Source organism: Suncus etruscus, chromosome 13 (genome assembly GCF_024139225.1).
Source record: "Suncus etruscus isolate mSunEtr1 chromosome 13, mSunEtr1.pri.cur, whole genome shotgun sequence".
In the NCBI taxonomy this organism is placed as follows: domain Eukaryota; kingdom Metazoa; phylum Chordata; class Mammalia; order Eulipotyphla; family Soricidae; genus Suncus; species Suncus etruscus.
The window spans coordinates 97,651,056-97,721,633 of NC_064860.1; the positions used below are offsets into that span (position 1 = coordinate 97,651,056).

Here is a 70,578-nt window from a genome sequence, read left to right on the forward strand (position 1 = left end):
AACCCCTGAGCGCTGCTGGGTGTGACCCAAAAACAAAAACAAAAACAAACAAAGCTCCTGAGTACTCCCTGGGCCTGCTCAATGCCCTCTGTCCCTTTCTACCTTCCAAATAAACCTCCTGAGAGCAACACAGACGCACACAGCAGGCCCCACCTGGGCTACTCCCAGTGAGTCTGTCCATGGGTTCCACTCACTCTGTCACCCCCAGCCCCTGTCCTGCTCCCCTTTGGGGCCACACTGGCCGTTTCCAGGCTGAGTCGCGTACCAAGGGAGGAATCCCCGAGTGTGGGCCATCTGCCCAGTCGGGGGAGGACACGGGAGCCAGCTGTGTCAGGTAGAGAGACCTGTGTCACCTGTGTCACCGAAGTGTTTGTTCCCTACCAAGTTTGCTCAGCTGCTGTGGATGCTCCGAGTGTGTCAGAGAAGGGTTTGGGGGAGGAACCCCCACTTAGGTCTCTTGCCTCCTTCTGGAAGCATCGGGGGCCCGGGGACCCCTCCTGGGTGCTGTCCCGCCAGAGAGTGCACCCTCTGCCCTTTGCCCAGGCGCTCTTCTGCACAGTCCAGGAGGCTGGGGAAGGGGGTGGTGGTTGTCACTGGGGGGCGATTTCCACCCGTCTTCTTCAGCCACAGACTGGGTCTACTCTGCTCTTGGATCCACTTCCCAGAGGTGTGACTTGGGGTGCTGTTTGTGTATGAACCTCACTCATTGCTCCATTGTCTGAAGGACAAATGGGCCCTTGGCCTGGCCAGCGAGGGTCTCCATGTGTCTCTCACAGTATCGCGAGGTCACTGGCGTCGTTTTCACCTCACTGTGGCCCCACAGTTTCATTGTGGACACTTTCTTAGAGACTACCCCCGTGTCCCAGCGTCCACACCCCACAGGAAGTCCAGGGATTTGGAGGGTTTGGAGGGATTGGAGGCAGAGGTCTCCCACTGGGAGAGTTGGGTGCTGGGCACCCCACCTTGGGCTTGGCCGTGTCTGAGTCTGAGCTGGGAGGATGGGGTAGTTCAGGCATCAGGCACCCCGCCTGGACAGTAGGAGCTGATCCTGACCTTGGTGGGGTGCAAGGCCCTGTGTGTCCCCTGAACTTTTGGGGCACAGAGATTCCATCAGCTCTGGGTGCTGCTGAGGCTTTGAGGGTGCAGATCCACTCCAGATCCACGCCTGATCCCTGACCAGATCCACGCCATTTTGGGGGGTCACCCACAGAGTCTGGGCAGCAAAGAGTGAATAAGTTTGGGGCCTGAGCCAGAGGACACCATGTAAGACATGTGACTTGCACAAGGCCCACCTGGGTTCAATCCCCAGCATCTCATTGGATCCCAGAGCTCTGTCAGTAGGGATTCCTGAGACTATTAGTGGGCAGGAGTAAGCCCTGAGAACTGCCAGGTGTGACCCCAAATCAATAAACAAAGTGGAGCAATAGAGAAACAGGATGTGGAGCAATAGAAGAAAAAAAGAAAAGAAAGGAAGGAAGGAAGGAAGGAAGGGAGGGAGGGAGAGAGGGAAGGAGGGAGGAAGGAAGGGAGGGAAGGAGAGAGAGGGGGGGAGGGAGGGAGGGAGGAAGGAAGGAAGGAAGGAAGGAAGGAAAGAAGGAAAGAAGGAAAGAAGGAAAGAAGGAAAGAAAGAAAAGAAAGAAAGAAAGAAAGAAAGAAGGAAGGAAAGAAAGAAGGAAAGAAAGAAAGAAAGAAAGAAGGAAAGAAAGAAAGAAGGAAAGGAAATAGAAGGAAAGAAGCAGGAGGCCAGAGCAATAGAACAGTGGGGAGGGTGTTTGCCTTGCACACTGTCAACCCAGGTTCAATCCCTGCCATCCCATAGGGTCCCCTGAGCACAGCCAGGAGTGATCCCTGAGTTCAGGGCCAGGAATATGCCCCAAGCATTGCTGGGGGTGTGACCCAAAAACCAAAACACAAATAAACAAACAAATGGAAAGAAACAAGCAGGCCAGCCACTAAGCTAGGAAGTGCCTCCTGCAGAAAGTTCTCCAGGCTTGCCTGGCCCAAGTATCAGCAGAAATGTTTGCCTGTCGTGCTGGGGGCTGGCCTGGACCATCCTGGGAGTTGGTCAGAGCAGCCCAGAATGACCCGTATTACCCTCTTCAGCCCTGCCCCACCAAGACCCGGTGACTCGGGCCAGGCCAGCTGGTGCTGTGGCCAGCGGCCATCTGTGGGCACACAGCCTAGATCCACCTTGTGGCTGTGGACATCCAACCTGGCCAGGGGTGAAGGTGAAGGTGGCCAAGGGAAGAAGGCAGAGCACTGACTGGAAGAAGCTAGAGTGCCGAGGGCAGCGTAGTTCGGGCCCTTCTCGCTCCCTGGCTTAGTTCGGCACACTTACTCTAGCCCAGGTGAGTCTCTTTAAAGCAGGGTCCGAGCAGATAAGTCAGCACCTAAGCTCCTCTCTGCCCACCCACAATGACGTGCTTCACACTCTGCCTCCCTGGGCCGGTCCTCAGCCCCATGCACTGACCGGGGTCACTTGTCATAGCGCAGGCAGCTCCCTGGTAGGAGCACTTGGCGGAGAGCTGAAGGTAGGGCCAGATTTGGGGGGCTGCAGAGAAATCCAGGATCATTTCTAGAGGTCCAAGAGTCAGAGTGTCGCCTGGGGTGGGGTCCTGACCAAATCACAGGGCAAGGCACAGTAGACTCAGGGTGCTCTGTGTTCTCCCAGAGTCTGGCTGTAGGCAAGGAGGCCCTTCTGTCTGTCTATCTGTCTGTTGGCCTCAACTCTCCCTGGGTTGTTTGTGCACTGGAATCCTCTTTCTGGAACCTTCTGAGTTGGTCTGTCTCTCTTTAGGGGATACCCCCAAGTCTCCTGAGCCCCTAGCACAGAACCCAGCTTCTGGAAAGGCACCGGATGTGGGAAAGGCTCCTGCTCACTCCCCAAAGAGGTGAATGTGTGGGTTCGAGGGAGAGGGCTGCCTCCCTGACCCCATACAGCCTTGCTCCTCCCTCAATTTTGGGGGGTACTTTGGCTGTCATCTGAAGTTTTGTGGGTTTAATTACCTGCTGGCAGGGGAAAGGGGCCTCCTTGCCAGGCGAGGAGAAAGGCAGAGGCTTGGCTTACCCCGAAGGGTCCTGCAGAGGGGACTCAAGTGTGCTCGGGGTGAGAAGAAACACATTCCAAGATGTGGCCCCAACATGCAAAGCACAGAACACGAGCAATGGCCTCAGAGGATGGGGGGCGGGTGGGGTGAAGAATGCCTGTCGTCATGGTGACCAGGAAATGGCCCCACTTCTATATAATATATAATAAGGGTTTGTGGCAGATGCCCGGCCACCTGATATTCCAACTGGGGCCTCCACAGTTGTTCCAGCAGCTCCAGGCAAGAACCGAGACGCCCCTTGCTTGGCAAGCCCAGTCTCCTCCTTCCTCTGTTGGGGCGCAGCAGGGGTGCACAAAGGCATGGGGGGGGGGGTCCCTTAGCACTTAGCTCTGATTCACACAGAGATGTCTACATGCTTATATAGTGCTCCCACTGCTTGCTCACCCCGCTGAGACTGGGGTGCTGGAGTGGAGCCCCTTTTCCCCTGCAGAGAGAGGTGCCTGAGAACTGAACAGGGAGGAGGCATCCATCACTGTCTCTCCACAGACTTAGGCCAGGAGATTTCTCCTTTCTGTGAGTGAGGTGCTCCCACGGATCCCACAGGGTCCGGAGTGGGTCCAGCTCAGGAGAGTTCTAGAACCTTGGGGCAACAGGCTAGGCCCCTCACTTTTTTTTTTTTTTTTTTTTGGATCACACCCCGCAGTGCTCAGGGGTTCCTTCTGGCTCTCTGCTCAGAAATCGCTCCTGGCAGGTTCTAGGGGTGGGGGGAAACCATATGGGATGCCGGGATTCGAACCCCCGTCCTTCTGCATGCGAGGCAAACGCCCTATCTCCTTGGTAGGGCCTCCTTGCAAGCTCAGCACAGCAACAACAGTGCACCTGTAGCCCCGCCCCGTTTGAGCGCCGACCAATGGCAGGGCGTGAGCGGGGCCTGGCTGGTGAAACTGACTGAGGGGAAGCGGGCCGGGCGCCCGCTGGAGGGATGAGCTTCGGGAAGTGGGCGGGGCCAGGCAGTCTGAGCTGGAAGGCGATTGGGCGCGGCCCGATTGACTGAGCCGCGGATTGGCCAAAGCCGGGTAAAGGAAGCGGGGAGCAGTGAGCGACTGAGGCGGGGAAATGGGCGTGTCCTGCCCTTCTGTGGGCGGGGCCTGCCCGCCTCTGGGCGGAGTCTGCGCTCGACTGGGCCCACTTGGCTGTCAGCCCAGCAGCGAGCCCGGAGCGAGCGCAGGCGGGCAGCAGGCAGCAGGCAGCAGGCAGCCTGGTCCCCGCGTCCGTCTCGACCCGACCCGACCCGACCCGACCCACAGCCGCCCGCAAGCCTCGTCCGCGGGGCATGGCCTGTCTGATGGCCGCTTTCTCGGTCGGCACCGCCACGGTGAGTGATGAGCCCCGCGATGGCATCCCTCCTTCAGCCCTCCCGGAGAGCCAGATCCGCCCTGGCACAAAGACCCGCCCGGGGGCCCGGGGAGAAGGGAGGCGCCCCCTCCTCCACGCCGAGCGCCGGGCCCGGTAGGGTGAGCTGGGGAACAAAAAAGGAGACGGTGCCCGAGGGCCGGAGCGGGTGCAGCCCTTTGGCACCGAGTGGCCGACACCAGGTCCTGCTCCTGGGAGTCTCTTGAGGAGTGGGTGGGGGTGAATGGGGGTCCTGGCTGCTGGCCACATGGACAGGCCCGGCTCTGGTGGGGGTTCACTGGGACAGTGGGGTCATTCCTGAGCCCCAGTATACAGCCAGTGAGTGCCTGCCACCATTACCACCCCCCCAAGTCTGGCCTCCCTGCTTGCTTGATAAGAACCTCAGTCCAGCAACAACAACAACAACAACAACAACAACAAAACTCATCTCCACTCACCCACCCACTCGCAGAGGGGTTGTGTGTTTTATTTCTGGGTTCTGGGCAGACTTAGATGCAGGAGGACCCGTTTTTAGGGGTCCCCCCTCCAAGAAAGTCTCCCAAAAGGAGCCCCACACCCCACCACCATCACCCCCTTCTGAGCCAGCATCACCTGTCTATGTGTTTACTAGCCTGGTCCCCCCCTTGCCTCCTTCCCACGGGCAGGCACCCCCTCATCCCAGATCTCATTTTTAGCATCCTGTTTTGGGAGTCAGCAGTGCAGCAGCGTTTGACCGACAGTTACCTCTGAGAGAGGAAAAAAAAAAGAGAAAAGGGCCGGGCCTGTGCGCATGCTCGGCTCTGACAGCTGCAGCCCGAGGTTCCAAACAGGTTACTGTAGGGCCTTATGTAAGGGGTTCAGGGGGGACCCAGAGGATGGAGAGAGCACGCAGGAGGCCGGTTACGGGGCACTGGGTGACAGCTGGGCACCCAACCTGAGCAAGGACATCGGTTGGGACCCCTCCCAGGGACCCCGGCTTTCCTCCCTCAGTCCCCATGAGTGTCGGGGCTTCTTAACCCCCTTTTGTCACTGCTCAGGCTTCGGGGTTCCTTCCCCTTTGGCTGATCTGGGGAACCGCGGGTGAGACCCACACAGCCCAGTCAGGTTGAGAAACTTTCGGACCTTATCTAGCCCGGATCCTTCTGCTTGGTGTCCCGTTGCACAGGCGGGAAAAGTGGGGTTTCGGATGCTGTTTTGCCTCTTGCTCTCCAGATTTTGGTGATCCAGTCCCAAAACTCAGGTGGATAAAGAAATAACTGGTGGTGGTGGGAAACCATGGTTTTGTTTGAGAATCTTTTTATTTTTTTCTCCCTTGAAAACTATCCCATCTTTTCTTTTGTTTCCCTCCGTTTCAGAGAGATACTTAAGTCCTTAACAAAGAATGAGAGAGACAGACAGGCACAGACAGACAGATGGGGTAGGGGGAGAAAGCCTCCCAGTTCTGCCTCTCTGGGGTTTTGGCAGTGCAGAGGGTGGGGCCACTCAGAAGGAAGAACTTGAGGGGGGCACAGCACTGGGGATCACTGATCTGGGGGAGGGGGAGGATTATTTGAGAATCTTAGAAGATCCTCCCCTGCCCTACGTTCACTCTTTCCCTAAGTGGATTCCTAGACCCAGAACATGCTCCAGGAAACAAGGGGTGAGTGGATCTGCCCTTAGCCATGGGGTGCAGGGTTGGGGCTCAGACTGTCCCCCTTCTTCTGGCCTCCAGCCACTTCCCCTTGGGAGGCAGGACCACATACAAAATGTGCCTAGAAGTAGGTGCTCTTCTGGGCAAACTTCAGTCCGGGTTCCCTCAGCTGGACATTAGGAGCGGCCCAAAGATGGGGGTGCAGGTGTTTGCACCCCTGAGCACCCTTCTTTTATTGATTGACTGGGTGGGGGCGAAGGCCGGTGCTCCAGGGAGAGACAGAGAGACAGAGAGATGGACGGTGAAAGCGGAGAGATGGGACGGGAGAGATGGTCTTATTTCATTTTTAATGAGTTCAGGAGGCTCAGGGCCAGGCGGATGGCTGTAACCTACATTGCTGGCAGCTCTCTGGGGGGAGTTCCGGAGAGCTGGTCTGTTTCCCAGGGACCCCGCAGCACTGCGCAAAGCTCACCCCAGCTTCTAGATTCATGTACTGGGGTGAGGCCCCAGTGCCCCATTTGCAGGAAGCTGGGAGAAGGCAGTGGCTGTCTTAGTCTGTTTGGGAGTGGGTGTCTCTGTGCCTCCCTGCCTCCACCCCCTCCCCTCAGATTTCCTGGCCAGCTTTAGAGCTGGGAGCGCCTGGGGTCACTTCCTCCTTGCCTGCAGAAAGCCAGGAACCTTCAAGTGTGTGCGGGAATCCGATAGCCCGGACCCCGTCACTACTCCTGGGCTGACCTTGGATGGGCATGGTAGACTCTCTGGACTTGGAGAAGTTTGGGGTGATCGTGAAGTGGCTGCCCCCCACCCCCACCCCCAGAGCAGCAGAGGCAGAAGGAGGCCTTGTACCTGCAGTTTGGGCTTCCAGGGTGTCTGTCCAGTTATCTTGGGGACATAGCCATCCAGGTCTGCCCTGTGGCCTAATCCTGTCCCCCCCCCTCACCCAAGTCTGTCCCCCTTACTTCCTGGCTGAGTGTCCTCAGTGGCTCCAAAGGTCTCTTGATGCTGGAGCCAGAACAATGGTGCAGCAGAAGGGCCTTGTATGAAGCCAACCCAGGACAGATCTGGGTTTAATCCCTGGTATCCCATATGGTCACCCTAGCTCGGAGCAATTTCTAGCACAGAGCCAGGAGTAACCCCTGAGCATCACCGGATGTGGCCCCAAAACCAAAAGAAAACCAAAAGAAAAAGGTCTCCTGATGCTGGGTGAGCCCCTGACCAGGGGATCAATCCTGAAACACATATGTGCACTCTTGGTCTCTCTAGCCCCACTGTAACCCTCATCCCCTGCACCCCAGGTTGGAGCCCCTGTGTGTGAGAATGCCAGGTGTTCCCTGAGCTGGCAGAGACCCGAACCTCCTCCCGTCCCACCCCCGGCTCACCTTGCTAATCTCCTATTGGGTTTCACCTGCCCAGGAAGCCCCGGGCCCAGGCATCTGACACGAAGCTCGCAGGGGACACAGGTCACTCTGGGGGGGTGTGTGAGGAGAAGACCTCTGAGCCACTGGGTCCGGTCAGTGCCCCATTTGCTGGTGCCTAAGGGAGGAAGACCGAACTCAGGAGGCACAGACAATCCGTGCCTCCTTTTGACCCGTTATGGTGCCTGAAGGGGCTAGTCACATGCATCCAGGTGTGTCCTTGTCTTCTTAGGAGTGACTGGAATACAACATAAGTTTTGTTTTACTTTTTGTGGGGGTCACACCTGGCTCTGCGCTCAGAAATCACTCCTGACGGGCTCAGGGACCCTATGGGTGCCGGGGATCGAACCCGGGTCGGCCAGGTGCAAGGCAAATGCCCTCCCCGCTGTGTTATTGCTCCGGCCCTGTCTGGGTGCATTTCATACAAACTGGTCAATTCCCCAGAGTGGGGCCATGTGGAGGTGTCAGGGAGGGAAAGGGCAGCTGTGGCAGCTGGCACTGGGGCTGGAAGTGTCCCCAGGTAGTACAGCCGTTGGCGGATCCCCAGCTTGGAGCCAAGTCTGCCCACTGGACAAGGATTGGGGATCCAGGCCTCAGCTCTCAGGCCCAGTGGACAGGCTGGTGATTATTTCGGGACTCTGAGCGCCAGTCTGAGTGTTGGTCCTGCCTGCCGTGCTTTGCACTGGCCCATCTCCCGAAGTGGGCACGTGTGGGTAAAGGGCCAGGGTGCCGAGGGATGTGCCAGGGCCTGCTTGGATTGTGGGGCTGGAAACTGGGCCTGGCCCTGGCCCAGGACTTTCAGGGGAGGGCCTGGACCCCATTGTTCCAGGGAGTGGAGCAGCCGGACACTGGCCAGACATAGGCGCATCCTGTAGCAGTTTCCTTCCGCCCTGGAGATAAGAGCTTCTGAGTGGGGGGTCCGACCAGTGTGTGAGTGACCCACCCTCCACCCTCTTTGGGAATGTGAACCCCAACTCCTGCAGCAAAGCTAGCTTTCTGGGGTCACTCCTGACAGTGCTCAAGAACCCTGTAGTGGGGGCTGGAGATGGAACCCAGGTCAGTCATGTGTGTGCTAGGCAAGAGCCCTACCCACTGTACTATCTCTCCGGCTCCCAGTTTTTTTGTGTGTTTGTGGTTTTTGGGTCACACCCGGCAGTGCTCAGGGGTTACTCCTGGCTTCATGCTCAGAAATTGCTCCTGGCAGGCACGGGGAACCATATGGGACGCCGGGATTCGAACCGATGACCTTCTGCATGAAAGGCAAATGCCTTACCTCCTTGCTATCTCTCTGGCCCCGGCTTCCAGTTTCTTTATTTTAATTTACTTAATTTTAATTTACTTAATATAATTCTAATCCTGGATTACCTCCCGTTTCTGTCCTTGATTTGGGTGTCCCGGAGCAGTCCCTTAAGGTGCTCCTTTCCTCATATACAGTAGGGAGAGTGATTGAGGACCATGATAAAGATTGGGGAGTCAAGGTGTACTCGGTTTGCAAAACTTAAGAGATCAGGACAGGGGCCAGAGAGAGAGCACAGTGGTAGGGTATTTGCTTTTGCACGCTGCTGACCCAGGACAGACTTGAGCTTGATTCCCAGCATCCCATATGGCCCCCTGAGCCTGCCAGGAACGATTTCTGAGTGCTGAGCCAGGGGTAACTCCTGAAAGCCGTCAGGTGTGGCCCCAAAACAAAAATAAAAACAAAAAACAGAGATCAGGACAGGGATGGATTGATAGCACAGTGGGAAGGACGTTTGTCTCATACACAGTCGACCAGGGATCAATCCCTGGGACCCCATAGGGTCCTCCGAGCTCTGCCAGGAGTGACTCCTGAGCACTTCTAGGTGTGGCTCAAATACCCCAGAATATAAGTGAGAAATAACATCTTGCCCATATCCCTTCCTGAGGAGCCCTGGGCATCTCTCTGGGTGCTGTCCACCCATGGGCAGTGGACTGATGGTCGTCTGTGGCCAGCGTTTCATTCCTCAGGTTTCTCCATTTCTCGATGGTTCTGTAACAGGCTGTCCAGAGGCCCAGGTCAGCCTGTCTGATCGATGGTTTCATATCCGAGCGACTTCGTGTGTGAGTTTAGGAGCCGGTGCTGATTCTTGGGGTTGCACCTGCCTCACTGTGTGGACCCCCCACTTAGTGAGTGACCCCACACCCCCATACCCTGTGCCTAACCCTGCCCCTAACCTCTGCCCTCTGTGATTTCCAGAATGCCAGCAGCTACTCCGCAGAGATGACGGAGCCCAAGTCGGTGTGCGTGTCGGTGGATGAGGTGGTGTCCGGCAACCTGGAACCCGGTGAGACGGACCTGCTCAACGGGCACCTGAAGAAGGTGGAGAATGCGCCCCCCGAGGCCCAGCGTTTCTCTTCGCTGCCCCGGCGAGCGGCCGTCAACATCGAGTTCAAGGATCTCTCCTACTCAGTTCCCGAGGGGCCCTGGTGGAGGAAGAAAGGTAGGACGGGCGTGAGAATCCCACGAGCACCCAGATCTCATGCCCAGGTGTCTTCCCTCCCCTCTGCCCAGGTGGCTGTTGAGGGGTCTGGGGACATTTCAGAACAGCTGGTCAGGGTGCAGGGCCAAGTGGACTAGGGTGCTTTATGTTTTTTTTTTTTTTTTTTGCTTTCTTTTATTATATTTTCTTTTATTTATTTATTTTGATTTTTGGGTCACACCCAGCATCGCTCAGGGGTTACTCCTGGCTCTATGCTCAGAAGTTGCCCCTGGCAGGCTCGGGGGACCATATGGGATGTCAGGATTCGAACCACGGTCCTTCTGCATGAAAGGCAAATGCCTTATCTCCATGCTATCTCTCCGGCCCCAATATTTTAAACATTTATTTCTTTATTTATTTATTTATTTTGGTTATTGGGCCACAACTGGCGGTGCTCAGGGGTTACTCCTGCTCTGCACTTAGAAATCGCTCCTGGCAGGCTCGGTTGACCCTATGGAATACCAGAGATCGAACCTGGGTCGGTCACATGCAAGGCAAATGCCCTTCCGCTGTGCTGTCTCTCCGACCCCTGGTTCTGGTTTCTCAACTGTCCAGTTCAGCCTCGGTCCAGTTCTTCTTTCCTTCGAGTCTTTCATTTTCTCTCCTCCTACCGCCTAGTTCCCTTTATTCTCTCTTCTGAGACTGGCTGTGGCCATCATCCGGGCACATGCAGGACCTTGGAATCACGAGTTAGAAGCTTTCAGATGGGTCTCCAGCTGCTGGTGGCCATCACTGTCCCCTGGGCTGCCGTTGTCCCCTGGTGGCCGTTACTGTTTCTCCTTCAGGGCCCGCCTCAGTCCTTCAGGAAAGGAAGCAAGGCCCGTTTGCTGGAGCCTTTTATTTTGGCATAAGCGAAGGCCTCTTGTTCTGGTCAGGGAGGTTCTTGTGGGGTTTGGGGCTGGGGTTTGCCCCTGTGATAACTCAGCCCAGGACTACTAGGCTAGATCTGGCTGAGTTGGGGGTCCCTGGGAGTGCCGGGGATGATGGAACATGGGGTCTTGTCTGTTCAAAGCACGTGCTTTACCTTGGGGCCACCTTCCCACTCCCATGTGCAAAGTGATTTTACTGGAAAATTACCTTGAGCAGCCCAAGTTCTGGCTTTGTTTGCCAGATCAGGGCAAGTATGTGAGTCTTCGAAGTGTCACCTCTGATGCTGAGGTTCTGGGGGGGAGCCAGTCCCTGTGGTAAAGGAATCTGGGGCATTCACAGACCCTGCCATTAGCTGCAGTGGCCTAAGGCTGGCTGGGGGGGCCTTACCTGACCTGGAGGAGAAGAACCAAGGGTCTTAGAACCCCTCAGGAAGCCCCCTCTCCTGCTCCCCACAAAGTGGACCCAGCGGGGCCATCCCCAGAGCCCCAGTTACACACTTGCCCTGTAGTAACCCCTGGGTGGAGAGGGGCGGAGGAGGAAGTGGCCCCAGGGAGCTGAGCTGAGTCAGAGAAAGGCTGGGGAGCCTGGAGCCTGGTGTGGGGAGCCCTGCCTGGTTTCCCAATGAAATCACCTCTCCACCCTGCCCTTTGTCCCAGATCTCCCCCCTACACACACACACACACTCACACACACACACACATACACACACACACTCTCTCTCTCTCTCTCTGTCTGCCTTCATCCGGAGCCTGTCTGGGGGACAGGATGGTGGGGTTGAAGGAAGCGTCATACCTGGGGGCCAGCCGAAAGCCCCTCCCCAGAGGACTCTGAAGTCTCCTACTGGTGGATGAGGTCCTGAGGGGGTCCCTTCCTCCCCTCCAGACACTGGAGGAAGGGCCTTGACTTCCCCAAGGAAGGGGACAAAGTGATGAAATGTCCTTCCTCCCTCTGGGAGGCCCCTTCACCTATGGCTTCACTGCTGCTCCTCCACCCTCCTCGGACCCACGCTGGCCTTTTCCACTCGGTTCCTCCCACGCTGTCTGTGGGCCCCCAGCAGTGTGAGGTCAGGAAGGCACTCGGGGCTCCACCATTTCCTTTTCTTGCTAGTGGTTTTTTTTTTGGGGGTGGTGGTGAGGTAAGGTGGGGTGTCCAGACAGTGTTCAGAGAGCATTGGGGACAGTCTCAAAGGCCAGATGATTCCGTGTTCAGGGTTTCGTGCTCAGCACCCACTCGGGGTTGATGGGGTTCTAACCAGGCATGTTCAGAATCGAGCATGTGCACATCGCCTCTGCATACTAGAAGCATGTGCGCCCTGTAGGGCCCTGGGCTGGGTCCAGGCACCATCTGCCCTCCAGAGCAGTGGGTGTGGCTCAGGACAAGGGGGGACAAGATCAGACCTGTGGGACCCTCCCAATGGGCTTGTGGCCCTGCTCTCTGAGGATCTATTTTTTATTTGAAAAAATGTAGTGTTTTTGGGCCATACCCAGCAGTGCTCAGGGGTTCCTCCCGGCTCTGCAGACTCAGGGGACCCTATAGGATGCTGGGGATCGAACCCGGGTTGGTCACATACAAGGCAAAGGCCCTCCTTGCTGTGCTGTTGCTCCAGCCCAAGGAATATATTTTGGTGGTGTTGTTGTTGGTGGTGGTGGTGGTGTTTTGGTCCATATCTGGTGACACTTGGGTTACTCCTGATTCTGTGCTCAAGAATCATTTCTGGCAGGGCTCAAGGAACCACACAGAGTGCTAGGATCAGATCTGGGTCCTTGCCTTATTTCCCATTTTTAATTTTCTCCTTCCCTCCTGTGGTGTGGATATGGTGAATTGGGGGGGAGCTGCACTCTTTCTTGGGGTGCTGGCCCACACCAGCAGTCAATCTGTTGCAATACCAGAAAGTAGCGGTTTCTCCCACTCACAGCCTCCGGGACCTCACTCTATACACGTGGGCGCCACTGGGGGTCCAACTCGAGGCCTCTTGCTTGACACACAGGCAGAATCATCCATAGGCCTGCTTCTAATTTTGAAACATGAAATATTCATATTTATATGAATCCTCCTAAGGCTAGGTGTCGCAGCTAAAGGAACTTTGGGGCCCACAAGAAGGAAACGGAGATAGGGCATCAGAACTGAGGCTGGGTCTAGATTTTCCCCCATCTCAAAGACTCGGGGCCGCCCATGTTTTCCGGGACATCCTCTTTGCCCTTGGGCCCTCGAATGTGGTTCCGTGGCCCCAGCCCAGTGTTAAATATAAGCACGCACGTCCGTGACGTGTGTCTCCAAGAGCGCAGAACCCACATGGAAGTTTTGTGTCGCTGGAAGCCAGAGAAGCCCGGTGTCTGTGTCGCTTCTCCACAGCTGGTCACTCGCCGGGCTCCAAGAGAAGTGCTCGACACACACCGCATATTTTCAATTGTAGTGTCTGTCTCCACGTGTGATTAATGAGACCTTGGAGGAAAAACGCCATCATGTAATAGATTCCTGGTAGACATGAGAACGGCTCTCCGCGGGCCCATCTTGAGCCCCACGGGCCATGGCACCCGCTTTAGATTCAGTAATGACACCCCCGTGGGGCAGCGGTGCGCAGAGCCTGCGTGCGTGGGTCGGTGGTGCCGTCACAGCCTCTGTGGAGTCCGGGGACCTGCTGGAGTCTTCCGCCCTGACACTCACATGGAGTTGTGGCCTTCTGGGGCACTTTTGGTCCCCGGGAGGTGGACTTAACTGGGCAGTGGATTTAGGGGGTTGCTGTCAGACTCGACTCTCCCTGGACCCCTTCCTGCTGCCCCTTGCTCTTTTGGTTTGTTTGTTTTGGGGGGCACACCTAACAGCTCTGTGCTTAGGAATCACTCCTGGTGGGTTGGGGGGGGGGGGCTATGGGATGCTGGGAATTGAACCTGGGTGGGTTGTGTGCAAGGCAAACAGCCTGCCCTCCCCGCTGGGATCAGCCCTCAGTTCCCTCATCTCGGGAACTTCCTAAAGAGTGCCCCTGCTTGGTGTCAGCTGCCCTGGACCCAAACTAAAGGACCCCAACTAAGTTTCTAGACCTCTGAACAGCACTAACCCTCCTGTCCTGCCATCAGGACGGGACAGAAAAGCCAGAAACTGCAGTAAGGAGCCCAGGCTGAAAAGAGACTGTTGGTCCTGGGCTTCTAGAACTTTTTTTGTTTTTGTTTTTGGGCCCTACCCGGCTGCACTCAGGGGTTCCTCCTGGCTCTGTGCTCAGAAATCCTTCCTGGCAGTCTTGGGGGGACCCAATGGGATGCCAGGGATCTAACCCAGGTCAGCCTCGTGCAAGGCAAGTGCCCTACCGCTGTGCTGTCACTCAGGTCCCGCTTCTAGTACTTTCTTTCCATCCTCATTCCACTCTCTGGATCCACCTCTGATATTGGGGGGCCTGGGAAGGGCGGACCCTCAAGATGCGTGTGGATGCGGTGCTGGGCTGCGAGCCTGGTGTGTGCTTCCTCCCCTCTGGATTCTTCTCTGCATCTGTAGTTTTCCCTCCACAAGCCCCAGAGGGAAGAGAACCAGAGGAATGTGCATTTCTCAGGGTCTTCATGCTATGGGCATATCTGCGGGGTGTGGTGACATGATCTCTATGTGTGTCCATGGCTTGTGTCTGCAGTGTATGCTATGGCGTGTGGTGTGTGTATTTGTGGTATCTGTGATGTGTCTGTGTCTGTGGTGTGTGTGTCTGTCTGTGTGTCTGTGCTGTGCCTGTTATGTCTGTCCGTCCTGGATGTGTGTCCTTGTGTTTGAGCTGTGCGCACACGTGTGTGTCTGTGCTGTGAGAGGAACACTTCTTGCTCCTGGACACCTTTGACACACTCACCCCCTGACCGAGTGCTCGAACCCCTCCCACCCGTGCGTCTCTGGACCGGTTCACTGTCCCAGCAGCACGGTGCCTGCATCTCTGTCACCGGGCACCGAGCCCCGGTGACCTTCTGTTGCGGCCGCCCTTGGCTTTTGTTTCCAGCTGGCGGCCAGGCAAGTGGTGCCCGCACCTGCTCCCTTTGCTCGGTCACAGGCAACAGATGATCTTGTTTGGGGGACAAAGGCCCCATGTGGAGTGGGGCGTGGTGTGGTGGGCTGTAGGGGTCTATTTAGGGAGGAGCTTGAGAGAGAGGGCTTAAACTCAGCCAGGCCCCGCTGAGGGGATCCCCCTAACTGACAAGGGTGTTTCTGCTCCGAGACTGGGGGAAATTCGGGTCCAGACTTTGGCTCATCCCATCCCGTTAGCTTCATTTCATGGCTCACGCCTGGTCAATTCACTTCTCCCTCTGCTGCCCCCAGGCTGTGTCCAGCCTGAACCCCATGATCACGTCCAGCTGAGACCTATATTTAAATTCCCCGGATCTTGGCGCCCCGAGGGCCTCCCAGCCAGGCTGCTCGGCCTCCCTGGGCCCGCTCAGCAGTCCTGGCTCCATCACTGAAGGTGGCCTGTGAAGTCCCAGCTGCTGGGGCCTGGCTGGGGGCGGGGGGGGGCGGCCAGCTCCCAGTTTGCACAAGTCTTGGCAAAGGTCTCTGTCTGTGCCACTACTGCATTTGAGCAACCTTTGTTCCTTGCTCATGGAATTAACCGTCTTAAGTTCTGCTTTTTGGGGACTCTGAGACAGGAGAACCTTGCTATTAAAGTAGTCTACTGTGTTTCCTCAATATACTGTATTGTACAAATAAGACTATATTACTTCTTCTTCTTCTTTTTTTTTTTGGTTTTTGGGCCACACCCAGCGGTGCTCAGGGGTTACTCCTGGCTGTCTGCTCAGAAATAGCTCCTGGCAGGCACAGGGGACCATATGGGACACCGGGATTCGAACCAACCACCTTTGGTCCTGGATCGGCTGCTTGCAAGGCAAATGCCGCTGTGCTATCTCTCCGGGCCCTACTTCTTCTTCTTATTTTATTTTTTGGTTGAGAAACGTGGTCTGGTTCTCAGAAGCCCGCCCTGGGTTCTTGCTGTTGATGCTGCTGTGTCGAGTGTGATCTTGGTGCTGAGACGCGTTCCCGGTAGGGAGAGGAAGTCCCCCCATGAGTAAGAACAGAAACTGGGTACCCGGGTCTGAGCTCCTGCTGCATCAGCTGTGTGTCAGGGTGTCTGGTTAGAGACCAGGAGGAGCAGCTGGCTGGGACAAAGCCTGAGCCCCAGGAGCTGCCTTTCTTTCTGGACGTTTTACAATTACTTTCCGTGAAAACGAGTGTGGCCCAGCAAATGCTACTGGCATGAGCCTTTGTACCAAGATGTTGTGTGTGTGTGTGTGTGTGTGTGTGTGTGTGTGTGTGTGTGTGTGTGTGTGTGTGTGTATGTCCATCCTGGACCTGACCACCTGCCTCTCGGAAACCCGCCAGAGCCCTCTTTTCCCTCTGTGACTTCCCAAGGCCCCCCATTAAGTGATCAGTGGGTCTTCTGTGCCTGGGACAGTCAAACGCAGACTGGGGGAGCAGCTGAGATGGCCTCCTAACCAACCCGCTTCATGGGGGATGGAAAAGGGGGTCCTCCATTGGCTTCTGGGGGGCAGAGGCAGGCTTGGTGTATGGGGGGCACTCCTTTCTACCCCAGGGGATCTCAGCTATCCCTTGAGGGTGGACGGAGGGGTTGATTGTGGGGATTCCCCTGCCCACTATGGCCACCCCTAATAATTCTATATTTCTGGAGTTGGGGGGCTGCTGGAGGAGAAGTCCTGGGAATGAAACCATCAACCGAAATAAGTCAACTCCAGGCTTTTGTAGGGTTTCAAGGACAGACTGACAGACAGGTGGAGGGGGCCGGCCCTGACATCCTTGCTGGGTGGTCAAGGGACCCCCCACCCCAACCCTCGGCTCTCGGGGTGTCTGGGTGCTGGGGCGGCCAGCTGCCAGCGCTAGGCCAGACCCAGGCCAGGGGCGCAGGGTGCGGGCGTGGCTTCCTCGTGGGCGTGGCCTCCGCCGGCCCGCCTCTCCCCCGCGCGTGCGCAGAGTGCGCCTGGAGAGCAGCCGGCGCCGCCGCCCGCCCGCCCGCCCGCCGGGGTTACTAGCGGTCAATGCACGCGAGTAACCTCGTGCGGCCGGATTGGCGCTGGGGCCTGCGCTGTTTGTTGCTAAGCCGGAGGCCAGGCCGGGTGCTCGGGTGGGGTGCCGTGGGGGGCGGGCCCTGGGGTTCCCCTCGCCTCTGTGGGGGGGTCCCACCGGCATTGTGCCCCCCATGGGCGAGAGCCTTCCAGCAGCGGCATTTTTAGCTTTTTTGGGGGGAATTTGTTTTAATGTCCCCCAATTATGTTTTTGGGGGTTTATGGACACAGAAGGGGGAGAATGAGGAGCCTGGTCTAGGTGGCACCTGAGTTTGAGGGGGGCTGGCCTTGCTTTAGGGGGGTCAGGCCTTCAAGATCCCCCCTCTCCTCCTCTGCCATCTCTGACAGCACTCAGGCCTGGCTCCTGGCTCCGTGCTCAGGGCTGGTTTGCCAAACCTTCTGGCCAGGTTTCTTGGGGGCCTCCCCGGCCATGCTCTCATGACTGGGTGGGCTCGAACCGGTGGGCCGCATAGCATGCAAGGCCAGCCTCTCCCCCAACCCGGGTCCCGGCCCCCTGCTGCCTTTGCTGCCTTATGGGCGGGAGACAAGAGGTGCCTGGGCCAGGAGTAAACATGGCATCAGCACATCTGTCGCATCGCTTCACGGGGAGGGTGGCTGTGGGAGCCAGGAATTTCCCAGACAGCTCCCAGCCTGTGGTGACACCGCCCTGTCTCTGTCCCTGCCACCTCTCGTCCATCCCACCCACCTGCTTCCTCGGCCCACTTGGTGCTCTGGCCCCCAGTGCCCACCAGACCTCCCTTGGGCCTCCTTTGGGCTGAATTTTGGGTCTCCCACTGCCGAGCACCACGGTTCCTTTCTGTTGGTTTTGTTTTGGCTTTGGGGCCACACCCGGCAGCGCTCAGGGGTTCCTCCTGGCTCTGTGCTCATAAATCACTCCTTGTAGGCTCCGAGGACCCAGTGGGATGCCGGGGATCGAACCTGGGTTGGTTCTGAGCAAGGCACATGCCCTCCCTGCTGTGCCAGCGCTTCAGTCCCCCTGGCATGGTTCTTGTGTGTGTTGAAAATTGTGAAAACTGAAGAGATAGCACAGTGGCGTTTGCCTTGCCTTGCAAGCAGCCGATCCAGGACCAAAGGTGGTTGGTTCGAATCCCGGTGTCCCATAGGGTCCCCCGTGCCTGCCAGGAGCTATTTCTGAGCAGACAGCCAGGAGTAACCCCTGAGCACCGCTGGGTGTGGCCCAAAAACCAAAAAAAAAAAAAAAAAAAAAAAAAAGAAAGAAAGAAACTTGTGAAACTGAATCTGAGTCTTGGCCAGGTTCAGGGCCAGTATGTGGAAAGCTGTGGGGTGCAGGGTGTGAATCCCTGAGGGTATTCTGGAGGGGTGAGAAGGGCAGACCATTTCCCAGAGGAGGGTGGGGAGGAAGGCTGCCTTTTTGTAGCTGAGCTCTGCTTTCAGCCGCAGACCCCACTGTGTACATGTGCAGAATCAGAAGGAGAAGTGGGTGCCTGACACACATTCTCAGTTTCACCCTTGTCCCCAGAAAGATGTGCCGAGGCAGCTCTGGGGTTCCTCTGTTGTGCACGGCGAAGACCCTGTGCCAGTCTGTCTGAGCCTGGTTGGACTATGTTCTATGCTTCTTAGTTTTGGTTTGGTTTTGGGGCCAGACCCAGAGGTGCTCAGGGCTTAGTTCTGCCTCTGCATTCAGGGATCACTCCTGGTGGTGTTCTGGGGACCATATATGAGATTCTGGGACTCAAACCCAGGTCTGCCTCATGGAAGGCAAGCGCCCTCTCTGAAGTGCTATTGCTCCAGGCCTTTGTTCTGTTCTTCCTGTGTGACACACTGCCTTGGGATATGAGTGTCAGCTTCCTGTTTTCCTGTTGTTAACTTTTTGAGGCCCTTTCCCGCCATCCCAGCTTCTTTCCTCTGTGCTACTCAAAGAACTGCTTTTGATTTTTTTTCTTTTGGGGGGGGCGGGGGTTACCCAGTGGCACTCAGAGGTTACTCCTGGCTCCACACTCAGAAATTGCTCCTGGCTGGGGGACCATATGGGATGCTGGGGATTGAACCCAAGTTCGTCCTGGGCCAGCCAAGTGCAAGGCAAACACCCTACCGCTGTGCTACCACTCCAGCCTCTGCCTTTGATTTTCTTTTGTGTTTGATTTGGGGTTGACTCCTGGCTCTGTGCTCAGGAATCTCTCTTGGTTGTGCTCTGGGGATCTTATATAGTGCCAGGGATTGAACCGCTAATCATGAACCATGGTGCATGGTGTGTCCCGTGTCCAGTGTCTGGGGCAAAGTCCAACCTCTGAAGGAGACATTGTGCTCCCTTGAACCGCACACATAGCCCGGGTTGGCCTGGTCCATGCTCCAATCCGTGCTCATGCCTCACGCAAGGGACCATGAAGCCACGGTGACTCCAATTGGTTTAGGACATGATGGCCTGGCCGGGCCGGGAAACCTGTCAGACTGGAAGGTCGTCCTGGGGCACTGGCCTGGCCCCCTACGCCCACTGCTGCCCGTGGGTATGGGACTGCTGTGACAGGTGCAGATGGCACTTCTGGGTGGGTGATGGGGGCGGGCAGGTGGCTGTGTGTCAGCAGGATCAGGGCTCTTCTCCTCTTCATGTTCTTTGGTCTGGTTCTGGTCTGGATCCATCTGGGTTCTTTTTTGGGGGGTGGCCACATCCAGCAGAGCTCAGGGGTTCCTCCTGATTCTGCATTCAGAAGTCACTCCTGGCAGGCTCGGGGGACCATATGGAATGCCAGGAATTGAACTGGGGTTCGTCCTGTGTTGGCCACGTGCAAGACAAATGCTCTACGACTGTGCTATTGCTCAGGCCTCATCTGGGTTCTAGTCTGGTGCTGGTCTGGGGCAAGCAAGGGGTGGGTAAGGGGGTCTCTGCTCTGATAACTGTGAATTCGGCCTTTGTCCTCCGGCCCCCCCAGCTCCTTCCTTCCAGGACCCTGCACACTCCTTGCATCAGAATCTCGGGTGGTGCCCTTGCAGCGGGGCTGCCCCGCCCCCAGTCTGTCCCTCTGAAGGTCCCTCTGAGGCAGGTGTCAGCCCTCCCGAGGCCGCTCACTTCGTAATGAGCCCGATGACAGGGCTGCAAGCTTCCTGCTGTCTCATTAAGCCGGCCCCGGGGACGCCCTGTCCAACTACCTGGCAGCTGGGCCAAGAGGCGTCTCAGGTGTCTGTCCTGGAAAGACGAGGGAATGACGGATGCTGGGTGTACCAGCCTGCAGCTTCTGGAGTCCTGGATGCCCTGATGTGGGCACACGGGGGAGGACACGATGCCTGGGATCCTTGGAGAGGGTCTCAGATGTTTCTGGGAGCCCCAGACCTGCCGCTGGTCGGGCTTCTTCGTGGGACTCCAGTTATTCTGTCCTGGTCAACATCTGACTGTGTGGAGAAATTGGGGGACAGTCCCACCTGGGCCTGGACTAAGTGCTGGGTGGTGAGGTGAGGGCTGGCTGCCATGCAAGCGATGGCCCTTACTTGAGGAGGAGGTAGTGGCTTTTGAATCAACATTCTGGCTTTGATTTAAGTGTCCCAAGGAATCACCAGAGGAGAGCAGGAGGCAGTGAATCAGACACCAACAAGGGCAGGTGCCATGCAGCGTGGCTGTGCCAGGAGGAGCTCTACTACTAGTTTTTATTTATTTATTTTTTTTTTGGTTTTTGGGCCACACCCTGTGACGCTCAGGGGTTACTCCTGGCTATGCGCTCAGAAGTCGCTCCTGGCTTCTTGGGGGACCATATGGGACGCCGGGGGATCGAACCGCGGTCCGTCCTAGGCTAGCGCAGGCAAGGCAGGCACCTTACCTCCAGCGCCACCGCCCGGCCCCTCTACTACTAGTTTTTATTTTATTTTATTTTTTGCTTTTATTTTGTTTGGGCCACATCCGGTGACGCTCAGGGGCCACTCCTCGCTATGTGCTCAGAAATCGCATATGAGATGCTGGGGAATCGAACCTGGTCCACCCTAGGTTAGCACGTGCAAGGCAAACACCCTACTGCATGCGCCACCACTCTGGCCCTTCTACTACTAGTTTTGGGGCCTGCAGAAACTGGTACGTTAGTGGGGTTCTGAGTGTGAATGTGCTTTGGGCATGAGGACCCTCTACAGTGGCACCCCCGGGGTGCTCTGAGGAACACAGATACACTCTTGGGCTCTGTTACTGTGGGCTGGGACCTGCTCTCACCTGGGTGCCCGCTAGGAGCGGTGTCCAATGTGTGCATATGGGGTGGAGGTGCAGAAGCCGTGTCCGAGGCAGTGGCCACATGGATATTCTTCATCCCCGCAGGCTACAAGACGCTTCTGAAGGGCATCTCCGGCAAATTCAACAGTGGGGAGTTGGTGGCTATCATGGGCCCCTCGGGGGCGGGCAAGTCCACGCTCATGAACATTCTGGCTGGATACAGGTGAGCTCATCCTGCCCAGGCCTCTTTCACCAGGCAGAGGTCTGGGTCCCCTTCCCAGCCAGGCGAGGGTTGGGGGTGCTGGAGTTGGGAACTGAAAACTGTGCTCCTCACTCTGCAGGGAGACGGGCATGAAGGGCACCGTGCTCATAAACGGTCAGCCCCGGGACCTGCGCTGCTTCCGGAAGGTGTCCTGCTACATCATGCAGGATGACATGCTGCTGCCGCACCTCACTGTGCAGGAGGCCATGATGGTGAGGCCAGACCCCATTACCCCTCACTGAAGGGAGCCATGGTGAGGTCAGAATCTAGCCCCTCTCACAGTTGGAAGCCGTGATGGTGAGGTCAGAACCAATCTCTTCTTGCAGTTGGAGGCCATGATGGTGAGGTCAGGCCCTCCACCTCCCATGTAGGAGGCCATGATGGTGCGGTCAGAACCAATCCTGTCACTGTAGGAGGCCATGATGGTGATGTAATACCCTCTTTCCCCCCCCCCCCCTCACTGTAGGAGTCCATAATGGTAACCTGATCCTCCTCATCGCAGAAGACCATTATGATAAAGTTAGACCCAGCCCCCCACCCCCAGACACATACCACATACATACTGAAAGTCAGTCCCCATTCCCCCTTACTATAGGAGGCCATGATGATGTCAGATTCCATACCCTCACTGTAGGAGGCCATGGTAGTGAGGTGAAACTTTATATTCTTTTGCTGTAGGAGGCCATCTGATGGTGAGGCCAGATCTCATGCCCCTGATTTCAGACTACCTTCTCCCTCTGCATCCTACTGTATCCCAACAATGGTTGCCCCCTCCTTCAGTGGAAATCTGATCCAGGCAGGCTGTTTAGACAGCTTCACTGGAAGCATCCCTAGCAATTCAGGCCCCTGACTGTCAAAGTCAGAGTCAGGTTATGTCGTGATGGGGTCCTTCCTCACACCACTTGCTCTGTGTCCAGGGGCTGTGCACTAACTGTGGTCTAGCAGGTGATTCGGGCACCCTTGCATAATCTGGTGGTCTCTGGCCCTGGCATTTGGGTCTGCCAACTTCCCCGGTTTCCACAATGTGGGGCCGTCAAGGAGGAACAGACTCTGTGCACTTAGAGGCCATTGTCTTTGTCCCTCCACCCCGTGTCGCTGCTGGGCTCAGGCTCTGGCATGGCTTCTGATGCCAGCAGTCACTGCGTTCTAATGCCACATCCTGTGCCCACAGGTGTCAGCACATCTGAAACTGCAGGAGAAGGACGAAGGCAGGAAGGAGATGGTGAGTATTTGGGAGGGGGTTAGGAGATGCATAGGTATCATAGGGCTAATAGGACATGGTGGACATGGCAGCCATGTGTGTCCAAGCTCAGGCTGACACACACGGCAGGGACACATCTACACACACAAACACATCTACACACACCTTTGTGCCTGAATGCTCAGGGGCCAGACACCACATCGGGGCCTCCAGCCTCTGCCCATCACGTGCCCCAGTTCCACGAGGTGTTTTTATAAACAGTGACGATGGTTCGTCACACATTTAAAAATAACCGGCCCCACCCACACTCCAGCAGCATGTGGCTGTTGCGGGCGAACAGCCAGTCCCAATTCCACCAACAAGCCATTTTCCCGGACGGTCCATTCCCCCGGCCTATTTCCTTCTCCTCTGGCTCCTCCGTGGGCAAGGGGGTAAGGGAGGTAAGGTGGCAGGTCAGATGTGGGGCTCAGTCGAGGCCTGACTTGCAGAGATTGGTGACCTGGGTTGCTTCATGGGATTCAGAGCAGGAGCTGAGCAGGGGTCCTGGCTGGGAGACCCAGAAAGCAGGAGCCCAGCAGGACTACTGTTCTCCCACTGCACAGAATCCCTGTTAGAGGCTGGAACTTCATGATGGGAGACCTCAAGGGCCCCCCGTCCCTGTATTTCTCACCCCAGATGAGATGGGGGGGTCCTTCCATCAGGAAAATGCTAGTCCTTGCTGCCCCAGTGGCCTGGGGACTATTTGGAGGCCACTCTGAGTGAGGGAGGCCCTGGGATGGGGGATGTGAGGCCAACTTGTGTCTCTAAATGCAGCTGCAGGGAGAGGTGCCTGGTCTGACCCCAACTTTCCACTGCTGCTGGACCTCAGCCAAGAATGGGGCACAGAAGGCTCATAGCTGCACTCACGCAGCACTTGAACCCGTGCACAGATGCACACAGACCCAGACCCTGAATGCATGTACAGGTTCACACCACAAGCCTGTACACACATACTCCCAAAGGCACACACAGAAAGACATGTTCCCACATGCCCACACTTGTGCACACAAACCTCATCTATGCACAATCTGCAGATGCTCACGCATATACCACACACAGACACATTTTTACACACATGCCTAATACCTGCACACACAAGATTCAGAGGTTTGGGGCCGGAGAGATATCTTGGAGGTAAGGCATTTGCCTTGCATTCAGAAGGTTGATGGTTCGAATCCCAGCACCCCATATGGTCCCCCGAGCCTGCCAGGAGCGATTTCTGAGCGTAGAGCTGGGAGTAATCCTTGAGTGCTGCCGGATGTGACCCAAAAACAAACAAACAAAAAAAAGGATTCAGAGGTTTGGGGAGCCATGTCCTTCCTGCCCATACTCCCAGAGGGATCCTAGGAACTGCCCTGGAAGAGAGCCCCTGTGCAATGCTCCTGGTCTCTGTGCATTGCTCCTGGCCCCCAGCAGAAATGAGGCTGTGGGGCCTTGAAAGAGCGACAGCTCCAGCTGTTTCTGTGCCACGCTGCTCTGGGGGAGCACTGAAAAGTGGGGGCAAGGCAGCATAGCTGCGCCAGCCTTGAGGTGCTCTGAGGACCCACAAGAGCCCTGTGAGCCCCGTCAGCACAGGGACATCACCGGAAGCCTTGAGCATGCTGAGCCCTTCCCCTTCCCCTTCCTCAGTCCTGGGGCTGAGGCTTCGGGGAAACAATGGAATGGAATGTTCTAGCAGTGGGTGAGGGGACAGCGCCACTTGTGCATATAAAAGCAGCAGACTTCCTGTTGCTCCTGGAGAACCAGGCCCATTCAGACCCCAGAGGTCCCAGCTTGTCGGAAATACTCACTGCTGAAGGAGACCCTTGTCCTTCTCTCCTGACCTGGATGGGGTAGAAATGGAGGTCTGGGTGCTGCAGTGGCTATGTGAGCTCAGCTGTGGGTGAATGTAACAACTGGCATTTGCCCAGCTACACACAGACTTCTGGCCACTCAGTGCTCCCCTGGGCTCCCTCCTGCCTCCATCGGCTCCAGGGTCCCATGTGCCACCTGCCGGAGACAGGACATGAGTTGGACCCCAGGCCAACCCTCAGCTCTTGGCCTGCTCCATGGAAATGCAGGTGGGAGGCAGGGAGCTTGTGACTTTGAGGTACCTGGTGTTGGGATGGTCCCTGAAAGTCCCTTTGGTTCCCGCTGTCCCCCACTAGGTCAAGGAGATTCTGACAGCGCTGGGCTTGCTGGCCTGTGCCCACACGCGGACAGGCAGCCTGTCGGGTGGACAGCGGAAGCGCCTGGCCATCGCTCTGGAGCTGGTGAACAATCCTCCGGTCATGTTCTTTGATGAGCCCACCAGGTAATGAGGGCTGCACCCCAGGACCCTGTGAGCCCTCTGCCCCCTCTCCCCCGCCCCTGCTTCCTCCTCAGAGAAATGGTCTACTCGCTCCCCTCTACTTGTCCGAGACCCAGACACACTCACATGTACGATCCCCAATCGCAGGCCGGTGGCTAGGGACTGGTTTGGGGGTTCACGGTGCCCCTTGTCTTCCAGCGGCCTGGACAGCGCCTCCTGCTTCCAGGTGGTGTCGCTGATGAAGGGGCTGGCACAGGGCGGCCGCTCCATCATCTGTACCATCCACCAGCCCAGCGCCAAACTCTTCGAGCTCTTCGACCAGGTAGGACCCACGGGCAGTGTGTGGCCAGGTTGGGGCGCCATCCCGGGGCTTACAATCTATTGTGAACTCGGGCCATCATCCCCAGACAGGACTCGGGTGTAGGAGGGAAGGACTGGTGACCAGCAGCCTCTTTCTGGTTCTGCAGACTGGCCACAGTATCCTGGGTTATTCAAACCCTTCCCACTGAATTCTGCACCCCCAGAATTCTGCCTCCCAGAATATAGTGCCAAGTGATGACTCTGGCATGGTTTAAGATTTTGGGGATGATAGGGGCCCATTTCTCCCCCCTGATAGTTTTAAGGGGGTGAAGGGGAGTCACATCAGAATGTGTCCTGACTGATGAGTAGGTCAGGAGAATGAGATAATAAAATGATGCTGGGCATATGATATTCTCAGTCTTCTTGGACTAGGGGTCCTTCCTTGTGTTTTTGCTGTGTATTTGGGGAGATAACATGTGAGAGAGAAAGAGAGGATAGATGAGGGGGAATGTGGATGGAAGGGTGGATTGATGGATGAGTGAAAGAATGAACAGGTGGGTGAGTGAATGTATGGATGGGAGAGTGGATGGGAAGGTGGAAGATGGATGGATGCGTGAGTGGTAGATGGATGGGTAGATGGATGGGTAGATGGTGGATGGATGGATAAATGGGTTGATAGATGAATAGAGGGATTTGCAGGCATATCGGTTGAAAATTGGGTGGATGGATGAACAGGCTGGTGGATGAATGGGTTTGAGGATGGGGGATTGATGGGAGAATGGGTAAATGAATAGATGATGGACAAATGTATGGGTGATATGGATGGATGGATTTGAGGATGGATGGTCAGGAAAAGAATGAATGAATGGATAGGAGGGTGGGTGGAAGGACAAATGAATGGGGAATGGTTTGGGAGGATAGAGACTTGGGGAATGGATAAACAGATGTGTGAATGGATGATGGGTGGATGGATGGACAATGAATCACTGGCTTGACAATAAGTGGATGAATACATGGGCAGATGGGTGAGTGATGGACAACTGAATAGATGGGTAGATGTGTGTGAATGGATGGAGAGATAGATGGATGGGTGAATGGATAGATGAACAGATGGGTGGATAGAAAGGCAGGTGGTGGATGGAAAGTTGGGTGATTCGATGAAAGAAAGGACAACAGTTGAATAGATGTGTGAATGAATGATCAAAAAGTAGTTGCATAGGAGGTTAGAGGGAAGAATGGGTAGATGAGGGAATGAATGAATAGGTGGATGGATGGATAGAAGGATGGATAAATGAAGGTATATGGGAGGATGGACAGATGGATGATGGATGGGAAGGTGGATGGAGGATGGATGGATGAAGGGATGGATGATGGTATAAGGATGGATGGAGGATGGACAGAGGCTAGATGGGAGGGCGTGTGGGGAGATCCTGAACTTGTGGGTGGGTGCTGAATGTTTACCAAGGCAGCCGAAGTTGAGTCACTCCTTTCTGCTCTTCCAGCTTTATGTCCTCAGCCAAGGACAATGTGTTTACCGGGGGAAAGTCTCCAACCTTGTACCGTACTTGAGAGAGTTAGGTCTGAGCTGCCCGACGTACCACAACCCTGCTGACTTTGGTAAGTAGCTCTCTGACCAGCTCCAGGGAAGGGAGGAAGGGTCCACCCACTCTGGGGATCCCAGGAGCTCCATCGTGCACCCTGGCACCCTGCGGCAGGTTTGAGGGCAGTTTCCCTCTGGAATCTCCAAGAGCTCAGCCAAGGTCTCCTGGGAGCAGTTTCCTAACTGACAGGTCCCTCTGAGGTTGAGAGGGGATTTCTAGAAGGGAATTGCCCCGGGAAGGGAAGGGAAGGGGAGGGGAAGGGGAGGGAAGTGAAGGGAAGAAGAAAATTGCTTTGTGTCAATGATATGCTTAAATGCTGGGCCTGGGCATGATGGTCTTTGAGACACGCTGACCGGGCCTGGGACGTCTTTTCTGGCTGAGTCCAGAAATTTCCCCCTGTGAAGTTTTTCTTGTGCTCAGCGCCCCCTGCTGGAGTCTGGGCCTGTGAGCTCATTTGTCTCCCCTATGGAGTATAGATAACCCTACTTCTGTCCTCTTCTCTCTCCTGTCTGTCTCTGTCTCTGTCCTTTTAGGTACTGTGGTTTGTAATATTTTTCCTGAGGGGTATCATGCATCTGTTTCCAGTACCTAATTCTTGTCCAGAGTGATCATTCCCAACTCTCACAGTGCTCCCTTCTCTGCCCTCACTGCATCCCCGCTCTTTGTACAAGCTTCCTCCCCATAGACGGGTCCTCCTGGCCCTCTTCTCTGGATATTATTACTCTGCTGGATCTTATTTTATATATATCCCACAGCTAGTATGACCATTCTCTGTCTTTCTCTCTCCCTCTGCTTCATTTCACTCATATCACTTAGCCACTGCCCTGATGCCTTTGCTCTGGCAGCTCTGCCCCTCCTCTGCCCACCTTCCTTGGGTATCAGTATCGACTGTCAGCAGACCCACAGCTGTTCCACGCCAGGGGTTCCAGAACCTCCTCCCACCCTTCCAACCTCTCAGTCTTCTTCACCCCATCCTCCAAGCACGGGTTGACTACACGTCTCATGCCTCCTCCCTTTGCTCCGAGTCTGAGGGACACCAGAGCACTGGGTGCTGGCACCCCGCTCCCCTCCCATTCATCTCTGTGCCTGGGGTCCAGCCTCTGCACTGCCCCCAGCTTCTTGGAGCAGTTCCCAGCCTGGAGTCACTGGGTTGTCAATCCTGCGGGGAAGAGGCAGCACAAATGATCTGGGGTGTGGGGCCTGGGGGCGTCTCTACAAGAAACCCTGGAGGTCCAGGTCCAGTGGCCCCATTCTCAATGTCCCCCGAATGCCACACACAGCGCCTGGGGCCTCTCTGCCCTGCTCTGTGATCATGGGGCACAGGCGAGCAGTCCACTGGGGACCCCAACACCCGGGGGTGTTGCTGGAAGCAGCACCCGGGACCCCCCCAATCCTCACGCATCTGCTTGAGTTGGATGCTGACGAGGCCTGAGGGGGCCGATGCAGGGGTCCCCTCTTTGGGGCCTGCCCAGCTGACTCGGCACCCATTCCCGCAGTCATGGAGGTGGCCTCGGGAGAATACGGCGACCAGAGCACGCGGCTGGTGCGCGCTGTCCGCGATGGCCTGTGCGACTCGGACTACAAGAGGGACCTCACAGGCGATGCTGACGTGAACCCCTTTCTCTGGCACCGGCCCTCGGATGAGGTGAGGCGGGAGGCCCCGCTAAAGGGCTCCAGAACGGCGGGGGGCTGTGCTGAACTCGGTGCCGGTGGCTCATCACCGCTGCCCCCTGCTGCCCAGGACGCCGCGTCCATGGAGAGCTGCCACAGCTTCTCGGCCAGCTGCCTCACGCAGTTCTGCATCCTCTTCAAGAGAACCTTCCTCAGCATCATGCGGGACTCGGTGAGGCCCCCTCGGGTCACTGCCCGTGTCCCCTCTGTGCACCCCAAGAATGCCTGGCTCAGAACAGGCCCCTGGGCTCGCCTGCTGGAGTGGGAGCAGATTCAGGGTGCCGAGGCTGGGGGTGGGGTGGGGTGCACGCCCCGGAGCACCGTGAGCTGAGAACAGCCCCGATTTTTTGGAGTGGGCTGTGTGCAGCTGGCGGGGAGGGTTCGGGAGGCTTGAGTGCTTTTGGGAGTCCCAGTAGCTGAGTTGGAATCGCAGGGTGCTGTGTCTGCTCAGGGGCCGCTCCTGGGTGTCTTACCTCGACACACCCCCAGCACGGGAGATAAACAGCAGAAAATGCTCTGGGTGGGGCCAGAGCGATGGCACGGTGGGGAGGGTGTTTGCCTTGCTGACCCGGGTTCAATCCCATAGCGTCCCCCGAGTCTGCCAGGGGACATTCCTGAGTGCAGTCAGGAGTAACCCCTGAGCACTGCTGGTGTGACCCCAAACAAATCCTTCTGGGGCTGTGCAGACATGAGCATGTGGGTATATGTGTACATGCCACAGGTACATATACATAGACGTGTAATATGTTCATGTGCAGATGGGCATACAGATGTGTGCTTGCATGTGCATATGTGTCCATATACATGCCTCTGTGTGTGTGTGTGTGTGTGTGTGAGTAAGTTTGGGTCTGGGCCTTGCTTCCCAGACGCCAAGGCAGGCGTGGTGTCTGGTGTGTGGTGTGCAGTGTTACAGGTTGTGTGCTATCTGGTGTGGAGTTGACTCTGCTGCCCCCTCTCCCTCACCCTGACCCTCGCCATGACCTTTACCTGGCCCTGACCCTTGACCTGACCTTGACCTTGACTCTTGATCTCACCCTCGCCCAGGTCCTGACCCACCTGCGCATCACGTCGCACATCGGCATAGGGCTGCTCATCGGGCTGCTCTACCTGGGCATCGGCAACGAGGCCAAGAAGGTGCTGAGCAACTCGGGCTTCCTCTTCTTCTCCATGCTCTTCCTCATGTTCGCCGCGCTCATGCCCACCGTGCTCACCTGTGAGTGCTCCCCTCCTGCCTGAGGCCCCTGGTTTCCTGTGTCACGCCGGGTGTCTGGGGAGAAAACGTGTCCCAGCCCAGGGAGCAAGGCACCTGTGGGAGGGTCTTCTAGAAGCTTCTCCAATCAGGAGCTCCTCCAAGGGCCTCTGTGGTCTGCCCCGAGCCTCTAGGTGACCCCGCAGGAAGCTCTTCCCAGGGTGGGAGGGGGGGAATGTGCCCATATTCTCCAAGATCCTGCAGCCCTTCCTGGGGAGCTGGCCAGACAGTCCCGGGTCACTGGGGCTGCGGGTATAGATGCCACAACTCCAGTACCCTCCTGAGTCAGCAACCTGGGATCCTTGGCTGAGGGTCCCAGCTGTGGTGCATTTATTTATTTATTTTAAGTAAAGACAGACTTGGGGACCCCCCCAAGCGATAGCACATCTGTTTGCCTTGCATGTGGTTGACCCAGGTTCCATTCCTGGCATCCCAGAGGGTCTCCCGAGCACTGCCGGGAAATGATTCCTGAGCACAGGAGTGATTCCTGAGGCCCACCGGTGTGGCCCCCAAAGCAATAAAATAAAACAGGTTTTATTTGGAGGTATTGAGGAAGGAGAGAGACATACAGAAAGACAAAGACAGACAGACAGATGGAGGTGCTCCTTCAAAGGTGGAAAGTAGGATGACCGAGTTGGGGCATCCTGTGTCTGGGTGTCCCATACCTGGTAGGGCATGTGCAGCCTGGTACATATTCCATGAGCATCCGTGTGCCCAATGTGGTACTCAGGAGCTCCAGCTTCAGCACTGGCTGGTAGCAAACCTCTCTGGCCAGGTTCAGCTCCCCCAGACGCTCCCCCAAGGCTGGGGCTTCTCTGGGTGGCGCCTGTCCGTTTTGCAGTGGGTGGGTGGGAGACACAGGTTGGGGTCCTGCAGGCTCACAGGTCCCATTGCTTCCTCCAGTTCCCCTGGAGATGGGCGTGTTTCTCCGGGAGCACCTGAATTACTGGTACAGCCTCAAGGCATACTACCTGGCCAAGACCATGGCGGATGTGCCCTTCCAGGTAGGTCCTCCGGGGAGTTCCTGGAGGGCTGTTGGGGTGTGGGCCTGGGACCCCAGTGCTCACTCGGCCCTGGCACACTTCCATCCCTTCAGGTCATGTTCCCCGTGGCCTACTGCAGCATCGTGTACTGGATGACGGCGCAGCCCTCGGACGCGGTGCGCTTCGTGCTGTTCGCCGCACTGGGCACCATGACATCGCTGGTGGCGCAGTCCCTGGGGCTGCTCATCGGGGCGGCATCCACGTCCCTGCAGGTATGGGCCGGGCAGACGCCGCTGAAGCCCCGCGGTGCCCTGGGAACGCCACTCTGGCAATGTGGGCCGGATGGGGGCTGCCTAGCTCTAGTGTTTTCCTATTCCTGGGGTACAGTCCCGCCCATGGCCGAGGGGGTGGGTCCCTGTTCCTTTGGGGGTCCATGTACCCGTTGTTGCATAAGCCCTTTGGATGGGCTTGGATGGTGGATGCTCCCTCAGGCAAACCTTTTTTAACCCACCAAAGATCCCGCCCAGAAATGGGCAGGTCTTTCTTGTAGGTAAGGTTACACAGGAAGAATGGGGGATGTGGTAACACTTAATACTTTCATGCTTATGCCCCAAAATGCCTCTCCTGGGGTCCCGGAGCAATAGCTAAGCATGTGGCCAAACCAGATTCAATCCTGGCATTCCAGAGGGTCCCCCAAGCCTGCCAGGAGTGACCTCTGAGCGCTTCCAAGTGTGGCCCCCAAACCAAAAACAAACCAACAAAATAAACCTCCGAGTGCCTCTGATACATCTCCAGCAACACCCGTCCAAAGTACACCCCACGAAGTCAGTGGTGGTGTCCCCTGTCTAAAAGCAGAGAGGCAGGTGACTTGGTTGTGTCTGAAGCTCTGTGGGACCCCCTGAGACCCCATCACAGTCTCAGGTCTCCCAAGGCCCTGTGCCTTCTGAGGTTCCCAGCCCACCAGCCCCCTGCTATGGCCGGTCTCCCTGTTTTGTGATCCAACTTCTGAAGAGTATAAGGGCTGCAAATGTTGCATTGGCTCTGATGCTCAGGACCCTGGGGGCAGCTTGTTCCCAATAGGTGGACCCCCAAGACTCAGGCTGCACCCCCTCATCTGCCCTGTGGGAATAGCCTAGTGCTCGACCACATCCACAGAAAGTTGTAGTTCCATCGATGGCCCAGGAAGGGCCCATCATGTCTCGCTGGGCCTGATGCCTTTGGCATCTACCCCTCCCTTGAACTTGCCAGCCCCTCCCGGTGAGGTTAGGCTCCCTGCCCCCAGCCAGCACCCTTGGCTTCCCTGGTCCTGGGTGGGCCTCAGAGTGTGTCTGGTTCCAGGTGGCCACCTTCGTGGGCCCCGTGACGGCCATCCCAGTGCTGCTGTTCTCCGGCTTCTTCGTCAGCTTCGACACCATCCCCACCTACCTGCAGTGGATGTCCTACATCTCCTATGTCAGGTGCGGGCCTTGGGGTTGGGGGCCAGGGCCAGGGACACGAGGAGGGGCAGGGGAACAGGGACACAATGACAGGAAATGGAAAGGACACACAGGGGATGTGAGAGCCCTCGTGGGAAGTCAGGCTCTGTGTTTTTGCATGTCTGTGTGTGTCTAATGTGTGTGTCTGTGTTATGTGTGTGCCTGTATGTTTTCTCTATATGTGTGTGTCTGTGTGGTCTGTTTGTGTACATATGTGCCTATGTATGTGTCTCTATCTGTGTATGTGTCTCTGTGTTCAAGTATGCATGTGTCTATGTGTGCATATCCATGTGTCTGTGTTTGTGTGTACATCCATATCTGTGTAGAAGTGTGTCTGTGTATGTATCCATATTTCTTTTTTTTTTTTTCTTTTTTTTTTTTTTTTTTTTTGGTTTTTGGGCCACACCCGTTTGACGCTCAGGGGTTACTCCTAGCTATGTGCTCAGAAATCACCCCTGGCTTGGGGGGACCATATGGGACGCCGGGGGATCGAACCGCGGTCCGTTCCTTGGCTAGCGCTTGTAAGGCAGACACCTTACCTCTAGCGCCACCTTCCCGGCCCCGTATCCATATTTCTTTATGTGTGCTTGTGTGTTTGTCTCTGTCTGTGTGTCCGTGAGGCCCTGGGCATGCCTGAGCCCCATCTAGTGCCCGCAGAGATTGGGGTGCATGCGGGAATAGAGCGCGTCTATAAGACCTGGGGCTTTACTGCTCCACTGGTTTCTGCAGCCTGGGAGGGGCCAAGCAAGGGCACGGGACAGGGGACAGGACAGACAAGACAGGGAATGGGAAGGGGGCCAGGATAGCACCCAGAACAAGAGCCAGACTGCGGTGACCCCCAGACTAGCTCCTGGCTTTCTTCCACCTGGCTCTTCGGGGAGGAGGTTGGCAAGGATGGGGGTAGTGAGGGGAGGCCCCAGATGGGCCCCAATTTCAGGGCAGGCTCTCAGGCGGGCAGTCCTGGGTACCCCTCACCGGTCCTCTCCCCGCAGGTATGGGTTCGAGGGCGTCATCCTGTCCATCTACGGGCTGGACCGCGAGGACCTGCATTGCGACATCGCCGACACCTGCCACTTCCAGAAGTCGGCGGACATCCTGCGGGAGCTGGACGTGGAGAACGCCAAGCTCTACCTGGACTTCCTCGTGCTTGGGGTCTTCTTCGTGTCCCTGCGCCTCATTGCCTACTTCGTGCTGCGCTACAAGATCCGAGCCGAGAGGTAGAGGCGCCGCCCGGTGCAGAGAAGGACTAAGTGGCCCGGGGGGCCGTGATGAAAGTTTCTGGAATCCCGGTGGCTGGCCTGTGCCCGGCCCCTGCCTGACTCTGACAGCAGCCGCACTTCCACGCGGCCTTTTTGTGGCTCTGTGGCGGGCCTGGGGGCTCCTCCTCGTATCCTGATTTTCCTGGGAAGACGCACTGAGAAAGGAGGTTTCCTCTACCTGGGGAACAGCACAGGGGACAAGTCACGCTCAGAGCCGCTGGGTCCAGGCGCCTTGTCCAGCTGTGGACCAGATGGATGCCTGGGAGAGGCCCAGCCATGTTGTCACTGGGTCAGTCCTGGGGCTGGTCCCAGACCCACTGGCCCTTTTTGTCTTCTGGCCACTGAGCGTCTCGTTCAATAAGGGACATTTTGGACGGGGGAGATTTGCCCCTGCACTCCGCCTGCAGGATATGTCAGCCGGACCCGGGTGTGCCCCAAGATAAGACCGTGGGGCCCCCAAGATAAGACCGTGGGGCCGTGGCGGACAGACGGACAGACCGACCTGGCGGGTGCTGCAGGATCCTGGGGCAAGCAGGGGCTCAGGGCTTGGAGCTGTTTGCAAAAGCCCTTCAGCCTCCCCACGGCGCTCGCTGGCCTCACGGCTGTTCCTGCCCCTCCTGCCGGAGCAGATCTATAGCGCAGAGATTTATTATATAGATATATATTTTTGCTTCTTAATTTCCCGAGCACCTTCATTTTGCCTCAGAGGGTTCGGATTAGCACAGGTGATAGTTCTCCTCCCTCCTGCCTCCTGAACTACCTCCCCGAACGGGACTGTGGGCGTCGGCTAAGTCTATGTGTGAATGTAGTGGGGTGCCACCCCGCTCGGTGCCCGGGGAGACAGGCTGCCGAGGTTCCCGCCGGGCAGTGCCCACGGCCTCCCTCCTCCTTCAGGCTCTCGCCCCCCTAACTGGGGTGAGTGAGTGAAATTTGCATCCCAACTCTGCTTTATTCTGAGAAGGAAAGAAAACCTGTTTCACACCCTGCAAGGGTCCAGCAAACCCAATTTCTAGAACATTCCAGAAAGAGAAACCTAGCCACTCCATCAGACCCTAACTTGTAGAACATTCCAGAAAGGGAAACTAGGTGGGCTTGGGGTGGGGCACAGTGTGTCTCACCCCTTTAACGCTTTGCAGACCCCTAGCCAGTAACTCACTTGTTTGACGGAACCTTCTGTTCTCATGGCCAGTGTTCAAAGGCCCCAGATCAGAAACATTATGGAAAGTTTCATGGGCCCCATAAGCTTCTGCTGTGAGCCGGTGAGGGTGAGCCCGCCCCCCAGAGCTGCACCTCAGGATTTGTGGGGACTCGGGGTCCCTCTTCTCACCCTGCCCCCAAATGAGTGGGAGAGAGGAACCTGCATAAGTGGGGTACCCGAAGTGTGTGGCCCCACTGTGTAGCCTCGCCCCTAAAGAGTTCTGGGGACCTGAGAGGGGATGGGTGCATCTGTCTCACTGCCCAATACTATGGTCAGGGGTCCTCTGCACCCCGTCTTCCTTTCCTCATCTTGGAGGAAGGAGTCAGAGGGGCCTGGATACCCCATGGGATTTGAGCCTTTGACAAGAGTGGGCACCCCGGGGCTATCGGCTGTTGCTTTTTCAGGGGAAACTGGCTCTAACAAGTAGAGGGGACCCCAAATCCCTTGATGCAGTGCAGCTACCGTGGGCCCCACGTTCTGCCATAGCCTGTGAGTTCCTCATTCTCGGGGAGGCCGCTGCCACCGAACCAGTCAGAGCGTTTGGGTAGAGTTTGCAAATGTGCCTGTCTTTTCCGGGCTCCTGGAAATTGGGGGTGACCAGGCCTGAGGGTCCTCCCTGGGGGCTTGCAGGCGTGCTGGAAGCCCCGCCAGCTCAGCAGGACCCACAGGCCCTTTCTGCACGCAGGGGGCCGGCTCCACCATCAGTGTGTCCCCTGGCAGGCTGCACCCACCCAGAGACTCATCTGAGCAGCTAGGAAGGAAACTCTTGGGGGCCCCCAAGCTGCTGCTGAGGGTGGGAGGAGGGGGTGAGCGGAGCTGGATTTCTTTCCCTACACTGGACTTTCTGCTGCCAGTGTATCTCGAGGCTGCATCCCCAAGCGCCTGGTTTCCCCTGGAGTCAAAGGTGTTGGTGGAACAGCCCACGCTGGAGTTCAGGCCGGGAGGGAGGCACCTGGAACCTGCAATCTGCAACCTGCCCCCTTGTTCCTTCCAAAGCAAACGTCAATGCAAAAAACTTCTTAGCGGGCGCGTCTGCCTGGACCACTCCCCATGCTGGGCACACTGCCACATGGGGTGCTGCTGGCGCAGAGACCCCGACTGGGGAGGAAGGTTTGAGGGGTGGGGTGAACCTTGTGTGTACCCGGCAGACGTGAGGGGGCCGCTATTGCCCCTTACTGACTCCCCCAACCCGCTTTCTCATTTTCTGTAGAGCGTTCCTCTCTCTCTCTCTCTCTCTCTCTCTCTCTCTCTCTCTCTCTCTCTCTCTCTCTCTCTCTCTCTCTCTCTCTCTCTCTCTCTCCTCTCTTCTCTCTCTCTTTCATATTTGTACCTGCATTTTTTTGCAGACTTAACCTTTGTTTTGAGAAACTAGATGCCATTTATAAGATGTGACATCAATCAAATAAAGCACTGTTATTTTGACTTCTGTTTCTTCTTTTTTTGGTGAGGGGGAACACCCAGAGGCATTCAGGGGCTATTCCTGGGCCCTGCGCTTAGGAATCACTCCTGGCAGGCAGGTGGTGGTGGTGGTGGTGGTGGTGGTGGTGGAGACCCCTATGGGATACCAGGGATCAAACCCAGATCCGGATGGACTATGTGCAAGGCAAACGGCTTCCCCACTGTATGCTGTCTCTCCGGCCCACCCTTTCTTGTTATTAAATGAGCTGGTTTGGGGGCTTTAGGGGTTGAGGGGTTTGGGTCACATACAACAGTGCTCAGGGGTTATTCCTGGCTCTGTGCTCAGAAATTACTCATGGCAGGCTCGGGGGACCATATGGGATGCTGGGGATCGAACACAGGTCTATACTGGGTTGTCTGCATGCAAGGCAAATGCCCTACCACTGTGCTATATAAATAAGCTGTGACCACATCAACTCTTTCCTGTGGGGGGCTGTGCCATTCTTTGTCTAGTCCCTGCAGCGGGTGTCAGAGGATTTGGGGGCATCAAAGCAGGGGGGGATCTGATGACTTTTCTTCCTGCTTGTCGTGACCATTATGGGGCCCCGGGATCCAGCAGGCCCTTCACTGGGGGGCTGGTGCCGGCATCACACCCTCCCTCTGGGGCCAACCTGCTGGAGACCAGGTCACTGGGTGCTCAGCGTGCAGTGGGGACAGGACAGATGAGGGGCTCCCCACTCAGTGCCCCCCCCCTTGCCTGTGGTCTCACACCTGCCCTTACTCTGCTCTCAAGGACAGTGCCCCAAGACGGGCTGCCCAGTTCTTGGGGGCCAGTGGAGCTGGCAGACAGGCTGGGGTATCCTTCTGACAGCCACAGAGAGGAGGGATGACAGGAGGGGACATGGGGACACATGGGACCTCAGTCCAGGGACCCTCCCCAACTTCCCATCACCTCTTCCTCAGGGCTCCCCAACACCTGAGCCCCAACACAGCCCCACTCAGTAGCAGGAACAGTGATGTCCTGGACTGAGGCCCCTGGGAGACCCCAAGTTTCACCTCTGCTCAATCTGCTGTCATTTCCAAGGGCAGCACTAGGGGGCGCCTCATACACACCTGGGCTTAAAAGCGGACCAAGTGTGGACTCAAAGGCTAAGCACTCCACCTAGTGGCCACGTCTGCAAACTGCACATTGAGAACTTCGGGGAAGGGAACCAGAGGGGGCTCTTTGGCACCCCAAAACACCCTGAAGGGCTGCTGCCAGGGTTCATGGCAGCAGGGTTGAATACAGGTGCCTCTAGAGAGGCAACAAGTACCTCTAGCACCCTGGGTCTAGGCTGGAGCAGATAGAGCCCGGCACCTCAGAGCTCAACCTCAAAGCAAAGTCAAACCATGCCTGGGGTCTGGGAACCCCAGAGGCACACTCGGGGTGCAGTGCTCAGCAGACAGTCGCCCAGTGGTGCTGGTTTAAGGCCTGAGTGTCTGCAGACTATGTACAGGGCCTCTGCCCCAAGGATAGTGGCAAATGTTTCTAAAGTGACTTATCTGGGAGGGCGTTTGCTTGCAAGCAGCCAACCCAGGTTTGATCCCCAGCAGCCCATAGGCCTCCCCCCCCCCCCCAGCACTGCCAGGAGTGATTTCTGAGTGCAGAGCCCGGAGTAACCCCTCAGCATCACTGGTGTGCCCCCCCAAATCAAATCAATAAATAAGATTAAGTAATATCTCCAGGGGTCCCTGGGTGCAGAGACCACAGACCCCAAGCCCACTTTGCTTCTTCATTCCGTCCTCAACTTAGCCCTCCTTACCCTGGACCATTCCAGGTCCCCCCCCCCCCCATCTTTGGGGGCATCTGAGAGGGAGCCCAAAGCTCATCCCCACACCCTGAGGATCAGCGATACTGGGAATTCTGTCAGGCTGATCCCACATGGCAGGCACCTGTCAGTCATTCAAAGGAATTGGGGGACCTGGCACAGGGCTGAGTGCCTGTCCCTGAATGGGTGACCCCTCAGCTGAGCTGATGACACTCACTGGAACAGGCAGGGGGCATGTGGTCTGGGGTTTCCAAGAGGACAGGTGGGAGGGAGCTTGTCTCTGTCCCAGGGAACCCCGAGAATCGAGGGTCGGAAGCTCAACTGAGCCCCGCAGCGTAGGTGTCAGAGTGCGGCCTGGAGACAAAGGAGTCAGAAAAACCAAGTTTCCTTGCCCAGAAACAGAGAGCTGGAAGCACCTTCTAGGGTGCCAGGCATGGGGAAGGCGGGTTCATGCTTACAAATGCTTCATAGTTTATTCTCAGGAAACAAAAACAGCTCAGCGAGGGGAAGAAACACCCTTCAGATAGCCCAGGAGACCTGAGGAATCACACGGTGGTGTTAATGCACCAGGCGGGCACTAGAGGGCAGAGGAGACCCTGGCGAGGCTTTCCCCCACTTCTTGGGGTTCTTTTTCCAGGTTGACTTCTTTGGGGGTGCTCCTTTGTTTTCAGGACTGCGCAGACCACGGACTTGGGGGGTCACTGATGAAGGCGTTAAGGGATCGAGATCTTCTAGCTTTGTATTCTGGGGAATCAGGTACAAGAGACCCCCAGGTGTGGGATTCCTCTCTGCTGAAATTAAGGGGACAAGACCCCCCCAGGAGGGTTACCAGCATCTGATCTCCACCCCCAGATTATGACCCCAAAGCAGTTATACTACTCTCTGGGAGGATTAGTGATGGGCTCAAGGTGGAGCCCCTCACAAAGTGTGCCCCTCGGGAATTTCTTCCGCCTGTCCCTGCAGGGAAGGTCGAGAGGGAGACGTGATGCATTGCAGGAATCCAGAATGAACCTCAAGTCTTTTTCCTCTTGAGGATCTGGGTTCATTATGGGGGTTCTGGGGCTCAGCCTGAAATACAGGTGTGGAAAGAGATGTGGGCTCAGTGACCAAACTGTGCCAGGGTCAGACCTGGGACCAAAATAGCCAACTCAAGCTTTATTAACTAGAAAGAAGTGTGTGAGGATTATGGCGACCAGCAACTTTGCCCCAATGCCTGACTCCCATGGTCACCCTTTTGTACCCCACTCCCCCTAGATTGGGGAAGGCTTGAGTCTCCACCCTGTGAAGAATGAACAATGCACCCTAGAAACCAGAAGATGGTGTCACCCTAAGCTGTGGCATTTAGTATTCATCAAAGTCCCCAGGGAAGGAAAGAAACCTGGGTGGGGAGGAAGAAGAAGAGGAAGCAAAATAATGGGGTCCATGGGTCAGGGTTTTGGTTCTATTGGGGAGATGTGGGAAGCTGGGGGAGGGGTCCAGATCTACATCTAGGGCACAGACTCAGCAACACAGACAACATGAGGGTTAGGCGGCAACCATCTACCTTCTAATGTTGCAGAACACCGGAAACGGATGTAGGTGTGACGCCTAGAGCAAAAGAGACTCCATTTTGTCCACCCAAATGCTGAGTTTCTCTCGAAGGGCTAAATTTCTATCTCGACAATAATGACGCAGACCCCAAGGCCCTATAAACTATAATATGCCACCCTAGACATCTAGCCATGAAAGGACAAGATGAAACACCCTAGAAAACCCCTGATAATGGCCAACCAGTCTAGGCCAACAGCCTAGACTTCCTGTTTCTAGCCCTATAGAACCTGGCTTGCAACCCCAGGGAGGGGTCATCTCCTTGGGAGGTGACCCTGGTAGGCCAGTTTGTAGCATGTTGGTAGACAAATAAAGTTTTGCTTTGCTTTATTTTAATTATGTGGTCTTGTTCTTGGACTCCAAACCCTAACATTTGGGGGTGGACGGACACTGGTGTTGGGATCAGGGCTGTATAAGTATACACCTGAAAACTTAACGCTCAATACATTTGGAAATCAAAATCATGGTTCTTTAATTTGATCAAAAAATTTTAAATTAGGGGCCGGAACTATAGCAGAGCAGTAGGGCATTTGCTTTGCAAGCAGCTGACCTGGGATGGTCCCAGGCTCAATCCCTGGCATCCCATATGGTCCCCCGAACCTACCAAGAATGATTTCTGAGTGCAGAGCCAGGAGTAAACCCTGAGCGCCACTAAATGAGGCCCCCCCAAAAAACAATAACATTTTTTTAATTAAAAAAGAAAAAGAGGCTGTAGCAAGAGCACAGCGGGGAGGGCACTTTTACTGCATGCAGCTGACCGGGGTTTGATCCCTGGCATCCCATAGGTCCCTGATACCCAGGATGTGGGAGATCCCCTGTCTCCTAGCTTCTGTGACACAGGTCTGCCAAGAGGGGTTTACCTCGGGTCTCCTAGTCTTACCTCACTTTTTGGGTGATCCCCTCTGGGCATGTTCCAGACCCCACCCCAGTTCTTAGGATAGTTTTGGTCTCTATCTACTGCTGATGATTGTGGTTACGCTTACCACATACGCTGGCAAGGGTACAGTAGCTGACTTCGGTGGCCGGGGGCCCATAGGATCTGGATGCCCCACCCTTGGTCTTGGGCCTGTGGGGTCCCTAGGGCATTGCCAGCAGGGCCCAGGGGCACTCACTTATTTCACCGTAAGTCTGGTGGCACTTCACTGCCTTGGGCAGTGTGTAGGGGTCCCAGCAGCAGCTGCGGGTCCAGCAGAATTGCTACATCTTCCGCACCCACAATTTGAAGCAGATCTTCCTGGACTGAATGACACGTGACACAGCCCTGCATGGCAGCCCGCAGAGCCCAGACAGCGCCAGGACCCCAGAAGATCTAGGGGAGCTCTGTACTCCACATCTGGGCTCTAGGGTCTGGGACACCCCAGGACCGATGTGTGCTGGGGTGAAGACTGAGGAGCCGGTGAAGGGGGGTGGCCCCTCACTGTCAGACACACCCACCCTACTCCCTCCTCTTTCAGTGACAGGAAACCTGGGCTCTGGGCTCTCCTCCACATGCGTGTCTGTGTCTCCCATCCACATGTTGATCCCCCTTCCCCTGCACACCCAGGACACATTCAGTATTCTCATGTTCCAGTGCTGCCTGCCTCACCGCACCCCTACCTGGGGTTCTTTAGCAGCCCAAAACACTCCCTACCTCCCCCACCTCTGCATCCTAGATCCTCATTCCAGGAGATCCCAAATGTCTCTACCATGGGGTTGCCAGGGAGCCTGGACTCTAGGGGTCCTTCCCAGTGCAGACATCCTGGTGAACTCAGGGAGTGTCAGCTGAGGGGCTGTGAGGGTGCTGGGGAGATTCCCAAGGGCAGCAGGAAGGGGTCGCTGTCCAAAACCCTGTGGGACCAAAGCTGGTCCCAGCCACGCCCCAGTATGTCCCCAGCGTGAGCAAAGACAGTCCGTGCCCTGAGCTGCGGGTGAAGAAAGTGGCATCTTCTTTGGCAAATGTGTCAGGCAGGTCCCCAGATAAGACACAAGTTCTCTTGGGGAACTTTCTAGCAAATGACTTGGCAAAGCAGAACAAGTTCTGCAGCCGGCTGGGGTGAGCAGATTGGGATCCTGGAGGGAACTTGAGCAGCTGTGAGTTCTTTTGAGACTCAGTTTCTTCCTATGGAATGTGAGGCCAGCTGAGCTTGTTGGTGACTGGGAGAAAACTGCAAATGGGTAACCAACCGGGTGCAGAGATTGGAGGTTCTGGTCTCTGACTTCAACCTCTGGGGGCCTGAGCCTGAGTGTCCATGTCCCACCACTTGTCCTGGACCCACAGGTGGCCCCAGCCCCTTCTTCCTTCTCGGGGGAAGGACTAGATACTCACCGGGGTTCCTGTCCTGGAAAAACAAGGCTGAGCTGGAGAGCACCAAGGCCAGGGTGCAGCCCAGCACGCACAGAATTCTAGCCTGCATGGCTGCCGAGTGAGCTCTGGGCCGGGCCTGGGACCCCTTTTATACTGGCTCTGCCTTCTGGTTCTGCCTCCTCAAACAGGCCCAGAGACTTCCCAGGAGTGGCCAGATCCCAACTCCTTCCTGCCAGCTGTGACAGGCTCTTGGGCATCAAGGGATTTCACTTCTGCATCTGCAGGATTTTCTCCACCGAGCCATCAGAGACAGGCCGCTGTCACCGAGCTCGTCAGAGGTTGCACTAACTCAATTCTGCAGAGTCGAAATATCCTCTTGGCCCTTTAAATTTTTTTAATTAATTAATGAATTAAGAAATGGAAAGCTCTGTGAGTTACAAAGTTATTCCTACAATGTTTCAGTACCAATTTCACCACCCATGCTACCACCACCCTAGCTTGCCATCACAACGGGCACCTTTTAAAATTTGGGTTGTTTTTGTTTTATGTTTGGGTCACATCCAGTAGAGCTCCTGGGTTACTCCTGGTTCTGCACTCAGAAATTACTCCTGGCAGGGCTGGAAAGGTGGCACAGCGGTAGGGTGTTTGTCTTGCATACGGCTGAGCTAGGATGGACCTCAGTCGATCTCCCGGAGTCCCATATGGTCTCCCAAGCCAGGAGTGATTTCTGAGCGAATAGCCAGGAGTAACCTGAGAGTCACCAAGTGTGGCAAAAAAAGAGAAAGAAAGAAAGAAAGAAAGAAAGAAAGAAAGAAAGAAAGAAAGAAAGAAAGAAAGAAAGAAAGGAAGGAAGGAAGGAAGGAAGGAAGGAGGGAAGGAAGGAAGGAAGAAGGAAGAAAGAAAGAAAGAAAGAGAGAGAAAGAAAGAGAAAGAAAGAGAAAGAAAGAAAGAGAGAGAAAGAAAAAGAGAGAGAGAGAAAGAAAAAGAAAGAGAGAAAGAAAGAAAGAGAGAAAGAAAGAAAGAAAGAGAAAGAGAGAAAGAGAGAGAGAAAGAAAGAAAAGAAAGAAAGAAGAAAAGAAAAAGAAAGAAAGAAAGAAAGAGAGAGGAAAGAAAGAAAGAGAGAGAGAAAGAAAGAAAGAAAGAGAGAAAGAGAGAAAGAAAGAGAGAGGAAAGAAAGAAAGAGAGAGAGAGAAAGAAAGAAAGAAAGAGAGAAAGAAAGAAAGAAAGAGAAAGAGAGAAAGAGAGAGAGAAAGAAAGAAAAGAAAGAAAGAAGAGAAAAGAAAAGACTCCTGGCAGGTGTGGGGGATCCTATGGTAAGAGTGAATCACTTCTGGGCCCTCTGACTGTAATGCAAATGCCCTCCCCATTTTGCTCTCTTTCTGACCCCCTCAAATATGACTTTTTTTCTATGTGTGCTATTGGTTCCATTTTCAGAAAGGTTTTAGCTAAACTTGCCTTCCTCATCTGCATGAGAACAGGTCACACAGGCTGGCTTGTGACTTACCAACTTTTGGAGGAATTACTCGTGGTCACAGGGTTCCTGGATATTTTTCTAGAATGTTCTAGATCGGAGCCCTCACCTTTGCCCACTTCGTTTTCTCTGTCAGGATGAAGTCACAGACACTGATTTGGGGCAGTGGGTTCAAGAGGGGTTTTCCAGAGGAGAAGCCTGCAGAAGGGTGGACTTTAGCCCCTCAGCACTGAGCCAGAGGGGGCCAGAGTCTGGGGTCTCAAAGCTCACAGATTCTAGGGTCTGGATTCTCACCCAGACGGGACACTAGCCTTCCCCTGTGGATAGTGGCTGGATCCTGGGTCTTGTCCAGGTTTGGGGGTACACAGGAAGTGAGAAGAGTTTCAGGGGTGGTTCTGAGCCAAAGCCGGCCACCTCCAGAGTGGACCCTCCAGAGACGGGAGGCAGAGTCACCCACAAAATGCCCTCAGGAGAGGGGTGTCTGCGTCTGCTCCAGCTGGATATGCGGGCAGCTGGCTCTGCACCAGGGAGTGTCTGGCTGGTTCCTTCCCTCTTGGACTGGCCCCTGGACATCTGGGAGGACAAGCAGCTCAGGGGCAGATGTACTGGGGTGTCCCACTACCCTCTTCACTGAAGATGCCGCCTTGCCTCTTGGACCCAGAAGAACCCAGGTGCCTGGCATGAAGCAGAGGGCAGGGCCATTCTGAGTCTCTCCTCTGTGTTTGGGCATTGCTGGGCTCTTGACCCTGTTCTCTCAATCTTTTGCCCATCCTTAGAGGGGGCTACATAGGATTGGGGAGCAGATGCTACAGCAGGCCAAGCATGGAGCATTCTAAATCCAGGCTGGAGACCTTGAAGGGAGGAAGATGGAGCTGAGGGGGGATGAGGGGACCATAGTGAAGACTTAGCCAGGAGACCCCAAGACATAAGGACCCTCTGAGTGTCTTAGAGCACTTCTTCTGGACTCAGCCCTGTTGGTTCTAGACGTAGAGAGAAGGGGCTTAGATTGGTGAGGGTGACACGTCCTCAGTCCTCAGGACCCCCCAAGGTGCATAGGGCAGAGCAGCAGGGGTTCTGGGGATCCTGGATCAGCTGCACCCATGCCCAGTTGGCATTAAAGGCTCCCTCTGACCTTCCCTCCATAATGAGTGATGGTCTGGGGTTTGTTTGTTTTGGAGCCACACCTGGCAATGCTCAGTGATTATTTTTTGGCTCTGAGCTTAAGATTGATTCCTAGCAGGCTTGGTAAACTCTATCGGATGCTGGAGATAGAATCAGGTTTATCATAGGCAAGGAAAAAAGCCCTCCCAGTTGTGATATTGCTCAAGCCCTGAGTGAACTTCTGAAAGACACCCCTGCTTCAGGACAAACCTGGGGGACTGGTCCCTTATCCTCAAACTAGTGTTTATCTCCTACCATCACATCATGGCATTTTTCAAGTCTCCCCTGGACACTTCACAGTCGTGTTCATTTTCAGGGTCCCTCATGTCCATGTAGAGTATAACTTGACACATGCCATCATGGCCTAAGGAATTTCCTTAGAAAAGTACCAGGAACCCCACACCCCTTTACCTCCACACAGGCTGCCCATCCTCCAGCCTTATCCCAGGGGCTCCCACACTTCACTCACATGAGGGTCACCCACTGTGACTTAAAATCCCACAAGAAACATTTTGGAGGTTTAGGAAGGTGGGCTAGAGGGTCTTGAAGGATGTACATTGTTGATTTTCAATGACAACAGGAGGGTTCCAGGCTCCAATCCCATGGGTGACAGGACCTGGGAGTGTACACATCGATGTGTTCCAAGTTCCATAGAAAGATTAAAGAGAGAAGCATCAGTTTGTTGAAACTGTCCTAGATATGTTGCTGGTGGGGGCAGATGAGCTTCATTGCGACTGACAGATCAGATCTGATATTACATATGTCAACACTCGAGAATAACATGAAAATTGATTGGGAAGGTAAAGTTTACTTCTACAGAGACACAGAGAAGAACAAGAGGTTGTAAAGATTCTTTAGCCTCTAGTAAACAGAAAAATAGATTTATGTACCCAGAGGGAGTTCCCAGTTTGTTCCTATAAAACAAACATCATTGTTCAGAAATATTAGAAATACATGTATTCTTTTTTATGGTTGTTCTTGTTCTGTGATTGGCAGACATACGGGGCAGAAATGCTACTCATTTTGAAAAATTATTGAGGACTGTGGGGCAAATGACAGAGTTTCTGTGCAGGGGTGTTTAAGAGATGCCGTAGTCCCAACTATTTCTGCAAGAGTCCATGAGAATCTGGCTCATCAGGCCTGTTGCTATAGGAACACTCCTGGCAGTGCTCTGAGGACCATGTGGGATGTCAGGATGGAATCAGGGGCAGCGTGTGCTTAAAGCATCTTCCCTTTGTCCTATCTCCAGTCCAGCACGCTTGTTTCTTTTTCTCCAACACCCATTAGCAGACAATGATGACCTTGTGTACAACTTTTTCTTTCAACCCAACAGCCACAATGCTACTCACTGCTTCAGGGTAGTGACACAATATCTCACCCTTCTTAAACTTAAACTTACCTGATCCCAAAGGCAGCCACCATCCTCACCAACCTGTTCCATAGCAATTCCTGTCAGAAGGACACAAGACAGTCCCCTCTGTCTATTCAGGTTCTCTAAAGCAGGATGGAAACATCTGGAGTAGGTTTAAAAGGCTGGTTCCTTTTCAGATACTTCTCGGACTTCCTCTTGCCAGGTTTGGTCCCTGCTTGCTAAGATTCCTCATTGCTTTCGATTGCAGAGAGTTCAGAAGACACTCCTGCTCCTGAACCCAGATACACTGACTCCATCCCAGAGATGGGCCTTGTGCCGGCTCTAATCTCTGATCATCTCTGTGGCTGTGGCATTAGCAGGACATAGTATAGAAACTCAAACGCCTTCACATACACAAGGTTCTCCACAAAAGGAAGAGGAGGAAATGTTAGGTGTAGAATAAAATATAAAGTATAATGTCTACATGTTGGGTGAGGCCACCCCAGGCACCGTGTTTTTAAATCCTCAGATGGATGGGCCTGATGAAGAAGGGTAGTAGCGGTGGAGAAATAATTCACATGCAAAGTTTCATCGGAGTCAGATGGCTTTATTCTATGACATTTTCTCTGCCATGAGTCTTTCTGCTATCTGCTTTCTTTCCCAAGAAGCTTCCTGCTGCTTCTCTTCTGGCTTCCTGCCTTTTGCTGCTGCTTCTTCCTCCTCTCTCCCAGCCAGATTCTTTTATTCTTTATTTAGAACAGCTTGCCTCATCCCAGGTGAGGGTGTGTCTGGTCATCCAGGTGGGATTGACATCTCAAAAGAAAAAGTTAGGGAAAACGGAAGTTGGGGGAAGGGATACCTTACAATTAGGGTGTCTTTAGTACTTAGAGTCTGAAGTGCTAAGATCCATCTAGATGTAGCCTGGTGAGTGAGATTTACAGGTACTCTTGCAGAAATATTTGGGACCAAAGCATTTGTTGAACACCCTGCACAGAAATTGGCCCGTTTGCTCCACAGTCCTAGATAATTTTTCAGAATTAGCAACTGTTCTGCCCTGGATCTCTGCCAGTCATAGAATAAGAGCATGGCTAGAAAAAATTCATTCATAATATTTCTGAACAATGATATTTGTTTTATAGGAACAAACCGGGAGCTTCTTCTGGGGACATAAGCCCATTTTTCCATTTACTAGAGGCCAAAGAATCTTTACGATCTCTTGTTGTTCTCTGTGTGTCCGCAGAAGTAAACTTTACCTTCCCAATTGGTCTTCATGTTATTCTCGAGTGTTGACACCTATAAAGTCATATCTAATCTGTCCATCTTGACGAAGCTCATCTGTTCCACCACCAACATGTCTAGGGCAGTTTCAGCAAACTGATACTTCTCTCCTTAAACTTCCCATGGAGCTTGGAACACATTGGTGTGACCCCTCCCATGTCCTGTTGCCCACGGGACTGGAGCAGGTGGTTATGAGTTTCCAGAGCCCTCCTGCTGCCATTGAAAACCAACAATGTGAAGCCTTCAAAGGTCTTCTGGGCCACCTTACAAAATCTCCAAATTATCTCTTGTGGGAGTTTAAGTCACAACAGGTGACCCCTATCCTATGTGAGTGAAGTTTGGGGGCCCATGGGATAAGGCTGGAGGACGGGCAGCCTGTATGGAGGTGAAGGGGGTGTGGGGTTCCTTGTATTTCATTAAGGAAATTCCTTAGGCCATGATGATGTGTGTCAAGTTATATTCCACATGGACATGGGGGATTCTAAAAATGAACATGACAGTGAATGAGAATGACAGTGCGGTGTCCAGTGGAGACTTGAGAAATCAATCCCATGACATGGAGGTGAATAACCAGCTTGAGGATAAGGAACCAGTACCCTGGATCTACAAGGAGTGCGAGTGTCCTTCAGATGATCGCTCATTTACAGAGGAGGAGATCAGTGATAAAACCTTCCATGTGGACCTCGTTGGGGCAGCAGATATGGGGTTTAAAACATTGTTTTAAAAGTTTGGTGATAGAGTTTATCTGTGCAATGACAGTTGCAGTCATGATAGCAACCTGGGACCATGGCTGCCAGTAACCCTGAAAATGAACTGTGTTCTCAAGTCACAAGAGACTTGGGCAGAGATGCCGTACCCCCACACTGTGAGGATTTCCTTGGTGTTCACTCGTGGAGACTCTGATCTAGTAGGTGTCAGGGATCTAGCATCTTTTGTTGTTTTTTTTTTTTGGTTTTTTTTTTTTTTTTTGGTTTTTGGTTTTTGGGCCACACCCGGCAGTGCCCAGGGGTTACTCCTGGCTGTCTGCTCAGAAATAGCTCCTGGCAGGCACGGGGGACCCTATGGGACACCGGGATTCGAACCAACCACCTTTGGTCCTGGATCGGCTGCTTGCAAGGCAAACGCCGCTGTGCTATCTCTCCGGGCCCATGATCTAGCATCTTTTGATGCTCCCTGATCACCCGAAGTCTGTGGTCCACCTCCAACAACTCTCAGCTTCAACAGAACCTGACCAGGTCCTGTTAGCCTCAGCATTGGGACAGTGTGACTTGAGATACTGAGCAGGGGCATGCTTGGACCACAAGGTCTCTGAACAGAAGAGCAGAGGATCGAGTGGCTTCCAATGGACTCCAGCATGGTTCAGGAATTGGGAGAGAAGCTGCAGACTTTATATATAGAATAATAGAATGCCTTGTCTTGCAGATTGAGTTGGCCTGGTCATTTGTTCCAACTTGGTCTCAAGATAAGTGAGTAGATAACATTGTTTTAAAAGTTTGGTGATAGAGTTTATCTGTGCAATGACAGTTGCAGTCATGATAGCAACCTGGACTCTGTGGTATGTAAGGGCCATTTAGTGCATATGTCCATCTTTTTGAGGGGAGGACATGAACATTATTGTTCTTGTCTGAGAACAATGGAATAAAGGTAGGTTGCAATGAATGAAGGGGCCAGAATGCTGGGAAATCTCTGTGGTGTGATTCAGTCGAGCTGCCTGCTCGGACTCTTCACCCTTCGATGAAGGGTTCTACCTTTCAGTGAAAGAGCTCCAGAGGAGAGGTGAAGGAGTCTCCAGCTCACCTGTGGATTTACTCAAAGTTGAATTTCCTGGGCTTTGGGAGGAAACATTGCCACGATTAGTATTTCTTCACGATGTGAAGATTGGATGTGAGATCAGCTGGGTCAATGTTGAAGAATAGTTTGGAGACAATGAGATCTAAGTGGAAGATTCTTGGTCAGAGGGACAGAAAGCAGCAGAGATCAAGGGAAATTCTCTGGTCCTAGGGAAGGCAAAGTTGGTTTATATGTACAGGGGGCTGTCTAGATCAGCTGCCAGGGTGAAAGAGTATCTTTAAGAACTATTTAAAGGCACATTGTTTCTCCTAGGCAGGCCTTTTTGTGTGTTCACATAAACCTGAGCAGAAATACTATGACATCTGCACAGACATGTGGAGGTATGAGCACAGATGTTGTGGTTCTATCTACAGAGATGTTCCAGGGTGCTTCATGTTTTCTCAAGAGCTCTTGGGAATCAAACCCACAGGCTCTGGTCTACACAGGTCTTGGCCTTTCTGGGTCAAGTTCTTCCTGGGTTTCCTAACATTGGGTTCTGCATTGAGGGTGGAAAGGTGGACTTTATTTTTGGACATTTAATTACTAATTACTGGAATGCTGGCACCACTTGGGAAGGCCTTTTGGGGTCCTGTATTCACACTTGTATTTGACACCTCTCCCAGAAGAAGACATTTCAGGGACTTTTGCATTAATTATACTTTTGATTTGTACCTTTTGATATGTAAAAATATTAGCCTGGAAAGATTAAGATAGTTAGCACTTGACCAAAGAATGTTATTATTTTTTTCTGATGATCCCTGGTCCTAAATATTAATACTGAGCTTGAAGGACAATCAGGGCTCTTAGACCATGAGGCTGTGAGCCCCTATATACATGCCTTTTTTTTTCTTTTTTTAATAGACATTTTAAATTTATTTGCAAAAGTTTTTTCCACATTCTTGTTATTTATGTTTTATATATTTTTATTTTTTTAAATTTAATTAAAGAAAATACATTACATAATTGACATATCTGATAACAATATATTTTTAGGAAGACCAAAAGCAACACTTTTTTTTAAAAAAATAGAAAGTTGAAAGAAAAACTAAAGAGATGGAAGAGAAAGGAAAGAATATTTTTGAAAACTATTGGCTCATAATGAATTCATTGAAGCATCAACAGAAACTTTAGTAAGCTCTTTTTTTTTTTTAATAGGATAAGAGTTAAAAAAAAATACAGCACTAACGGTGTGAGAGTGGCAAGTGTTGTTGTTTGCATAGACCCAGCAAAATATGGGTAAAATGGAAGAAAAAAAAAAAAAAACAACCTTGTCCTAAATACAAAGAGACCTTATCCCTAAAGTTCTCTGGCATAAGACTGATTCTGAGCTCCAGGAATCCTAGGTTGTCAAACCCCTGATTCATTCTCTGTGGTCACGGCGAAATTTTTTCACACACTAGCTGTTGTTGTTGTCCAGTTTATGTAGTTAAAGATTCTGGTTTCTGTGTTTCATTGAAGTCAGGATGTGGAGCATCCTCCAGTTTCATCTCACCATCAGATGCGAACATCCTGCCCTGCAAGCAAGTTGCTGCTGTTGCTGAGTCATCTGGGTGCCAAGGGAACACTTCTTGGAATAAAGTCACTGCCAGGGTAGCAGCAGAATCTCCCCTGGTAGAGGTTTGTCTCCTGGTGATGCTGTAGACAATTGTGGTTGTTTCTGGTGATGGTCAATGGTTCAGGGGTGTATGGACAATGCCCATTCTTCGGAAGCCTGAACCAAGTAATTATGCCAGTGTTCAGGATATAGGGCCTAACTGCATTGCAAAATTTGTGTTCCTATCTCTGTTAGATAATAATTTGTTTGCATATGTAGTATTTTCCCATTTTAACGTGCCTATGCAAAAAAGGAACAATGCCACAATGTATTATTGGTACCTCTGGGGAGCCGAGGGAACAAGTCCAACAATCCCCTTAACTTGGTTCTAACATGAATTCTAAAGCGAAAGACTCTTCTACCATAATTCCTTGTTAAACAGATCAGAAAGAAAAACAAACAAGAAACAGTGGGCACAATTTCACTGCATGAGGGAATATTCACTAAGAGTTATAGCGGTTAAGGGAATACATTTAGGATATTCATAAATGCATGTCCCTTTTGTCATTAGAAATAGTCGGGAGGAGAGTGCTGAATCCTGGATACCACTTTGGCCTGTGATTTGGCCTTCTGGAATCTGCAAAATGACTCCTAGCAGTTCCATATCGGAAAATGCCTTTGCGTGGGAACTAATCAGGAACCTAGTATGGAAGCAACCACAGTTACACAATGAAGGAAGGTGGAAGACAGGCGGCTGCTGAGAGTAGATAAGTAGGAACAGAGAACTGGTTTCCTTTCAGCCTGAGAGTCTATTTTTCCACTTTGGTAGCTGATTGGCAGCTAGCTTGGATGGGGATAATAATGTGCTTCATGGGGAGCCAAGAACTGGGGGTAAAAATGGTTAAATGTGGGGTAATAGGCAGTGGGAGTGAGGGAGTAGAGGACTAAAAATGAGCTTTTGGGTAGTGAGCTAAGGAGGGAAGGAAAGTATACAACACAGACATTCTGTATATGACAAACAGGTGAAACGCACTGGTATCCAAATTATTGTCTGTATTTTTCATGCGGGGGCTAGGGCCCCAGTGTGGTTTTAGAGTGAGCAGGGGTAGGAAGGAAAGGCGCCTATGCTTTCTTGAAGCCAGCACCTACTGTACTCTTGTGCTGCCATCCCAAATGCTGGCAAACACTCCCGGCTCCCAAGAAGGAAAGAGATCCTTCAAGAGCTCACCTTTTCTTTCTTATATCAATCTTACTTTTCTTATTCTTTTATATTTTAATTAATAAAATTTAATAAAATCACTACTAGATACACAATTACAAATTTGTTCATGATTGAGTTTCAATTATACAACGTCCAACACCCATTCTTTCACCAGTACACATTTCCTTTCACCAATGTCCTCAGTTTCCCTGCAGTCTTCTCCTTCTCCCTATGCCCACCTCTATGTCAATGATTTTTGTCTTGTTTTCTTTCTTTCTTTTTATTTTTTTGATTTTGGGTCACACCCGGCAGTGCTCAGGGGCTACTCCTGGCTTCACGCTCAGAAATCGCTCCTGGCAGGCTCGGGGGTCCATATGGGATGCAGGGATTCAAACCAATGACCTTCTGCATGAAAGGCAAATGCCTTACTTCCATGCTATCTCTCCGGCCCCTTGTCTTGTTTTCTTTTCTTTTCTTTTCTTTTTCTTTTTTTGCTTTTTGGGCCACACCCGGTGGTGCTCAGGAGTTACTCCTGGCTGTCTGCTCACAAATAGCTCCTGGCAGGCACGGGGGACCATATGGGACACCGGAATTCGAACCAACCACCTTTGGTCTTGGATCGGCTGCTTGAAAGGCAAACACCGCTGTGCTATCTCTCTGGGCCCCTTGTTTTCTTTTTTTTTCTTTTTTTTTTTTTTTTTTTTGGTTTTTGGGCCACACCCATTTGACACTCAGGGGTTACTCCTGGCTAAGTGCTCAGAAATTGCCCCTGGCTTGGGGGGACCATATGGGACGCCGGGGGATCGAACCGAGGTCCGTTCCTTGGCTAGCGCTTACAAGGCAGACACCTTATCTCTAGCGCCACCTTCCCGGCCCCCCCTTGTTTTCTTTTTTTTTTTTTTTTTTTGGGTCACACCAGGCAGTGCTCAGGGGTTATTCCTGGCTCCAGGCTCAGAAATTGCTCCTGGCAGGCACGGGGGACCATATGGGACTCCGGGATTCGAACCGATGACCTCCTGCATGAAAGGCAAACGCTTTACCTCCACGCTATCTCTCCGGCCCCCCCCTTGTTTTCTTAATCCTCACGGTGCCCCTGCTTCAGGCCTGTTTAGTGGAGGCGGGTCTCTGGAAAAGCTACGCTTTGTAATAATTTCATTTGTAGTAAATTCATTAACTGCATCCTAATTAGAATGTAATAAAAAGGTTATATTTAGACAATGGAGGGATGCTTACTGCTGTCATGGAAATATTTCCAGAACATTCTAGGTCTGAACATAAATCTGATGCTCACATGTTGCCCAACTATTTTTATTCAAGTGATCAGTAGGCAGAGATTTATAACAGAACTCTGATCTGAGAGAGATCAAGTACCCCAGAGGAAAAACAAACATAGAACATTAGCTGCCTGCAGAGGGGACGCTCATTCCTGGGAAGGAGAACCCAGGTTTCAAATCTGTTCCTTGTGGCTTGACTGTCTGGGCAGCCTGATGGAGCCTGGGCATGAGGGTCTCTGTGTCCTCCCCAGAGACACCTCCCCCTGAAGGTGGCCTCTTGGAAGAGACCCCTCTAGATGTTATGCTTACTACTTCTGCTGTAATGTCTGCGGGGACAGAGCAGAAATGACATGGGATGCAGCCCAGGAAGGAATCACATAGCAGTTTTGTTCTGAGATTTTTTTTTTATTATCATGGGGAGGGGCTGGACATCAGCTTTCCAGGGGAAGGGCAGGGTGGCAGGTGACTGTTGTGGGACAGATGTCACAAGTAGAGCTTCTCATCCAGAAGTCCTGGCACGGCATACTGAGTCCCTCTATTATCAACTAGAAACAAACGAGGTACATGCTATACCCTCCCACCCAAAATCAAGTCAGCCTTCAAGTTTACCCCTGTGCCCTGGTACCCTCAGACTGGGCCAGTTTGAAACTCCACCCTCAGAAGGATGGTCAAAGACACTCTAGAAACCAGGGGTTATGGCGATGATTATCGAGTGTCTTGGCACCATGTCCCTGTTGCCAGAATTCAGGGATATCCTTGAAACGTGGAGACACTCCTGGGTGGGGATTTTCCTGTCCCACAGGCTTCTTGTCCCTCATTGCAGGTTTTCTAGAAGGGAACAGATAAGGTGGGTCCTGATCTCAGATTCCTCCTCCTCCTCATCTGACGTGCAACCAGGCCAGGGCAACCTTTGTGCTATGGGTTATAGGAGGCGGTGCCAACTCCTGCAGGTCGTGGGCACCAGTTTGATCCTTCCCCTCTGCCTAAGGCTTCAGACTTTTTTGTTTTTGTTTTTGTTTTTGTTTTTGGGCCACACCCAGCAGTGCTCAGGGGTTACTCCTGGCTATCTGCTCAGAAATAGCTCCTGGCAGGCACGGGAGACCATATGGGACACCGGGATTCGAACCAACCACCTTAGGTCCTGGATTGGCTGCTTGCAAGGCAAACACCGCTGTGCTATCTCTCCGGGCCCCGGCTTCAGACTTTTGAGAAGATGGCTCTTCTGTGTGGTACGAACCCCCGGGGAGAACACAGCCATGGCAGCAGTGGATGGGACCCAACCCCAGGGTACCCTTCCCAGACTGCTCCAAACCTAAGGCAGCTCCTGGTGGGACCGCTAGGATGGGGTCAGGATAGAGACTCACATCTTTATACGTGACTCTGAAGGCAACTCAATGTTTTGTGTGACGATTTGGAGTCTGTGCAGCACGTGAATGTTCCACAAAACCTCTCAGGTTTTCTCTGTATTTTTCGTAATGGTATCTTGAAGTCATATTTCTCATTCTCTGTTCAAAAATATCCCAGTCAGTTGCCTGTACCCACACAAGTGGAGGGAGGCTGGGGCTGTCCTGTGACCACTTTCACACCCATTCACGTGCCCCAGAGTTGTTACCCACAACTTTTTAGGAGAAAGCTAAGGAAGGGAGGCTAGTGAGTGTGGTAACTTCAGGGGATGGACTCCCAAACGTCTAGATACTCCCAGGCTCATAGTGGACATGGCTCAGGGGGAATTTTACTCCCCCAAACATAGTCAACACCCCTTAACATTTATCCCCGACTCTCTCTTCTTTCAAGGATGGAAAATCCTCCTTATTCCTCTTCTGCATCTCACATCCCCCTTTCCCCTCAAATGGCTTCACCGGCCATGAGCATGTCCCTGTGCAGATTGTCCCATCTCACCCCACCTCTATCTGGGGTTCCCTTAGGAACTGGAAAATACCAGAATTTCCTTCCTCTTCCCACTCTCGCTCCTCATCCCATGGAGTTCGGAACTTTACTCACCGCCTTCTAAACCGGGAAGTTTTAATCTGCCTGAATAGCGTGTTATCCAAGACCCCATAAAAGACCTGTATTCTGAGAAGGATCTACGATGAAGGTTATTGTAAAATAACAGCTCATGGGCTGTACCCCAAACAGAGGTGTTCCTCCAGTTTTCTCCTTCCTAAAATCTCTTCTTTTGGTATGTAAAAGTTCGACCTGCCCTCCCTCCTGGCATTGGGAGTTGGGTTATTATTTTTTGTTTTGTTTTATTTATTTGGGGGGGCACACCCGGTGACACTCAGGGGTTACTCCTGACTATGCGCTCAGAAATAACTCCTGGCTTGGGGGACCATATGGGACACAGGGGGACCACACCATGGTCTGTCCTAGGTTAGCACTCGCAACGCAAATGCTCTACCACTTGCTCCATCGCTTCGGCCCCTGGGAGCTGGTTTTAATAAATAGGAGTTCTGGCTTTGGGCTCAGGCAGAGAGCACTAGTACTAGGTAAAAATACTATCCAGTGAGCTTTAACATATCAAAAAAAGAGGCTTTAGAAAGGAGGAAGTTGGGGAAATACATTTGTTTGGGGTTGGCAGCTGGGTTTCATCTTACGGGTTATGAGGAGCTGTCCCTATAGAAATCTCTAACTCACCCCACCTCTATCGAGGATTTCCTGAGCAATTCTGGAAAATACCAGCATTTCATCAATTTCTGCTCTTCCCATTCTTGCTCCTTATCCCGCGGAGTTCCAAACTTTACTCACCTCCTTCTAAACCGGGGAGTTTTAATCTGCCCGAACGGTGTGTTAGCCAAGACCCTGAAATAGAGCTGTGTCCTGAGAAGATATATGCTTTGGAAGCATTGGGTCTAAGAGGAAGGCGACGAGGATCAGAGACATTTACTGGTGAGAGAACAAATAATAAAGACTTCATCAATGCAACAGAAACCCAGTGTCGCCCCACGTGTGTGGAACATCCCAGTCTCACATGAGTACAGGCATCTGTGAGGTGAAAATGTCTGGCAACATCACTTCTCTGTGTAGTGTGCCAGACTCCTTGAAAGGCCCAAGTCATTATGTAGAACCTTCTAGAACATGATAAGCACTATGGGGAAGTCTCTGCAGTCAGTCACGAAGACTTGGCTAAGAAGTTGATTTCCGTTCCGGAAGCTTTAATCAAAAGGGAACTTTAGTCGCCTCTCAGCTTTCTGAGCCTCAGTTTCCTTGTCTGGAAAGTGAAGATGGCTGACACAGTGGTCAGGCTCTGGATTGGAATTGTGCAATTGGAGTTCCAGGGGGCAGCATTCTGGTCCCGATCCTGAGTCAATAGGAAGTCTTGAGCCTGGAGTTCTGCATCTCCCCTTTTCCTGTTCCAGAGGTGGTCACAGCCCTCCCTGACCTGCCTAAGAGAACAAAAGATGGAGACTTACGTTTAGCTTTCTTCTCACTCGAGGTTGAGCTGGGGAGCACCAAGGCCACAACCAGGCCCAGCACCACCAGGACTCTGTTCTCCATGGTCACAGCGGACTCAGGGCACCGATTCCTGGGGCCCATTTATAATGACAGGCTCTGGGAAGGGTGGGGCCATGCCTCTGGGCCAGCCCATAACTCCCTCACAGGCTCACACAGGCTCAGACACTGCAGAGCTGAGCTCCTAAGAGAGCGGCTTCCCAACACCTTCTGAAGGCTGAGCTGGATGGAGCCTGGGGCAGTTTAGTGTTGGAAGACTGGTCCTCATCAACCTGTGTCTCAGCAAGAATGACTCTGAAATAATCTGCACAAATGACTCCCCACTCACAAGCTCCCAGCCTCCAAGAGCCACTGGGGCCCTGTCATAGCTGAGGTAGGCCTGGAATCCACAACAGCCATTTCTCAGCCCATGCTGCTAGCAGAAACACAGTTCTTTCCTTTTTCCCCCCTTCTGTATGAGGTATATTTGGATGAACAGCTCCATCTCCTGAATGTCTGAAGTACACTTACTCAGATGGGTTTACATTCAGACCATGTAAAGGACCCCCCTGTCAAGAGGACTCATAATGAAGAGGACCTTGGGAATATTTCCAGAAAGTTCTGGACATGTAAAAGACTGCCATCCAGCATTCCCTGCCTTGCTTCCCTTGGATAAGTCAACGGATACTGAGAAAAAACAGTGGGTCTCACTGAGAGGAAACTATGGCCCCCTTGTTCCAGAGGGGAAACTGAGACTCAGAACATTAGTGACTGCATTGGGGAATGGACCTTGTCCCAGAAGGCCTGAGCTAACGGGAGGAGGAGTCTGAGGTCCAAACACTCACCGGTGTTGGGGGTCTGTTTTCCTCTTGGACTGGTTCTTTGTGTCTTTCTGGGCAGTGATGGGACCCAATGGGTCATCAAGAACTGTTCTTGGCTTTTTGGTTTTGTTTTGTTTTGTTTTGTTTCATCTCAGTGGCACACAGAGCTGAGGAAAGGAAAGAGAGTGTTCCAGAAGACGCCCACAGCCAGGCTGGGCCCCACATCCAGGGCAGAGAATCAATGTCCCCATCCCTATCTACACAGACCCAAGCCTGTGTAGACCCAAGTCTCTACATAGACTGAAGACATAAGCTGACCATCATGAGTCTCCTAATTTTGTCCAGGGGGTAGGCCCAGCCTTGCCTCCCTGAAGGATCCTCTGCTCCCAAGAGCAAGCATGACCCCAACATGCTGTCCTGTGCATGTCTCAGACCCCAGGATGGTCTGTAGGATGATGTGGAAATTCAGCCATCCCTATGCCTGCCTGTACATGGTACTTCCCCAAGATTCAGCTAGCTGACTGGTTTGTGGGTGCTGGAATCCCCTCCAGGTAAGGGTAGGAGGCCAAGACTAGATCATAACCCAGCCCTCAGACCATACTCCAGTTCTACTGGCCATTACTACTGAGCTGGGTTGAACTGAGGAAGGACCCAAGTGACTAAATCCTACATCTAAGATGCTCTCAGGGGAAACCAGGTTAATAGGAAAACACATGCCCATTCTGAGGTGTGTGGATCACAGAAGACTTTCTCATTCTGCCTCAGTTTCTAGCCTGTCCCATGGCCCAACTCCTAATGTATGTGAGGTGCCAGGGAAAAGTCAGATGGTACCTGAGTGCCACACTCATCTGAGTGAGGGCAGAGGCTGGGATAGTGGGCATGGCCCTGTGTGGACACTCTCTGACATGCCTCCCAAAACACACACACTCCGAAACAAATGCTAAAAGTCTATTCAGCCTCAGAGTCATTGCCCATGAGGGTATCCTGACATGCTATGTCCTAATGAGGTGACACCTATGCAGCCCTCACCTCTTGGACCCAGGTGCTGACCTCTGCTTGTCCCCTCTGGGGGATGAATCTGGCTGGTCCCACACTTCAGGTACCCTGTGATTCACACCAGGGCAGGAGAAGCTCCTTCACCGTGGGTTCCAATGGGGTCTCGACATGGTAGGATCTATTGGTGTGGCCTTGAGCTTGGCCATTTGCTTAAGGCCTTGTTGTGACTATCTCAAGATGATGAGCATGGTGATTGGCACATGCTCTCAGCACAGGGCAATGCCAGCGGCCTCTGGTGAATGTGGGCACATAGACTCTGGATGTTCTGCCACATCAGCCTCCCACGCAGAGTCATCCCAGGGCAATGTTCTGGAAGTTTCTCAATGGACTCAGGGCAGGAGAGCTGGGTCACTCTCATAAGTGAAAAAATGAAGAGGACCCAGGTGTGCCTGGCCTCTAAATGTCATGCTGTTTCTGCATCTTCCACCCCAAATGATGGTGCTCCTCAATGCTTCCCGAATCCTTCGTCTTCATGGTCCCTTTCAGGAACCTCATAACTGTGTCCATCATCATTCTCTCCCCTCACTCCATCCTGGCCTTATCTTCATTGAATTACCTAAAACTCGGGCCGGGAAGGTGGCGCTAGAGGTAAGGTGTCTGCCTTGCAAGCGCTAGCGTAGGACGGACCACGGTTCGATCCCCCGGCGTCCCACATGGTCACCCCAAGCCAGGGGCGATTTCTGAGTGCATAGCCAGGAGTAACCCCTGAGCGTCAAACGGGTGTGGCCCAAAAACCAAAAAAAAAAAAAAAAAAAAAAAAAAAGAATTACCTAAAACTCTGTTCACACACTCCTTTGGTGGCCTGTCCTCCTCTCTGTTTTGTTTTTATTTGGGGCCACACCTGGCAGCCCTCAGGGGTTGTCCTTGGCTCTGTGCTCCCAAATTATTCCCAACAGGCTCTCGGGACCATATGGGATGCCAAGGACTGAACCAGGGTTGGCCACATGCAAGGCAAATAAATGCCATAGTCGCTGTGCTACTATTCTAGTCCCTGTCATCTTTTCTTATTCAGGCACTTCCTGATTCAGTCTTGACTCCTCATTCTGTCCCCAGCGCTCTCCAGATAGAACCACATTGTGGTCATAGGAGGAGCCTTACTTGTATTCTAGTGGAGTTGCACAGAGTGACTGGAAGCTCTGTGGGGAGTCTTCCAGTCAGGAGGGGGAGGGCGGGCACTGCCTCCAGCATCGTTGGGCAGATGATCTGCTTAAATACACACCTTTATGTCTCCAAATGTGGGGCGCAGCCATTCACATCCCGTTCTTCCAACACAAAAGGATAAATGATAATTAATCTGTTTGTTCTAAATGTTCTGAATGTAATGGCTGACGGAATAGATAAAGAATTGTCATTATTAATAGATCAAATATAGTAGACAAATACAAAACATTTTTATGGAAACAGTGTGTGATACAGTAACATTGATTATTGTTTTAGGAACACAAAGTATTAAAGATCATAGGAGATTGTCCATATGAAAGGGACAGCAAGATTTTAATTTTGGGTTTTTGGGCCACACCCAGAAGTGCTCAGGGTTACACCTGGCTCTGGCTCAAGAATTACTCCTGGCAAGTTTGGGGGACTCTATGGGATGCTGGGGATCAAACCTGGGTTAGCCACATGCAAGGCAAATGCCCTCCTGTCTGTGCTCTTGTTCTGGCCCCAGCAAGATCATTTTATGCTGAGTGCCTTAGATATCAGCTTATAGTGAATCAGGAAATTTATGAACAGAGTCATTTTCTTTTGTCAATCTTTTTTGGTACTGCTCCCTTTAGCCACACAGAAATATGACTAACTTGGCAACATCCTTTGCAAGTGTGAGCACTAATAGTTGAGTTATAAGTAAAGGGAGTTTATGTAAAGTAAAAATACTCGAACTGTAGTATCACCCCAGGCACTGTATGTCTAAACCTCGCACAGCTATGTCTGAAGAAGCAGGGTTGCAGCAAAGAAATAATCAACCAAGCCAGTCAGGAAAGGATGATTGTGGCATCCATAGCCTTTTGCCTCATGCTCTCTGCCTGAGCCAAAAAGTCAGAACTTCCTCCTTCTTTATTAAAACCAATTGACAGTACCAGAAGGGGATGATCAAGTAATCCAGTGAGCTTTTACATATTCAAAGAGAGATTTATGGGAAAGAGAAAGATGGGGCACACCTTTGTTTGGAGTTGATAGCTGGGTGTCCTTTTACAGCTTTGTTCTTCAATGTTTCTGTAAATTATGTTGGGGATTTAATTACACATGTTCCTTCTAGTTGGAATTTAAGACCTTAATTCCATAAATTTCTTAGCTTGATGCCATTCTCTCTCTCTCTTTTTTTTTTCTGTTTTGTTTTGTTTTGATTTTTGGTTTTTGAGTCACACCCGGCAGAGCTCGGGGGTTACTTCTGGCTCTACACTCAGAAATCGCCCCTGGCAGGCTTGGGAGACCATATGGGATGCCAGGATTTGAACCACCGTCCTTCTGCATGCAAGGCAAACGCTCTACCTCCATGCTATCTCTCCAGTCCATCATTCTCTTCTGTAAATAATCTTAGAAATCATGTGGTGGCCCGCTTCTGTATCTATTTCCTGATTACACAGAGATGACCCTAGATCAGAGGTAGTGAAAGGGGCCTGTCTAGAATGAAATTCCAGCCACATCTCTTGATAGCTGTGTGGAATTGTGTATTGACTAACTTCATGATAAAAGAGACACGGTGCTTTAGGAAACTGAGAGGAGGTATAGCAGTAGGAAAATGGATGCTAAGAGTTTGTTGAAAGGAATCAAGATCAGATGTTTCATTTGATTCGTGGTAACACTCAGATATTGGGTCCTGCTTAAGAGTGTCTGCAAGGAAAATGAAGAGTTGCCTTTTTGTTTTTGTTTTTGTTTTTTTGGGGTTTTTTTGGACCACACCCAGCGGTGCTCAGGAGTTACTCCTGGCTGTCTGCTCAGAAATAGCTCCTGGCAGGCACGGGGGACCATATGGGACACCGGGATTTGAACCAACCACCTTAGGTCCTGGATCGGCTGCTTGCAAGGCAAACACCACTGTGCTATCTCTCCAGGCCCAAGAGTTGCCTTTTTGATGGTGGTTTGCATTCTTTGCCTCTCTGGGTGTCATACCTGGCAGCAAGTGCTGCCAGAGACACCAGTTGAGCTGGTGCAGGATGCAGGTAGCCTTTGAGGGTCAGTTGCATAAGAGAACATGAGATGACCAGGAACAATAAGAGTCACAGTGATGCTGTGAGCCACCCTATCATTAGATGAAAAGAAAACGTGGTGGTCCAATATTCACAGCTGGATAGGAGACTGGGTCTGTACAAGAAAATACAAATTGTCAACAAGAATGATGGACAATACCAACTGGTATTGTCATACATCTTGAATTGATGTCTTTCTTGGGGTTCTATGATCAGAGATGAGTAGGATTTGTCATATCAACATGTACCCTTGGAGTAGATAAGATGACTGGCTGTAGTTGAGAGTAAGAGAGAATTCAAGGAGTTTGACACCTTTTAGTAGACTGGTCTGTAGTTATGGTTTTCCACAGAAGGCAGAATTGGGCAATTGCATAAAATTTAATGTTTGTGAAGACTGACTTTGACCATTAATAGCAAGACCATATCATGGATAGTGTAATCTTTATAACAAACTCAATCTCTTAAGGAAGATAAATTATTGTTATTGTCAAGAAACTTGGATGTAAACTATATCAGCAAGTCTAAGAACATGACCAGGATCTGAAGAACTATGGATATAGGTCAGGGGGGAAGTGTTTGACTATTATCTCTCCCCATTTTTTGGATGGGGTTATTTGGGATTTTTTGCTTGATAAATTTTACATTTGCTCTATATATTTTGGATATTATCTCTTTGTCAGATGAGTGCTGAGTCAATATTTTTCTTCCAGTCAAAGGAGTGTCTTGTAATTTTTTTTTCCCATTCTAAGGGATGTCAGTACTGGCAAACCTAGTACTCAAATATATTGTTCTTTGTGGGTGTCCAGAAATGTAATCTCTTGTACATCATACAGCATTTACATGACTCAACTCCACAACTAATTTTGAAGGCACACCAAGAGCTTGGTCTTGGGGCTGAGAACTTGGGGCCTTTTGAAATGGGGAGGGTCAATTTCACATCCTTATGAAAGGCCCAGCACCCCCCATCTGACATACTTCAACATCCACAACTGATATTGAAATTGGAATAGTCCGGGGCCGGGCGGTGGCTCTGGAGGTAAGGTGCCTTTGCCTTGCCTGCGCTAGCCTAGGACGGACCGCGGTTCGATCCCCCGGCGTCCCATATGGTCCCCCAAGAAGCCAGGAGCAACTTCTGAGCGCATAGCCAGGAGTAACCCCTGAGCGTCACAGGGTGTGGCCCAAAAACCAAAAAAAAAAAAAAAAAAAAAAAAGAAATTGGAATAGTCCCATTCTACAGCTCCTGACGTATGTACCGCATATGTGGCCATGCAACACCTCAAAATTTGGAACACAGAAATTTGATGGGAACATGTGTAGAAGAAGCCCACTGAGCTCAATGAACAAAAGAAGTAGTATAGAAGGTTCAACCAGCACCAACCGGCCCAGTAAATCCTCAGACAGTGACTTTAGCCACACCATTATGAGACATAACAATTTTCACAAAACTTCTTTTACTGAACTATTATTTAAAATTTTCATTCGTCATGTTATTGTATCAGGAAATATAAGGTAAACTTTTGTGCATGCTAAGGGGGCAGGCTTAAAATCTGTTTTGGACCATAGGGCCATTGGTTGAGGGAAAGTCACAGCGATGGGGGATTGGCGATAGAACACTGAATGCCTGAAACAATTGTATTATAAACACCTTCATTTGAAACTTGGTATATGTTTGAAACAACACTATTGAAACATGGTGTCTCAATAAAGTTTTAAACCTTAAAAAAGGAATGTAATTTTCTTCGGAATGCTGTAGAGAAAACATGTGTGGTCTGTGCTTGTAGTGTACATTGAGTAGGATTATTAGAAGCAAAAACAAACAAAAAAGGTATTTCTTGTTTTGTTGATAGCCTGTTAGCTCTATTGAGAACCCATCCATGTTGTTCGATTCACTCACAGTCTTAAAATAGGAAATAGAATGACCATGGGGGAAGGGAGTGAGCCAATGGAAATGTTTTTGTGAGAAAACAAAAGTCGAGAGAGGATTGCGGGGACAGGCAGATGGAACATCATCTGTAATATCTATTATAGGCAGATATCATTGACACGTGATTTGCATTTCTCAGGATGTGAAGAAAAGAGCCTTTCACCATGCCAGAGCAGTGTCACAGAGGCAGGCCCCTAGGAGGGATTAATTACTAGTATTTCTATTGTTTAAGATGCTGCCTACTTGATTATTTTATCTGCTTAATTTTTCTCTCTTTTTTTTTTGCTTAATTTTTCTCAATACTAGGGTACCAAGACCAGACAGTCGTATGAACATTAAGTAGAAATAAAAAAAAATCAGACTTAAACACCAAATCCAAAGCCAATGACGACAGCATTCATACCCAATCTACAACAAGCAAGACACAAGGGGACCACTTATACTAGCAACCCAGAGGGTAGAGGAGGGGGATATGGGATGCATGCTGGGAATAGGGATGGAGGGAGGACAACATTGGTGGTGGGAACGCCCCAGATTCAATGTCACTATGTACCTTAAAAATTACTGGGCCCGGAGAGATAGCACAGCGGCGTTTGCCTTGCAAGCAGCTGATTCAGGACCAAAGGTGGTTGGTTCGAATCCCGTTGTCCCATATGGTCCCCCGTGCCTGCCAGGAGCTATTTCTGAGCAGACAGCCAGGAGCAACCCCTGAGCATCGCTGGGTGTGGCCCAAAAACCAAAAAAAAAAAAAATTACTGTGAAAGATTTGTAATCCACTTTGGTCAAAATAAAAATGAAAAAAAATTGCTATCGTTCCTTGCTTCCTTGATGTCCCTTGTATTTAGTTACAGAGATTTACTCCCCCCTATTTAAAATAATATGCTGTGACTTACAGTGCATTCATCACTTCAACCTCACACTTATCACCAGTGTCTGTTTCTCTCTACCAATGTTCCAGGGAATCCCCAACTCCTCTCCCCCTGGGAAGCTCATTTCCATATTCAGAGTCTCGAAATTGGTTGATCATTCATTGCTCCGTGATTAGCTTTCGATATAGCCCACTGATGAGAGAGAGAATTCTGTTTCTGTCCCTCTCCTTCTGGCTGACTTAGCATGTTGCCCTCCAGTTTTATTCACGTAGCATCAAATTGTATGATTTCTTCTTTCCTTATAGCTGAGGGGTATTCCATGATGCTTATTTGCCACTGTATTTCGTCATCTAATTTTGGATACTCATGCTGTTTTCAGATCTTGACTATTGTGAAGATTGTTGAAATCAACATAGGAGCACATGTGGTTTTTTTTTTCCAAATAGTATTTTGGGAGTTTGGGGGTTGATGCAAAGAAGTGGAATGACTTGAAAACTTGTATGGAAATTCAATATTTAGCTTTTTTTCTTTTTTTTTGGTTTTTGGGTCACACCTGGCAGCACTCAGGGGTTTCTCCTGGCTATCTGCTCAGAAATAGCTCCTGGCAGGCACAGGGGACCCTATGGGATGCTGGGATTTGAACCAACCACCTTAGGTCCTGGGTCGGCTGCTTGCAAGGCAAACACCACCGTGCTATCTCTCTGGCCCCAATATTTAGCTTTTTAAAAATAATTTCTCATATAATTTTCCAAAGAGGTTGACTCAATGAACATACCCAACTCCAATGGACGTGGGTTCTTTCCCTCCACAGTCAGACAAAACTGATTGCTTTAATTCATTTTTATGCATGTGAATCTGGCAGGTGCAAGGGTATATCTCATTGTTACTTTGACATTCATTTCCATGGTGATAGTGATAAGCATGTTTTGGTATACTTGTTGGCCATTGCCATGTGCTCTGTAAGGAAGCGTTGGACTATCATTTGTCCCCATTTTTTAGATGAGGTTATTTGAGTTATTTTGGTTGATAAATTTTACAGTTGCTCTATATGTTTTGGATATTATCCCTTTGTCAGATTAGAGCTAAGTCCATATTTTTTCCAGTCAGAGGAGTTTCTTGTATTTTTTTTTTTTTACCAGTCTAAGGGGTGTCAGTGAAAAAAATATCATTAAGAAATATTGAAAAACATTGTTTCTCCTATTGAGGATTTTTCATGTGCTGATATAAAACTGGATTGGAAGTAATGCTAAGTCTACGCCATCATTTGGAACCATGAACACAGATGCTGCAGTTATACCTACAGAGAGATGTCCCAGGTACTTCATGTTTCTGCAAGAGCTCTTGAGAATCAAAACCTAACCCTAACCCTATAAGGATCTTGACCATTAAGACTCTATCCTACATGGGATTCCTAAAATTGAGTTCTCCATGAAAGTGCAAATACCAAAATAAACCCCCAAGTCATTTTGCAGAACTTTCTAGCAAGGAGACCAGTACAATTGGAAATGCTCTGCAGTCAGACAGGCAGCCCTAGTTTGGATTCAGGTTTCCACAGTGGCCTTTAAGGTTCTTGGGTCAGCTGTTAGCTCTCTCTGAGGCCCAGTTTCTGTGTCTGGAAAACAATGAATCCAGACCTAGATGCACATACCCTGGCAGGGAATGGGCAACTGCAATAGGTCTGCCAGGTTCCTCATATTCAGAGAGCTCTCCTGTCCTATCCCTGAAGTTTGATGTTCCTTTTCTGCCATTAGCAACCTTGTCCTCATAGTGAGCTCTGGGAACTTAGTCAAAGGGACCCATTTATACTTAGGTTTCTTGGCTCTAGGAGTCGATCCAATGACTCAAAGGGTCTAGGATTGGACACTACGATTGGGCTCTTGGACTGGCTTCTCCCGGGCACAAGACCAGAAAGAACCAGAGACTCTGAACCCCTATGTTCTTCACTGAGAGAGCACATTCCAGAGGGGGGATATGGGCTTTTTGTCATCCTCAGCCTGATCCAAAGGAAAGTAGAGAGCCTGGTAGAATCCAGCCCTGGGAATCAGTTCCACAGTCAGCTGCTCAGTGCACACAATCTAGTCTGATCAATGGTTTCCACCTGAGAATCATCATTTCTCCAGTGAATCTGAAAATGTCCAAATTCCTTTCTTTCAACTACTTCATCAAAACTTATTTCTAATATCTATGCATTCTATATTTGTAGTAAATTCATTCTTCAGAACCCGATGAGAATGTAAAGAAAAGGTTGGTCTTGAATTCAGACACTAGAGGGCCCAACAGGCTAGAGTGGTTGTGCCAGCCACAGTCATGGAAATGTTTCCAGAAAGCTCTAGGGCTGAGCACAATTTTGAGCATGCCATTACCTGGCACCACTGCTGCCCAACTATCTTTATTAGAATGAACAATACACAGTGATTTGTAACAGGAAGCTGATCTGAGAGGGGACAAATTCCCCCAGGTTCCAGAGAAAAAGCTAACTTGGAGCATCAGCTTGTCTGCAGAGGGGAAGGTCATTCTGGGGAAGGAGCATCAGACTTCAGACCTACTCCCCAGCCCGATGGAGCCTGGGCATGAGGGTCTGTGTTACCTCTCCAGGGTCTCATACTCCTACCCGCTTTCCTCCAGACAAAAGGTGCTGAGCTGCCCAGTTGTGATGATGGAGTCTGGATTCACAACTTGGACATCAAGGGACCGAGACCATTATCAGGGCCTCAAGGTCATTATCTCCTTTCTAAAAAAATATGCTACAAGAAATATTCCTGTCCACCCTAGCTAGAGGAAGGGGGACCCTGTGGGAGGGTCCTGGCCAGCTGTCAGTGGAATGGTGCGACTGATGGATGGATGGAGGAGAACCAAGCCCAGAAATCTGTCTCCAAGCAAGTAGTGATTCCAAGCAAGTTTCACCCATTGGGAGTCAGCCAGGAGCTGAGATTAAAGGACATACTGGGGTCAGCTGCTTTGGGGTGCTCTTAGAGGATACCTTTGTGGACATTATCCCTCTTGTTTCCACTGAGAAGAGGGAGAAAACAGGGCAGGAACTATAACCAGAGTTCCATGTTCCAAAATGAGGATCTGGTGAGCTGTGGGTCTGGAAGCAAACGTTGATGCAGGAAATAAATAATCCACACAGTGAAGAGATACAAGAATGGGTTCAGGAAATTCAGCACTCAAGCAAGAAATTCAACACCCAAGCTTTTTGCTCCTAAGAAGGAAAGCAGCTTAGTGGAGGAAGACTGAAGAATGAGCATCTGCCTTCCTCAGACCCCTGCTTTTATTGACAAGAACCAGGCCACACTCTAGGGTGGGAGAGAAATACCAAATAGGGAATAATCCAATAATCACATCACCAGATCACTCCATAGGGTGGAGTATGAATATTGATTAGGGTGAGACCAGTAATTCAACAAGGAAGGACACAGGGCACCTCGGGAAAGAAGAACAGAGCAGTGCTGGGCAGAGCAGGAGAATTTATTATTCACAGGGGTTCAGACATCACTCCCAGAGAGAAGGGCAGGGTGGAGGTTGGCTGCTGTGGTGACAAGTGTCCAAGTTCATCTTCTTGATCAGAGCATCACATAGAGTTAGTTGTCTTTCCCTCTCAATGCTGGAAACAAATGTGTAGCCTGTTAGAGGGTGTCACCTCTCCCAAGGTCAAGTCAACCTTCAAGCTCAAACCTGCACTCCACTTCCCCCATCTAGACTGGGGAAATGTTGAGTCTTCACCACCAAGAAGGGAGATACACATGACTATGGGGACTCTGGCATGAAATCCCTGTTGCCTTGATGCAGAGACTTAGCTGCAAGGTAGGGCCATCCGTGAATGGTAACTGCCCTCTGTCTTACAGTGATCTTGATCTCTCCCTGCAGGCTTGCTCAGATGTGGAGTATAGTATATATACTTTGTTTTGCTCTTGGGGTACCCCATTCTTCTCCTTCACCACTGTATCAGGGCAGGGCAGCCTCTGTGCTGAGCATTCTAGAGAGTGGCATCCATTCCTGAGGGTGACGGGCACTGGTCTGATCTCTCCCCACTGCCTAAGACAAAGATTTCTTGTGAACCAGCTGGAACTCACATCTTCTCTTAATGTGGCCCCAATCCCTGCGGATGGCAAAGTCACTGACTACCTTGGCCACCTCCTGCCCCGAGCCCAGGAAACCCTGAAAGATTCGGAGCTAAGGCCACTCCTACTGGACCCACCGGGATGAGCTCTGATTAGAGACTCGTCGTTCTCATTGCGAGGCAGGAAGCAGCTCTGAGCGTTGCTGGGTGCTTTCGGGTCCCAGCAGCACCGGAAGCGTAGACAGTACTTTTTATCCAGCTTGGGCACGTCGGGAATGCATGGTCTCCGGGACTGGTAATGCAAGTTGCACTGCTCCATCACTGTCCCCAAAGATCTCTGTCAGCTGCCTGCACCCACACAGGTGAACAGAGACTGGGGCGCCCAGACACTCACCTCTGTGTCCCCCACAACTCTCCAGGGGTAAGTAGAGGATGATGGTGAGCTGGGATATTCCAAGGGCTGCTCCCCACTATCACACCCTGAACCACCCAGATACTCTCAGATATCCACAGCATTCAGGTCCTCCAGAGGGCAGAACTTAGGGCAAATGGGTTCCTCTAAACCCAGACCAAATCCCTCCACCTTTTCCTCACCAACTCTCTCCTCTTTCAATAACAGGAAATCTGGAGTCTGGTTACTCAGGCATGCCTATGTCTCCCACCCCACATATGGGGCTTCTCTTGTTCATACATTTGGCACTCCGGCACATGCCCAGTGACTCCCCACTACACCCTTATTGGCAACTGCAAACACCCCAGAACATTCTCTATCTCTGTCCAACCCACCCTTGTTCCTCATCCTAGGTGGTTCCAAATTTATTTCCCTTGGTGATCACCATGGAGCCTAACTTTGGGGGAGGGCCTTCCCAGTGCACATCCCACTGAACTTGGGGAGTCAATGCTGAGAGGCTATGAGGACTCTGGGGAGATTTCCACAAGAAGTAGGAGATTCACTGACCAAACCCCTGTAGGGAGAAATGCTGGTCCCAGTCACACCCCAGTGTGTCCCAAATATTCATGGGACTTCCCAGACCCTGGCTGATGCTGCAATGGTAACAGCATCTGTGAGGTGAAATTTTTCTGGCAACATTACTTCTCTGTGTAATGTGTCAAAGCCCCACGTGCCCATGCAGAAATTTCTAGTCCATGCTAAGCCCTGTCAAGAAAGCTCTGCAGTCAGTCACACAGATTTGGCAGGAACTTGACTTCCAAAAACTCTGCCCAGGAGGGGACTAAGCTCTCTAAGCCTGTTTCCTTGTCTAAATAGTGGGGAGAGCTGACCCAGTAGTGTCTCTGGACTGAGATTCTGCATTTGAGCCTGTGGTTGGAAAGGGTGAGTGTCCTGGACTTCATCCAAGACCACAAAAAAAATCTTGAGCCTGGATCTTGGAGTGTCTCCCTTGTTATGCTCCCCAGGCTGCCATAAGCCCTCCTGACCTGTCTCAGAGAAAAAAAAAAATAAAGACTCACATATAGGTTCTTCATCATCCAAGGCTGAGCTGGGGAGCACCAAGGCCATAACCAAGCCCAGCACCACCAACACTCTGGACTCCATAGTCACAGCGGGCTCTGGGCCCTGATCCCTGGGACCCATTTATACCAGGTCTTACAGGTTCTGTGAGAGGCGGGCCTTGCCCCCTGGCCACACCCACCTCTTCCAACAGGCAAAAACACTGCAGAGTTGAGCTCTCAAAAGAGCTGCTTCCCAAAAAGAGTTTTGTTGGAAATGTCCTTTGGTGGTGATTATGGTTCTCAGGTGTCACTGCTCCAGCAGCAATTTTGCATGTGTGTTCAGCTGTCTAACCCCAGGCTCGAGGTGAGAAATGGGGTTCATTTTCCAAGGCTCCCAGAGAGTGCCAAGCTCAGTGAGAGAGAAAGACCCATCACCAGCTTTCCATGCAGTGGAATGTCCAGGAAGCTGCTCAGTAGACTGGTTGGAGGTGTCACACACAGGTCACACTCTCATGGTTGAACACCCAGTAGGTCTGCAGACCCCACACCAGCCAAGCTCAAGGAACCCACTAGAGAAAACCCTCACCATGTTTCCATCCAAGGTTTTGTCACTGATTTTCTCCTTGGTAAATGAAGTGAAAAACTGGAGGAGACACTAGCCATGACTAGTGTCTGGTTTTCATGCTATTTCTGGTGCATCTCACCTTTTCCTGAACCCCCATCTTCATGCCCATAATCAGAAAACTCAGAATTATGTCCATCATCACTCTTTCCCTTCAGAGCTTCCTGGATTTTTCCTTAAGATGTTGAAGTGCCCAGGACTTCGTCCATACTCTCTGGTGTCCTGTCATCCATCCTTATTCAGATGCATCTGAATGTTAATTCTGACTCTTCGTTTGGTACCTCAGGGATTTTCAGGCAGAATCACATTTGAGGGTCACATAGGAAACCTTAATCCTACAATGTCCATCCTAGAGGACATTCCTGTGGATTTTTGGAACTGGACTGAATCTGGAAAGCTCTGT

General features: G+C 52.1%; 1 protein-coding gene across 1 annotated transcript; it reads left to right on the forward strand.

The window, feature by feature from the left end:
* Nucleotides 1–4,265: 4,265 nt before the first annotated feature.
* Nucleotides 4,266–33,831, forward strand: ABCG1 (ATP binding cassette subfamily G member 1). The gene is made up of 15 exons (XM_049785423.1): nt 4,266–4,422; nt 9,700–9,943; nt 21,158–21,275; nt 21,394–21,526; nt 22,486–22,536; nt 24,702–24,847; nt 25,043–25,166; nt 26,647–26,761; nt 28,242–28,390; nt 28,487–28,588; nt 29,461–29,629; nt 30,569–30,669; nt 30,762–30,920; nt 31,987–32,105; nt 33,116–33,831. Exons 1-15 carry the CDS (start codon nt 4,381–4,383, stop codon nt 33,342–33,344), a joined length of 2,001 nt encoding a protein of 666 aa, XP_049641380.1. The 5' UTR covers nt 4,266–4,380; the 3' UTR covers nt 33,345–33,831.
* Nucleotides 33,832–70,578: the final 36,747 nt, after the last annotated feature.

What these genes read in the sequence shown, in the direction of transcription:
- ABCG1 (XM_049785423.1), top strand. Translation starts at nt 4,381, where the DNA reads ATGGCCTGTCTGATGGCCGCTTTCTCGGTCGGCACCGCCACG. An exon ending in CTGTGCAGGAGGCCATGATG is followed by an intron (nt 21,527 to 22,485) that starts GTGAGGCCAGAC and finishes CTGTGCCCACAG; the next exon opens with GTGTCAGCACATCTGAAACT. An exon ending in TCTTCGAGCTCTTCGACCAG is followed by an intron (nt 25,167 to 26,646) that starts GTAGGACCCACG and finishes CTGCTCTTCCAG; the next exon opens with CTTTATGTCCTCAGCCAAGG.